At 38.5% G+C, this 72089-nt stretch overlaps 1 protein-coding gene across 1 annotated transcript; it reads right to left on the minus strand.

Moving 5' to 3' along the window:
• Nucleotides 1-25928: 25928 nt before the first annotated feature.
• On the minus strand, nucleotides 25929-36072 carry LOC121387652 (acidic mammalian chitinase-like). The gene is made up of 4 exons (XM_041518838.1): nucleotides 35589-36072; nucleotides 29343-29528; nucleotides 27237-27356; nucleotides 25929-26379 (listed from the first exon to the last, which is right to left on the minus strand). Exons 1-4 carry the CDS (start codon nucleotides 35781-35783, stop codon nucleotides 25951-25953), a joined length of 930 nt encoding a protein of 309 aa, XP_041374772.1. The 5' UTR covers nucleotides 35784-36072; the 3' UTR covers nucleotides 25929-25950.
• Nucleotides 36073-72089: the final 36017 nt, after the last annotated feature.

Raw genomic sequence — 72089 nt, forward strand, 5'->3', positions numbered from 1 at the left:
ACACAGGGTAAGTGTCAAGGGTAGATCGATACAAAAGAAAAGAAAAAGAAAGTGTCATGGGTAGTAGATCCATATGGGGAAACATTTGAATTCTAAAAGAGTGAATGATGGATCTGATCCACAGATTGTCCACGTGCGATCTCCAAATTAGAGAATTAGCTCTCTTCTTGTCTGTCATTCTTACGCAAAGTAAGTGTTAAGGGTAGATCTGTATGGGGGAGAAAGGGTTGGATATTACTGGAGAGAACCATCCGTATTGTAGACCGACTGCCCTCGTTCGATCTCCTGATTAGAGAATTAGCTCTCTTCTTTGTCATTTTTACGCAAAGTAAGTGTCAAGGATAGATCTGTATGGGGGGGACAAAGGGTTGGATATTACTGGAGAGAACCATCCGTATTGTAGACAGACTGCCCTCGTTCGATCTCCTGAATTAGCTCTTTTCTCGCATGTTCTTACGCAGGGTAAATGTCAAGGGTAGATCCGATTGGGGAAAACTGTTCTCCTCGGCAGTGGTTGACCTCTTATAGACGAGGAACTAGATAGAGATTCATTGAATCAACCACTGTTTTATCAAAGGCCCATTCGACTCTGCATTGTGCAGAGATATGTTCTTGGTTGTTGATTTGTAATGATTTTTAACTTAATGTCATGTCATGTCATAGGGTTTTACGTGCACATTCAGAACAAGCTGTTGTAGCGCACGCCCCTCCATGACAGGAAAGGTGGGGGGAGGGGAGAGGAAACTTAATGATTTTGTCATGATTTTAAACCTAATGATTTTGTAATGATTTTAAGCCTCAGGAATATATTTTAAACCTAATGATTTTGTAATGATTTTACACTTTATGATTTTGTAATTATTTTAAACCTAATGATTTTATAATTATTTTTTAATCTAATGATTTTGTGATGATTTTAAAATTAACGAGTTTTGTACTTATTTTAAACCTAATGATTTTGTAATAATTTTAAATTTAACAATTTTAAACTCCTGTTTTTTTCTTCTCCAGAATGCTACGGTCTGTCGAACCCGCATCGCGTGGAAGAACTACAGTTGAACCTGATCGAGGCTCTGCGACTCGACCTGAAACACAATCACCCCAAGGAGCGATTCATCATGCCCAAACTGCTCGTGCTAATGGCGGACCTGTGTCACGTGATGGACGAGTTCAGCAAGTCACTCAAGGCCGGCATGTTCGACCGATCCCCCGACTTTCAGAACGTCAAGCCGCTGTTGAGAGAGATATTTGATCTCTGCTAAAATTGTCCGCAGCATCTTGTGTGGTTAGTAGGATTCTGTTTGAAATTACTAAGACTTGTTGTTTGGTTAGTAGTATAATGTTTGAAAATCAAAGACTTGTTGTTTGGTTAGTAGTATTATATGTGAAAAACAAGACTTGTTGTTTGCTTAGTAGTATTGTATTTCAAAAACAAGACTTGCTCTTTGGTTAGAAGTATTTAATGTGAAAGACAAGATTTGTTCTTTCGTTTGTAATATTAGGTTTGAAGGACAAAACTTGTTTGGTTAGTAATATTCTATTCGAAAGATAAGACTTACTCTTTCGTTAGTAATATTAGGTTTGAAAGACAAGACTTGTTAGTAATATTCTACTTGAAATACAAGACTTGTTCTTTCGTTAGTAGTATGCTATTTGAAATACAACATTTGATGTTTGGATAATAGTATTCTGTTTGAAATACAATACTTGTTGTTCTCTTATTGGTATGCTATTTGAAATACAAGACCCGTTGTTTGGTTAATTGTATTCTATTTGCAATAAATGACTTGTTGTTTGGTCAGTACTACTGTACTGGAATTAAAAGACTTTTTGTTCGGTTCGTAGTGCCATACTTGAAATACAATACTTTTTTCTTTTGTAGTATTCTGTTTGAAATACAAGTCTTGTTTCTTTAGTAGTATGCTATTTGAAACACAATACTTGTTGGTTGGTTAATAATATCCCACTTAAAATATAAATACTTGTTTCATCTGTGCTATTGTATTTGAAATACAAGACTTGTTATTTGATTAGAAGTATTCTACTTGAAATGCAAGACTTGCATGCTTAATAGCATCCAATTTGAAACACAAGAGTTGTCGTCTGGTTAGCAGTATATATTTGAAACACACGGCTTGTTGTTTGGTTAGGAGTATTTTATTTGAAATACAAGGCTTGTTGTGTGGTTATATTTAACCACAATGTGTTGGTATGTTTTTTGTGAGGTATTAAACTATTCCTCTCCACGCACTATAGGCATACAGGCTCCAATGTTTGTAGGTGGATGGGTGAGCAGGCTGATTTGTTCCCGAATAAAACGAAAATGCCTGAATCTGGATAATATTTATTCGTATTAGAATTACTACCAAACAGTTAGATAGGGATGCAAACGAATCACTACGCATTTTAATGTGGATTACATCTACTATTTTGGGTAGAATGATGGAAAAACCTGGTAAAGTTATTTTTAAAAAAGATTCAGGCCAGCTATCGTTTTTACCTGAGTGTGAAGATTTGCACTAGCCCGGGGTAGAGGGGGTTGCCCCTGCCCCCACCCCCGTATCGTACGGTTATGCCCACAACCACCAATATTTTGATATGTTTATATTGCTCTGTATGATATTGAATAATGTCCACAATTTAATTTTTTTTTAAATTAAGCAGTTGAATTCTAATCTTACGATTTGATGATCGATTATAAAATATCGATTACGTAGAAAATGTTAACAGTAATGATTCCTACAGTTTAGATGATGAACTGCACACATGTGAGAAATCTGCTGGAGTTTGTGTTTATTTCCATGGTAATAATGAACCGGTACTAAAGGTAAAATGAGAGAAATACGTAGGATTTACCCCTCTGAACCTAGTGATACCAGTCCTGCATAATCCTGATAAACTAAATGCCTTCCGTGTGTAATATGTCCAAGGAAATAACCTGTGATGTCACACTTTTTGGTAATTTAATATGTTTGATTTTTAAAGTTCACAAATTTTCTGCAATCGTGAAATATTTATACCAAAGCAAGGATGATTTACAAACAACGCTTATTGGCCTACTATAATTATATGTTTTTATTTTATTGTGTTTGGCTAACATAGTTTATTCCCGTGGACCATTGATATATCTATCTTTATCGTCCATTAAAGGCTTTTGTAGGAGATATCGCTAGCACTATCATTTGAGACATCTCCTGCGATATTCTCCGGTATATTGGTAAAGTTTTAATCACAAGACAATATTTTGTTCCGTTACTGTTTGTTTCAGCGCTAAACCTATCATTAGTGACGTCACGCCTCTGTTCTGCTAGTTAACGAGTCTACTGCTGCCAAATATAGTGCCATTCAACCCACATTAATGACATTGTTTACAACTGTCGCAAATGAAAAGAATAATAATGGATGATAAAAAGAATATCCGTCTCGTCTTGTGATATCATAATTTATCAGCACTCGTGGATAAAAGTATAAAAATCCTCGGCAAGCATCATATTTCATACTTTTATCAACTTGTGCTTATAAATTATGATATCACAAGACACTCGGGGAGTATCCTATCTATCTATCTATCTATAAAAAAAATTCCCCACATCGCTGTGACGTCTGCATCCCTCTGACGAAGATGGGTTCTTCCCACAGGTCGTCAAACTTTTCCCCCCACATCGCTGTGACGTCTGCATCCCTCTGACGGAGACGGGTTCTTCCCACAGGTCGTCAAACTCCCCGACGTATGAACAGGAGCATTAACCTAGTGGAACAACACTCTTGTTAAAACCATCGTCTTCGTCAACTTATTCGCCAGGGTGTTCTGAATTTATTTCTTTGTCCCGGATCATGCCCCTGCCTATCCAGGAACGGGACCCGGGACAGACATGCTCGAAACCTTAGTGGTATTTGAGCATGTTAAAATAACTCGCAGTCTGAAGTCTGACTTCATTCTACCGGCCTCGGTGGCAAGGTGTTGTGGTAACGCCATCGGACATAAGGCTGGTAGGTACAGGGTTCGCAGCCTAACGACTCATTGGGTAGGTAGGTGTAAAATCACTATACCCTCTTCTTTCTCACTAACAGCTAACCCACTGTCCTGGACACACAGCCCAGATAGCTATGGTGTGTGTGTGTGTGTGTGTGTGTGTGTGTGTGTGTGTGTGCCTTAGGACAGCGTGCTTGAACCTTAAACGAAATGAAAATAAGTTGAAATGCAAAAAAAAAAATGAAATCCCTTCATACTTATGAGATGCGTAATGTCTGACGTGTCAGGAGGAAAAAGAAAGAAAGAAATGTTTTATTTAACGACGCACTGAACACATTTTATTTCCGGTTATATGGCGTCAGACATATGGTTAAGGACCACACAGATATTGAGAGAGGAAACACGCTGTCGCCACTTCATGGGCTACTCTTTTCGATTAGCAGCAAGGGATCTTTTATATGCACCATCCCACAGACAGGATAACACATACCACAGCCTTTGATATACCAGTCGTGGTGCACTGGCTGGAACGTGAAATAGCCCAATGGGCCCACCGACGGGGATCGATCCCACACCGACCGCGCATCGAACGAGCGCTTTATCACTGGGCTACGTCCCTCCCCATGTCAGAAGGAATGTCCTTGGTCTTTCGTAATGATGTCATACACAGTCCCTTCCTAGTTAGGCCAATAAGCTTTTGTTTGATGACCCTTCGTATATGAAGGAAATGTTTTATTTAATGACGCCGCGTTTATGAAGTTATAGGCTATTCTGATATTATAGTTCTCTTTTTTTTTTTCTCTTTTTTTACTAATGTATATTAGGGTTAATTCATTCATTTTAATTTATTTTCATGCTTATATCCCATTAAGGTTCAAGCACACTGTCCTGGGCACACACCTCAGCTATCTGGTATGTCTGACCAGGACAGTAGGTTAGTTGGTTAGTGGTTAGTGACAAAGAAGAGGGTGTAGTGGCCTTACACCTACCCATTGAGCCCTTAAGAACTCGCTCTGGGTTGGAATCGGTACCGGGCTGCGAACCCTGTACCTACCAGCCTGTAGTCCGATCGCTTAATTACTTTTGGGTTAATGTTGATGTTTCTGAATTAGTACTGCAGCACATCTAAAGAACAAAACTATAAAACTGTAAGGCCGTATCTCTGCACAATGCAGAGTCGAATGGGTATTTGGCACAATAGTGGTTGATTCCATGCATCTTTTATCTTGTGTCTTTGTTTGCATTTACCATAGTTTGACAGCCAATAGTCGATGTATTTTTCGTGCTGGGGATTCGTTAAACATCTATTCTATTCAATGTTGTGCCTCGTCGAATTGAGGACAGCCACTCCCGAGGAGATCCTTTACTGGATATTTGGGCCAATTGTCAAACCCTGTTAATGCTACCTTACCTGCTTCCTCATTTTCTGGGATGTTACAGATCAAATAAAAGTGTGTTGGTGGGTTGTTGTTGTTTTTTTCTTCTCCCTTTTAACGCTCACAGATGGGTCGCATGATATCTAACTTACGTGGTGTATGATGGTTCTTGATGATAATAATTGATGGCGATAACACCCGATTTTAACAAAACTGAAGTTACGTCTGTATTTTTAAATTTAATTGAAATGTTACAAACTGGTGGGCCGAGATCGTGAGTGTATTAAAGCTGTAGTTTTAGTATTAGTAAATGGTGTTATAATATGGCAACAACACCCGATTTTAACAAAACTAGTTACGTCTGTATTTTGCATTAGTAAATGATGTCATAATATTGCGATAACACCCGATTTTAACAAACCTAGTTACAACTGTAATTTGCATTAGTAAATGATGTCATAATATGGCGATAACACCCGATTTTAACAAAACTGTAGTTACTTCTGTATTTTGCATTAGTAAATTATGTCATAATATGGCAATAACACTCGAGTTTAACAAAACTGTAGTTACTTCTGTATTTTGCATGAGTAAATGATATATTACAATTTGTGAGTCGAGATTGTGAGTTTATTAAAACTGTAGCTGTGTTTGTATTTTGCGTTAGTAAACTGTGTTCTAACGTGACGAGGCGAGACTGTAGCTTTAAAAGTCACTATCTGCTCAAGTTTACCTTGTGATATAATGATATGATATATAAAAATCGGTGATTCTTAGTATAATCTTGTTTTATATTTTATTATTTTATGTGTGTACTTAATGAATTCTTATTGGTGTCATGTATGAGGTGATTTTCTCACCCACGGGTGTGTACGAAATATGTATATATCAATCAGATATTTTATTTTAGAACAAAATACTTTGTTGCTCTGTTAGGTGGGTGAGGTGGACTGTTAAGGAAGCTGATATCTCTCTGCTACCCCCTTTAGAAATTATCTCCCCGTGCCATTCCTGGAACTGTTTCTGTAATGTGTTACTATTCAGGCCAGTAGCCAATGGGGGTGGCTGGGGTCGGTCGACCCCCCCCCCCCCCCCTTACCGGTGACTTTTTTCAAGATTCGTCGACGCTTCGCGCCCTAAGCTTAAACGCCCCCCCCTCCCCCTTGCCGGTGACTTTTTCAAGATTCGTCGACGCTTCGCGCCCTAAGCTTAAACGCCCCCCCCCCCCCCTCCCCCTTACCGGTGACTTTTTCAAGATTCGTCGACGCTTCGCGCCCTAAGCTTAAACGACACCCCCCACCCCCTCAAAATCCTGGCTACGGGCCTGCTATTAGATGAACAACACTAAGTTATATACATTATATATTAAAATTTGTCAACGTAGGCTTTTTTATTTCTTTTCTTTTTTGGTGGGGGCATTGGAGAGATTTGTTATAGAACCTCGTTACCAACCAAAGTTGCATTCTGCGTTGTTGGTGATTTGTTGGGGTTGGGGTTGGGTTTTGCCTTAATTAACCGAAAATGCCCAATCTGGATATCATTTATTCATATAAGCTTTACTGTCAAACAGCTATTTAGGGTTGCAAACAAATCACAACGCATCTTTACATGGATTACAACTAATTTTGAGGGTAGAATAATGGAAATACATAGTGAAAAGGTCTACGGTTAGCACATTTTCCCCGAATATCTGTATAATGTTTGCCCGAATTTGAGTTTTTTTCTTTCCAGCTTTTGCCAGTATGTCTTGGCAGGACTGGATGATCGTTACACAAATACGTTCCTGTTGTCAGATGTATGTACTTGCAGGCAAACTTGTTTATATTGACCACATAGTCATATTTAAAGTGCCTTTTAAAATACTGGTCCTGTTTCTTTTCTATTATTCTTATCTTTTTTGCGTTTTGTTTTATTTTGGGTTTACTGGTTTAGTTAATTTTTTAACTCAATTCATCTGAAGTGCCTTTAAGGGCAAGTGGTTGCTATACGAGGTGGTCGCTATCAGTAGGTTTGACTGCATGTCGATTATAATCATAATTGATTATATAACTTGTAGTAAGTCAACATTTTTATATGGGCCCGATTTCAGTCGCCAGCCCACCACCCCACCCCCACCCCGCCCCGCCAATTTTTCACTGACTTTGAACTGAACACCTCTGTCACATGTGCGTCGGTCGCTGTCCCTTTCAGGTTTTATGGAAACCAGGATTTATAGTTCACAATACGACAATGCCTACGCATGGGGGAGGGTGAAGGGATCATCTACAATTGTACACATTTTGACGAACGCACAACCCGTATGTTGCCTTATGGTTTTGAACAAAAACAACTTTGTAAACAAACACACACACACACACACACACACACACACACACACACACACACACATATATATATATATATATATATATATATATATATATATATATATATATATATATATATATACATACATACATACATACATACAAGTTTAAGAGGGACAGAAAAGTATCAAAGAATTTTTGTTTTAAGAATTATCTTTTTACAGTTGTCAAAATGTGTATTTTCTGAGGATCTCTGCCCCCCTTTTGGGGAGGGTAGCTTTTTGTGCATATGATAATTAACAAAAACTGGGATGAACGTATAAGCTGTCAGTTATTTGAGACCACCCTTTGTAACGTAGCTGAAAGAGTTATGTACCGGTGATACTAATTTTGTGCAATAAAACTTTAAGTATATATTTGTTCCTTTTGCAATATTGATACATGTTGTGTTCATCTGCTTTGTTGTACATAATAATAACTAATGATACACAACGCAGCTGGATTGGTGTACTGAGTACATATCGGTTCAAATAAATGTGTATATATAACTCACTAATGCATTGTAAATAATATTAAAGTAGCATTATCCGACGAGAGATTTTAAGTTGTATTTTAAATTTATTTTTAAAGTAGCTTTCTACGTATATATTTTTGTTCTTTGAGCCATTGTAATTAATTTCATACGTTTTCGAACTTACAGAAGAAATTATTGAATTGTCCAAACTAAATTTTAATATTATAAATATATTCCATATACGTTTAAAATTAGCTGATAATGCTACTTTAAGTGATGTTTACTTGAAAATGTACATAATTTGATATATAGATTTGATGACATTAAGTTATATCAAATTAGCTGATAATGCTACTTTAAGTGATGTTTACTTGAAAATGTACATAATTTGATGTATACATTTGATGACGTTAAGTTATATTTGATGTTCATAACAATTCAGATTGAAGACGTTTTGTATGCTATACATGTACTATATGTACAGGTTAATACAAGCATCACTGTATACTAATGCTGTTGTCTGTTGTCAGTTTGAATATAATTTTTAAAGGGACAATACAGAGTTTCTAGCCATTTTAATGTTTTCGGCTAAAATAGCCTTTCAATAATTAAAAGTGCATAATAATTTGTTTTGTATTTCAAACTTTATATGTTTTGTTTTTGTTTAACGACACCACTGGAGCACTGATTTTTTTTTTAAAACATCGGCTATTGGATGTCGAACATTTGGTAATTTTGACAATTAGTCTCAGAGAGAAAACCCGCTATATTTTTCCATTAGTAGCAAGGGATCTTTTATATGCACCATCCCACAGACAGGTTAGTACATACCACGGCTTTTGATATGCCAATCGTGGTGCACTGGCTAGAACGAGAAATAGCCCAATTAGCCCACCGATGGGGATCGATCCCAAACCGACCGCGTATCAAGCGAGCGCTGTACCACTGAGCTACGTTCCACCCATCCACTTAATATGTAGTCAAACTTAGTCATTTCGACTTCTGTTATGTCGACTTCTGTTATCTTTACTTATTTTAATTTCCTTTTAACCTGGATATATCACACGAGAGTAAATTATTTATTTTAATTGCTAAAAACTCGCATAGTCTCTTTAATACTGTGCTATCGTGTCTACAGAAGACGTGTGGACGTTTTACTGTCAAGTTTCCTTGAATTAAAAGACAAAGCATTTCATATTTCTCAGTTTCACTATGTATCAAAGCCATTCGTTTTACACCTAACTATTCACATCATCGTTTATCAAAATACGCACTATACGGACCGCGATGCATATAATGCGTATACGAATACGTAGGATTGTTCGTATTACGTTACACTACTCATTTTACATGTTATCACGACGCGTATATTTCGTATAGGAATAAGTAGGATTGTTCGTATTATGTGACACTAATCATTTTACATGTTGTTATATAGGAATAAGTAGGATTGTTCGTATTATGTGACACTAATCATTTTACATGTTGTTATAACGACGCGTGTTCTTCGTATATGAATACGTCACATGTGTCGTATTGTTACCATTTTCATTTTGCATATTTTTATCATCAATTGATTACTAGGAACATATGCTTAATGTTCTGTTCAGTGCATTTTATACACATTTATGTTGACATCGTTCTGGGACGAATTGCGTGTCCTTGACTGCATGACAATTGTATTAGAATTATAAGTCAATGATAGAACAGAAACAGATCTGTGAATTTTGATAAAAAAAAATCAGTTGTTATGTTTTGATAAAAAATTATAGAGGAAAAATAAATAAATAAATATAGATACGTGTGCATCGATAGGATAGTTGTTGTGGTTGTGTTAGGGGTTGGGGTTGGGGTTGGGTGGGGTATCTTCCATTTATGGTCCAAATTCCACATTCTTTATGTTTTCTTCTTCTTTTTGTGTAGGGGGGGGGGGGGGGGGGGGGGATTGGGATTGGGTTTTCTTCGTTATTATTTTTTTTTTTAACTTTTAAAGATTTTGGCAAGAGGAATAATTATTTTTGAAGGTTAAACGTTTGATTCCAATTTGTATTAACTTCCGGTATGATGGAACCCATAAACAACACGCGAATGATTGACTGAATTAGGCCACGTGACAGCGTTTGACTTACGAAGATGACAATATGTACTGTATTATAAACATGAACATGTGTGTTGTTTTGGTTTGTTTATGTTAAGACTTCTTTTTGTTAAAATATAGAAAGGACATTTGCAAACCACACTATACGTGGTTTCTTTCGTCCCCACTGTTCGTCTGTCTGTCCGACAGTCTGTAAATCTAATTTTAAACGTGTTTGGCGACAGCATAAATTATATATATATCCATTGTTAAGAATCACGACAGTTTGTTGTGTACTGTTGTTGTGTATTAAGATATATTTATATTTGTTTATATTTGTAAGCTGAGTATTTGTTTATGTAAATAAAAGATGTGCCTTACGAAGGAACAAAACGGCTGTGTTGTTTTTCTTCTTTAATGTTTGTGTGTGAATGTGTTAGTGTGAATGTGACTGTATGTTTGTGTCTGTGTGTATGTACGCTAGTGTTTCGGTGTGCGTACGTATGTGTGGTGGGGTGGTGGGGGTGGGGGTGGGGGGACACGGACAATATAGCGTAACGCGCATGAGTGTTCCATCGACTGGTACTAATCAAACACCTAGAAATTCCATCCAGGACCCGAACGCCCGTGGTTCAAATTGTTGACAATATTATTTTTTAATGACGAGAGACCATACCTCCGGGGAGGAGGGGGGGGGGGGGGGGGGGGGGGGGGGGGGGGGGGGGGGGGGGGGGGGGGGGGGGTGTAAAGATAATGATCAGACTTTTGCAAATCGGATAGCAACTTCATTTTGTAGCTAATTAAACTAAAAGATGATTAAACTAATGGGTGGATTCAGGGGGTACAGGGAGTAGGAACCCCTGTTTCTGACATTGTATATTCCTTTTGTCTAAACGTTTTGCGCGTCCCTTTTAAAAAAAATCTGAAATTTCCAACTCGCCCATTCCATTTTAAATTTTGTACCCGCCCCTGAAATGTTATGGATCGATGGATATCTCCAGCAAGTTAAATGCAGTTTGCCATAAACTTTTTTAATTATTGCATTTTATGTACAAAAACAAGAGATATTTTTGTTGTGGCAAAATCTATACATTTTGTAGTATGTAATTAACTTCAAATGTAATTAGTATTAAAGTACTGATTAAATGGCTCATTACAAAAACAATCAAATCCCAAGTCCTATTAATATGATTAAAGCATCAAAAAAAGGCGCTTTTATCTGGTATGTTCACATATTGTCAAAATGTTTACTAAACTACTGAACTCCGCTCAACTGCATTGTTTGTGTGCGTACGTATACGTAACCAGTGTATGTACCAAACGTAATAGAGAGAGAGAGAGAGAGAGAGAGAGAGAGAGAGAGAGAGAGAGAGAGAGAGAGAGAGAGAGAGAGAGAGAGAGAGAGAGAGAGAGAGAGAGAGAGAGAGAGAGAGAGAAAAGTAAAGTTTGTTTTATTTAACGACGCCACTAGAGCACATTGATTTTTTATCTTATCATCGGCTATTGGACGTCGAACATGGTCATTCTGACACTGGGTTTTTTAAAGGAAACCCGCTGTCGCAGGCAGACAGGCAGCAAGGGATCTTTTATTTGCGCTTCCCACAGGCAGGACAGCGCAAACCATGGCCTTTGTTGAACCAGGTGTGGATCACTGGTCTGTGCAAGTGGTTTACACCTACCCAATGAGGCTTGCGGAGCACTCACTCAGAGTTTGTATCTGGATTAAAATCCCATGCCTCGATTGGGATTCGAACCCAGTACCTACCAGCCTGTAGACCGATGACCTAACCACGACGCTACCGAGGCCGGTGAGAGAGAGAGAGAGAGAGAGAGAGAGAGAGAGAGAGAGAGAGAGAGAGAGAGAGAGAGAGAGAGAGAGAGAGAGGATTCGTCACGAGTAAAAAAAAAATCTACAAATACCGCTTAACTAGACGAGGTTGATATTTTACATATTAATAAACAAGAGTAGCGAATTCTATTTATCCTATAATATTTCTAAAATAACATTTTATATTCACATTTTAGTAAATAACAATACTAAAGTCCCTGCCATCGGTAATATAACGTCATCACGATTAGGACAAATTATTTTGACGTCTCGCATTTTAACTAAATCTGTTAAAACGTTACGGTCAGGTACACTGGTCCTGTTGGCTTGTAAACAAATAACTCATCCACAGCAAGACATTACCCAGAGACTTTGCAAATTTGCATACCAATATTAACCGGGTTAATACACTAAATTATCACATGGGTTTATGACATGGATATCATGGGTAAGTTATAGGATATATACACACACGCACACGCACACACACACACACACACACCTACACACACACACACACACACACACACACACATATACAAGTCGTATATCCCTCTTTAATTCAAATGTTCGCCTGTTCAGGCTTCATCAGGGAAATCTGTCGACAAAAATAAAAATACGCACATAAAACCACTAGCAAAAACAGAGTTAAAGCTGTAACTAAAATAATAAATAATATACTTAAGTCTGTATAAGAAAAGGAGAACAAACTACTGGTCAAAGATTAAAAGTATGCTAACACTAAACCTACCATATGACCGAGGTAAAACGAAGTGTGTGGGGGGGGGGGGGGGGGGGGGGGGATAAACTAATAATTAAGATAAATGAAACAGAACAAAATAACAAAATAATAATGAACGAATGAATGCAACAGCAAAAACAATATGAATACATAAAAGGAATTTACCCGGATAATTTACAGGTAATAAAGATAAAAAGTTACTATTTAAAAAAAAAAATGGTTTTGAGGACTGTGTTTAATTTGGCGTGCCAGTGATTAATGAAACGCCGTAATGTTTTTATTGCGATTGGTCGTGAATGGCCCTTTGTTCACATGAAATCTTGGAAATGTTTAATATTTTGTTCCTCCTTCTTTTTGACGGTGTTTTTGTTCTCATTCTCCTTACATCAAAATAAACTAAAGTACTAATCAAAATTATACCCAGGTGATTTTCCAGTCTTATCTGTTAGTTATGAAAATCCCTGGAATAAAAACCATAAAAATGTGTCAGTATTATCATCACCTGTTATGGTATTTAAACAACCAGTAGAAAAAAATGACAATAAATGGCCTGTTATAGATAGAAATCTGATATTTGTTTACAATTTTACTGCAAAACATATGTAATTTGGAACAGACTATAACTCCCAGATTGATATTGATTAAAGCTGACAGGTGAAATCACAAATATTAAGGATGGTCTCAGGTGTGTTCAATATCATAACTAATATGTAATATCTCTCTATTGACTTATTCATTAATTTATTTATCTATAGACTATCTACCTACCTACCTACCTACCTACCTACCTACCTGTCTGTCTGTCTATCTATCTATTTATCTATCGATCGATCGATCGGTCGATCGATCGGTCTTCTTTGTCTGTCTGTCTGTCTATTTATTTATTATATTTATTTATTTATTTATTTATTTATTCATTTATTCATTTATTTACAAGTAGTTCGCCTTAAATCAATATATATATATATATATCAGATATAAAATATGCTAGTTCGTAGTGAAAAACAACCCTCCGTTGGTCAACTCCCGTGAAGGCACAAATATCATATATTTATTAACAACATGGTTTTCAACATCGACGTACGTCATGATCATTGGTCCAAGAGCTACGGATGGGCATGGGGGGGGAGGGTTATTGGTCAACTCCTGTGAGAGCACAAAATTATTTAATATCATATATTTATTAAAGGGACATTCCTGAGTTTGTTGCAATTTTTAAGATGTTACCGACTAACAGAGTTTTAACGATTGTAATTACATATTTTGGCATAAAATATTAGTGGCTGTATATTGAACGTGTTTTTGATCTTTTTAATATTTGTACTAGGTTAAATTTCATTTTATTTTTTAAAATTTGTTCTTTCGTACGTATTATCTGAAGACAAAATCCAGTATGGGCTTCTTACAAATATTAAGACGACCAGAAACACATTGAATATACAGACACTGATATTCCAAACAAGAAATTATATTTAATATGCAAGTTTAATCGTAGAAATATTTTATAAGTCAGAAACTTCTTACAATGCAGCAAACTCGGGAATGTCCCTTTAACACGTGATTATTTGGGGTTTGTTTAATATTAAAAAACAAACTCGAGGATGAGGGCACAAACCATTTTTTTATCTTCAATTTTTAAGAGTAAGACAAAACACGTACAATGTCGTCCTCATGGGGGGGGGGGGGGGGCAGGGGACAGATCTCCCACCGCACCTCCTGTTCTTACAACCATTTCGTTGTGACAAAATGTACTCACGATGAACCATACGTATACAATAACAAAGCTTAATAGGGACGACATACACGACCTGTGGCTGAATTTGTTAAATTTTCAATACAATCTAAATTTTCTTCCAGATTATCAATGCTATGGCCCAAATGGTCAAATAATACCTGCAGGTCGAAAGGTATGGGCGGACAACTCCATGTGTGAGTACCCGAGTGGCACAGTTTCCTTGTGGCAAACTGTCATCCGCTAGCCTTTGCTACCGTCTTGGACAACGCCCGTGGGGGGAGTGGGGATGCGGGACGTAGGCCAGTGGCAAAGCGTTCGCTTGATGCGCGGTCGGTCTAGGATCGATCTCCGCCGGTGGACCCATTGGGCTAATTCTCGTTCTAGCCAGTGCACCACGACTGGAATATCGAAGGCCGTGATATGTGCTATCCTGTCTGTGGGATGGTGCATATAAAAGATCCCTTGCTACTAATGGATAAATGTAGCCGCCTGACAACTTTTTTGTCACCAGAAACCTTATATCCAAAACCAGCCATTGGCTAGTGGAGTAACACATTTTGCAAATAAAATCTTTTATAAGTTGTAGGAATGTTTAGTATATGACGTAAAACAGAAAATGTGCATTCAGCTCCAAACTGTTGAAGGCATTTAACTTTTTTTTTTGTTTGGCAGGAACAACATTCGCAACAATAACATTGTCCAGTTTTACAGCAGTTACCATATTTGTCTAAACAACAATAGTTCAGTTTTGTAGGCCGTGGAATGGTAGTTTTTTCCTCTGTGTCTATCTGTGTGGCTTTCTATCTATATCTCTGTGTGTCTTTCTAACTCTATATATGTGTATCTCTCTATTTCTGTTTATCGGTATCTCTACATCTACCTGTCTCCATCTGTCTGCCTCTCTCTCTCTCTCTCTCTCTCTCTCTCTCTCTCTCTCTCTCTCTCTCTCTCTCTCTCTCTCTCTCTCTCTCTCTCTCTGTATGTCTGTGCGTACGTACACACACACACACACACACACACTACACATACCCACACACACAACACACACACACACACACACACACACGCATACTACACATCCACCTACCCACATAAACACACACACATATACACAAAACGCAGAGAGAGACGGACACACACGCACACACACACACACACAAACACACACACACAAACACTACACATCCACCCACCCACATCAACAAACACACAAAACACACACACACACACTACACACACACACACACACACACACACACACACACACACACACACACACACACACACACACACACACACACACAAAACACACACACACAAAACACGCACACACACACAAACACACACACACACACACAAACACAAACACACACACACACACAACACACACACACACACACACACACACACACACACACACACACACACACACACACACGCACGCATACAAAACCGCTATCTTATTTTTCTTGGTGGGTTTTTTTTCACAATTCGCCTGCTTTCTTTAAAACTTGGCGACCTATTTCCGCGAACATTCCACTTGCATTACGCAACAATGTCTCTGACATCATTTCCGGCGGATCTGGATGAGTGAAGTGTATGGCGTAGGCATCAGTCCTCCAATCAAACGGCTGTGCTTCGTGCAGTGTCTTGTAATCAGGGTGGAACACGGGGTGGCACTTGAGCAAATAACACATCACCTGTAGATGTCGCTCTATGCGAACCAACCAAGGGTGTTTCTCATACAACTTGTACGGTATTTGTATCGGGTTATAAAAAAAATCTTCATTTCTGTAATCCCGGTATGAACTCTGCCATATTCTTAAAAACTCGGCGTCTGGTTTAGCCATCACAACTCCCATGTTTATAGTGTTCGGAAAATGCCTTGTGGGCATGTGGTCGTAGTTCAGTATGACGTCATATCCGGTTGAGAGAAGGTCATCGATCGGCTTTAGCCATATGACGTCCCAGTCGAGATATATTCCTCCGTACTTCAGAAGTATCTGAGCTCTTATGACGTCGCTCTTGTGGTGTGTGAATCGAATCATCTTTCCGTATATTTGCTGTGGTGTCTCCCTGTAGACCCTCGTGATTTTCGGGTGGGATTTGATCGTCTCCCAGTAGCGTCCGCGCAGCATCTGGTCGCCGTGAACATAAATCTTCTCCGGTCTCACAATGTACAGAGAGCTCAGTACACTGAGGTACATGCGGTACGTCATATTGGCCTCGTGGTACCAGACGTAGTGGATGATTTTAGGGATGTGGGATTTCTTGTCCACATACGCACGATGAACAGGATCCGTTACTCCATAATACAGAAAACGTAACATGTCGGCAATATCCGTCCTAACGGCCATTATTTCCACGGGTCGTACCACGAGGTTCAGAACGAAACATTTCAGATGTCTAATACCAGTCCAGTCCATACTTTCAATTGTTACGCATCGGGGATGATTCTGACTAACAACATCAACGTCCTTGGAATGAACGACACCAGATGTTCTAGAATGCAAAACACTGCAGTTTCTAGATAGCGAGACAGCAGAATCTTTAGAATGCAACACCGTTGACGTATTAGACTTCAAGACATTGGAGTTTTCAGATGTCAGCTTCGTCCTAAGAGCATTTAATTTCTTGTCTTTGCTGTGACTAAACAAAACTTTCAACGTTCCATCATTGTCGTATAGAGACGTGAAGTCTTTTTTCCGATACTCTGAAACAGCATCTGTTAAAACTGTGTCCTGGGAAACATAGACCCCACCTCGATCATAGAGAAGTTCGATCCCAAATAGCGTGCTACAGCTGTGATCATCGTGGACGTAACTGGGCATCTTCTTCAGGCTGAGGGTCGGGGTCGTAGATCTGAGGTCGTCCAGCCAGCTAGCGTAGCTGTTCTGGCGAGGCTCATGCTGGAAGTGTATCTCTATGACGTCCGCTCTGAGGAACTCCAAAGCACTCTTGACGCTCAAGTAATGCTGGAACTGGAAGGTCCTGTTCCCGCACCACACGTAGTAGACGTTGTTAGGAATGAGATCATCACCAAGTTCCAGCGAATTCGCCCTGTTCGTGAAATCTCCAGGTGTCCAAGAACAATCACCATCACCATCGCCATCATCATCACCATCATCGTCACCATCTTCTTCTTGCTTGACGGATTGTCGCGCATTATCCTTGTGGTCTCTATCCTCATTGCTGTCCAGTTTAAACTCCACACCATGTTTTGGAGAACCACCAAAGGATCTAGTCGTTACGGAGCCTTCGTGGTCGAGACAGTGCGAGACACTCATATAGTACACAATCTGGCTCAAGGAAATTAGTATGCCTAATACAATTAATGCGCATATTTTCTTTCTTAATAAAAGCATGTTGTCCGTGTAGAATTTAAAAAAAAAGGTATTCCAAATAAACTGAGAATCAATTTGCGAATGTTGCTTTTGGGGTTTCTATGTTTTGTCTTCTTCTTTTTTTGTTCTTTTTTTTAATATTTGTTGTTGTTGTTGTTGTTGTTTAATGAACTGAAGGTTAGCATAGGCAGTGATGTTTTTGAAGTACACTTCCTTGTGACTGGGAAGCATACATCTCTTCTGATGATTTTGGTCCAAGTATGTCTTTCTAGTTCTGTTGGTAAAAATAAGTCTCGCGGAGGATTTTAATGTAATTATGTCTACCTAATCATTTTGATAAAAATATACTTCCAGTGATTTTGGTAAAAATACGCCATCCTGGTAGTTTCTGTCTCATTTTGTTGTGTGATGGTTGAATTCAAACTTTAAAAATAAACACGTAAAACAGTGTCTAATGTTTGCCCTGTCCAACAGTAACAAAATCCATCTATCGATAATTCCCAGTTATTTTCAACTGATATGTGGCTGGCAACCTAAAAAATAAAAATAAAAATAAAAATAATAATAATAATTTTTTTCACATTGACTTCAATTCACTCGACCGGCCTCAGTGGCGTCGTGGTTAGGCCATCGGTCTACAGGCTGGTAGGTACTGGGTTCGGATCCCAGTCGAGGCATGGGATTTTTAATCCAGATACCGACTCCAAACCCTGAGTGAGTGCTCCGCAAGGCTCAATGGGTAGGTGTAAACCACTTGCACCGACCAGTGATCCATAACTGGTTCAACAAAGGCCATGGTTTGTGCTATCCTGCCTGTGGGAAGCGCAAATAAAAGATCCCTTGCTGCTAATCGGAAAGTGTAGCCCATGAAGTGGCGACAGCGGGTTTCCTCTCAAAATCTGTGTGGTCCTTAACCATATGTCTGACGCCATGTAACCGTAAATAAAAATGTGTTGAGTGCGTCGTTAAATAAAGCCTTTCTTTCTTTCTTTCTTTCTTTCTTTCAATTCACGCGAACTACTAAGACTCAGTCTTTTCCGTATATTTCCACATATTATAATAAAATTACATGTAGTGACTATTATACCTCGTAGTTATTTTTCTTTTTAACCAATTTTTTTTTTTAATACAGGATTTTCGATAATTGTTATAAAACTGAAATAACCTTTATTCTCCTGATGTTTAACTACAATTTGAAAATACCTTTGTTTTGTCATGTTATAACTTTACTTTATTTAAGAGCTTTCTTACAATCTAAATAGATAGCACGGAATATAACACAGTCTTTGATAATGATAGATCAGTCGTTAGGCTAATGTATCAAAGGCCGCGGTATGTGCTGTATTGTATGTACATATAAGAGACCCCTTGCTGCTAATGGATAAAGACTATTATATTATCGTTGAGGCAACTTCACAGCTTTGATTTACTAAATATTGAATTAAAATGTTATTTAAATTTCGAACTGTCATGTGATAAATACAATTCGCTACTCGTGTTTTTAATATGTAAAATATCAACCTCGTCTAGTTAATCGGCATTTGTCTCGACAAATACTTATTAATGTAGACTTGATTGATAAAAAAAAGTTCAAGTTTGTTTTGTTTAACGACACCACTAGAACACATTGATTTATTAATCATCGGCTATTGGATGTCAAACATGGTCATTTTGACAGTCATAGAGAGGAAACCCGCTACATTTTTTTCCATTAGTAACAAGGGATCTTTTATATGCACCATCCCACAGACATAATAGCACATACCACGGCCTTTGATATACCAGTCGTGGTGCACTGGCTGGAACGAGAAATACCCCAAAGAGCCCACCGACGGGGATCGATCCTAGATCGACCGCGCAACAGGCGTGCGCGTTACCACTGGGCTATATCCCGCCCCTATAATCTAAATACATAGGACAGAATATACAACAGCCTTTGATAATGGTAGACCAATCGTTAGGCACTGATCAATGTATCAAAGGCCGCGGTATGTGCTGTACTGTATGTACATATAAGAGATCCCTTGCTGCTAATGGAGAAAACAAAGTTTGTTTTGTTTAACGACATTACTAGAGCACATTGATTAATTAATCATCGGCTATTGAATATCAAACGTTTGGTAATTCTGACACGTAGTCATTAAAGGAAACCCGCTACATTTTTCCTAATGCAGAAGACGATCTTGTCTATGCACTTTCCCCACAGACAGGAAAGTACATACCGCTGCCTTTGACCAGGTTGGAACGATAATTTTTTGTTTTGTTGAATACATCATCGACGTGGTTCGATCCTGCGACGTGGTTCGATCCTGCGACGCAAGAACCTCAGGCGAGCACTCAACCGACTGAGTTAAATCCCGCCCTCAGATGTTGAAATACATTCTATTTACAATCCAACAGCCGATAATGAATAAAGCAATGTGTTGTTATAGTGGTGTCGTTTTCTCCAAGGTACAACATCAACACCCAGTTGGTGTATCCCTTCATTGAACAAGTTAATGTTTGTAATTAGGAGAGGGCCTCGTAAGTTGGATAACTTGTTCCCAATCCTTTTGTATATAAACAACAAAATATGTTTTCAGTGCTTTTTTAAAAAAAGAAATATTATTTTAGAAGTGTTATAGGATAAATACAATTCGCAACTCGTGTTTCTTAATATGTAAAATATCAACCTCGACAAATACCGATTAACATAGAATCGGTTGATATTCACCGTATTAAAAAGCACTCGTGACGAATCCTGTATTTACAATCGTTTTGTATATACACAATAAAATATGGTTTCCATGTCTTTAAAAAAAACATTACTTACAGAAATGGGTGAATTCAGTCTGTGACGCCATGCTGGTTATTACAACGACTACTTCCAAATACAACGACTCTCTGTGATCCGTTTGAGAACGTTAACCCTTTATACCCCGAGTTGTTCATAACGTCACACCGTTAATAATTGATGGTTTAATCAAGGTTTCATCTACATACATGGTTTCATCTGAGAATACTCAACGGTATTGGCAGGCGATATAATTAATCAACTTCCCCAGCTGGACAGAAATCAGATCTGGATGCAAGTCTGCCTTCTTAAAGGACCAGACCCTAGTTGTTTTAAATACTCAGACATATTGTTTCACTATTAAAATTGTTTATGATCATTGAAATAAAAAATTACTTATTATTTATTGTTTAGATAATCCATTCCCGTACAACCGAAGTGTTTCTGATGATCCTGGTGTTTGTAATACCACAAAAAAAATTTTTTTTTTTTTTTTTTTTTAAACGCACGTGCGTCTGAGAAGTTACGGTTATAGAGGCGAGTTTTAGTCTATTTAAATAAGGATATTTAACCGTTTCAACGTCACAGACGTTTGTTTCACTATGTTGTAACGTTATCCAAATGTGTTACAGGTTTGTAGATTAACTAAATTTAGTGTCTATGTGTACGACTTAAAACGAGGGTCTGCGCATTTAAGCCCCGTCTACACGATCATACATTTGTCCAAAAACATTGTTGGTTATAGCGGGATAAACGTCCCTGTGACGGTACATGCTCTTAATCTCTTTTCGCCTGTGGCGTTATTAATTGTTTTAGAAGGCCGTGTGCAGTTCCAAATGCACTTAGCTAGGTGGGCAACTTGTTACGTAATACTTCTGCACGATGGTCGTCTAATACACACCCAGCCCAGGTGCGGAGCCATGTGGCCAGTAGTTACGTAATACCTCTGCGAGTGCTGTTTTTACAACCCTGATTTGGCGACGATTGCGTCAGTAAGTCTGGCGATCAAAGAGAAAACTGCGTCTCTGGGAGAGGTGGAATATCAGATGATAGGGGGAGGACCGCCTTGTACCCCCAGGCGATATTCTGAGGAATTAAATGTGGTGGAACCTGTTGATCTCCCGCAGAGGGGAATTGAACCAGTTGTGTTTGATAGAGGGGATTTACCTTGTAATAGACAAGAGTTAGTACTAGAGCAGGGGGCTGATCCAAATCTGTTGGCAGCTCGCACTACCTTGTTAACTGTGGACAAGGGAGTATTAATGAATAAGAGAGTTAGAGATAGAAAGGATAGGAAGCAACTGAGCCAAGCTCAGAGTAAAATAAAATCAGTGTTTGATAGGATGGCTAGGAGTCGGGAATTTAAACCAGGGGATAAGGTGCTGCTGTACCTTCCCATTAAACGGGGTTCTGTGCAGAACAGGTATTTCGGGCCCTATGTTGTGCACAAACGGGTTAATGAGACAGGGTATGTGATAAACACGCCTGATAGGGTTAGGAAAAGTAGGTATTGTCACATCAATTTGCTAAAAGGTTATTTTGACAGACTGCCGATAGTTCCAGAGAGACCGGTCCAAATTGAGAGTCACTCAATTTCCTGTGATGACGTCAAGACTGCAGAGGTCAAGTTGGCCAACGGCCAGATTCTAGCAGACTTGAACCCCCAGCGAGCAAAGTTGACTACGTTGAAACAAGACAATGTTTCCATTTGTCAGGACCTTCCAACGGTTACCAACACCTTAAGCCAGGATATGCGCTTGGAACCCAACGCTACCCCGATGCGACAGCATGCCTATCGGAGAAAACCTGGAAAACGTGCGCCACTGAATAAGAAGGAAACGAAGTCCCAGTGGTCAGATGAATGCGAGAAGTCATTCAACCGTCTCAAGCAGAGGCGCTACTCGTCTCCCATGATGGCAGCACCAGACTACCGAATGCTGTTCAAGCTAGCTGTGGGTGCCAGTGACGTGGGTGCTGGAGCTGTGCTGTTCCAAGAAGACGAAGACGGACTGGACCATCCTAATGAAAGCCTCCAACCAGAGAGTTTTGAGATGGAGTCTTCCTCTGCAAGAATACCCAATTACCATTGGACATATCAAGGGCACATCCAATGCCCTGTCCCGAAGTTGAACGTTATGATAATGTGTTGACATTCTTGATTTCTGTTTTGTTTATAGATATTTTATTTTGTATACCAGGGACTCAGAGACTCAGTGTGATTACTGGTAGTCACCTTATTATTACTTGTGTTATAAATGCCCATATGCGTCGGTTAACGCACCTTTTTGTTTTAATGTAGTATATTTCCCTATTCCTAGAGTAGAGGAAATATCCTTTTTGAGGTGGGTGTGTGTGACGGTACATGCTCTTAATCTCTTTTCGCCTGTGGCGTTATTAATTGTTTTAGAAGGCCATGTGCAGTTCCAAATGCACTTAGCTAGGTGGGCAACTTGTTACGTAATACTTCTGCGCGATGGTCGTCTAATACACACCCAGCCCAGGTGCGGAGCCATGTGGCCAGTAGTTACGTAATACCTCTGCGAGTGCGGTTTTTACAACCCTGATTTGGCGACGATTGCGTCAGTAAGTCTGGCGATCAAAGAGAAAACTGCGTCTCTGGGAGAGGTGGAATATCAGATGATAGGGGGAGGACCGCCTTGTACCCCCAGGCGATATTCTGATTTTTATAATAAATAGCTAGAATTTGAGAGTTATGGGGAGAAGCAAAAAGGACGGCTCCCAGGGAACGTAGTCCGTTTGGACTTTGGTAAATATTTTATTTCTGCTCTGTTGTATAACCTTGATGTGATTGATGTGACTTTAAATATTTTAATACTGTATTATACCAATATTCTTTAGACAGTGTCTTCGGTCATCTGACGAAGTAAATCGTAGACTTTTTGTTCTAACATTATACGAGTATTTGGTAATATAAAGCTTAGCCAGTCATCCTAGAAGACCTAGGTAAACTGTAGGTTATTGTCTTTATTGTGATAGGTACCAGTATTAATTCTGTGTTACAAGGTTACTGAATGAGTAGTTAAGGGTTAATTAAAAATTAACCAGTTAGGAATAGTGTTGTAATTCCTTTATTAATTAAGTTCTCCTGGCAGCGTTTCTCAATTATCACACGTTACTGAACGAGTAGTAAGGGTTAATTAAAAATTAACCAGTTAGGAATAGTGTTGTAATTCCTTTATTAATTAACTTCTCCTAGAAGCGTTTCTCAAGTATCACACGTGTGGGTGTTGTGTCACTGTGAAGTGATTCGCATTTTGTGTAAACTAGACACCTAGAGATTAACTAATTAAGTGATCAGTTCTGGGTTGTTATTATTGTTGTTATTAATTAACTACTGCGGCTGTATATTTGTCAGCGTAGGTTAATACAGATTCCAAAGTGTATTGTGTTTTGTTGTGTTTTCTAGTGAACTAAACGTGCTATAATAATATATACTTGTATAGATCGTATCTCTGATATACCTAGAGACGAGCCACAGCGGGTATATACCGCCTGTTACAGAGAGATCTAATAGATATACAGTTAGGAGAGATATTTGGATAACCGTGTTTTATTCAGTTACGGGTATTATAGAATCCCCGTGACAGTCCCCACTTGTTCACGTTAGTATAAATTCCCGTCTACACGATCATACATTTGTCCAAAAACAGTGTTGGTTATAGCGGGACAAACGTCCCCACTTGTTCACGTTAGTATAAATTTCTTTCTACACTATACAACATTCTTGGACTTTTGTCCGCTTTTGTTGCAGGTTTTTGACGTTTGTTTAGATTTTTTTTGTTTTTTTCAAAAGGTGGCAAAAATTAAATTGGAGGGAAAATATCATCAGATAAGTCTTCTTATTTAGTCAACTTCTGTTTGTTTGGGGGTTTTTAAAACCAAAAACATTATAATTTTGGTAGACTTAAACATAGCAGTTTATTTAAATGGGCGATTTCCATCAGGGTTCCCAACCAGTTAACATGAATACACGGTGTCTAGAACACACTATATGTTGGGAGGGACAACGTTTTTACATTTCACTAAAGCAATTAATTAAAAACAGACAACAATTCCACGTTTAAAAAAAATTTTAATTAAAAACAGACAAAAATACTTATAGAAAACCTTGATCATTACCATCCCAACCCACCTCATTTCCCAGCTATTACTTTCTTGTCTTTGTCTTTGTATCCAGGTACTGAGACGTTACAAAGGCATGGGCTTTGCTCATAAAGGTTAATCACTTTAACTACTTCGTGGTGAGACCGTGCGTTCTTCTCTTGTGTTGATAATGCTATTTTGGATATCACGTGATGTAAACTTGTGGTCACATGGCACATCTAAAGTGTCTGATTGGTTGTATGTGGGGACAAGCTGCAACATCTGTCCAAAAGATGAAGCATGCAGCTAAATTTTGCAACATGTTGCAGGTTGTCCAAAAGATAAAGCATGCAGCTAAATATTGCAACATGTTGCAGGTTGTCCAAAAGATAAAGCATGCAGCTAAATCTTGCAACATGTTGCAGGTTGTCCAAAAGATGAAGCATGCAGACAAATCTTGCAACATGTTACAGTTTGTCCCGCCTTGTCCAATTGTGTTGCAAAAGTGGTCTACACGGTTGCGCAACAAGTGGGGACATTTGACCAGGCTTATCTAACAATGTTTTTGGACAAATGTATGATCGAGTAGACGGGCCTTAAGATCTGACCTATGCCGACGCAATTTGGTGTACCTTTCACGTTGTGGCGATGTAATTAATCACCTTCCCAGTCTGGAGCTCGCCGCGGTAAGACGTTTGTTTCGTCAGTGCTCACTGCACGTGCTTTCGATTGCTCGACTTGGGAATCCTCCATTTGTGGGGGTTTTTTTTTAGCGAAATAGAATATTCTACTGGGATGTATGCGGTCATTCGAACTGTTTAAAAGCTAGGACACTTCTCGTTTCGGTTTCGACAGCCTATACCACCAGGTTGGATTCTCTTTTTTTTAAGCGAGATTCCTTTCTTTTTTTTTCCATTAAGAGCAAGAGATTTTTTATATGCACCATCCCACATACAAGATAACATATACCACGGCCTATGATAAACTAGTTGTGATGCACTGGCTGGAACGAAAAATAGTCCAATGGGTCCATCGACGGGAATCGATCCCAGACCGACCGCACATCAGGCGAGCGCTTTACCACCGGGCTAAGACCCTACAAAGCAAAGATTACAAAGGCTTCTTGTATATATATATATATATATATATATATATATATATATATATATTGTTTATTTTTAATATTCCAAAGTAAACGGAAAACCAAAAGAACACATCAAAAGCAACATGTCAATATTTACAGATAATTCAAGTGCGCAATATATGGCCGAAATCACAAAGCAAGAAAACCGGGGTGCAGCATTCATTGGAAGATTAAACGGAAACGGAAGTGACGGCGTGGTGACGTTTTCAATCGAAACTGTACTGTCTACAGTGTGTGTTTCATTTGTGCTACTAGCAATAGTAGTATTTTTTGTTTGTTTGTTTGTCCCGTCGGCACCAGCGGGAACACCCTCAATTTTTATAGGAAAATACTGTGCAGCCGTTTGGAATATGGTCCGCACCAAGGGAAACCTTCCCTGTTGGCAGAACTGTCCCTTGAAGTCGTCCATATCCAGAGACCAGAACATGGCTCCGCCAACTCCCCGCGAAACCATCCAGTTAACCTGAATATATAATAACATATAATCATGAATATTTATAACAGGTTGACGTGATCCACTTAAACTGAATATATAATCACACATAATCATGAATATTCATAACAGTTTGACGTGATCCAGTTAACCTGAATATATAATCGCGATAATAAACATTGTCACGCAATCCAGTTCTTCACTCCTCACTCCCCTTCCTGTCTGCTCTCGCTCGCTCTCTCTCTCTCTCTCTCTCTCTCTCTCTCTCTCTCTCTCTCTCTCTGTTCGTCCTGTCTCTCTCTCTCTCTCCTCTTTCCCTCCCTCCCTGTTCTCTCTCTCTCTCTCTCTCTCTCTCTCTCTCTCTCTCTCTCTCTCTCTCTCTCTCTCTCTCTCTCTCTCTCTCTCTCTCTCTCTCTCTCTCTCTCTCTCTATTACGTTTGGTACATACACTGGCTACGTATACGGGGGGGGGGAAAGGAACTAATCAGCTAATCATAGTCTGGTCCCCCCCCCCCTCTCTCTCTCTATCTATCTCTCTCTCTCTCTCTCTCTCTCTCTCTCTCTCTCTCTCTCTCTCTCTCTCTCTCTATTACGTTTGGTACATACACTGGCTACGTATACGGGGGGAAAGGAACTAATCAGCTAATCATAGTCTGGTCCCCCCCCCTCTCTTTCTTTCTCTCTCTCTCTCTCTCTCTCTCTCTCTCTCTCTCTCTCTCTCTCTCTCTCTCTCTCTCTCTCTCTCTCTCTCTCTCTCTCTCTCTCTCTCTCTCTCTCTCTCTCTCTCTCCTGCACCTCTTCATGGCTAATCATCGTCTGGTTTTGATAAGAACTGAAGACACAGTTATAATAAAAATAATTATTATGTTAACTATAAGGAAATCAACCTTTATTTCAATACTGTGATGATTGTCGAAGCCGACCCAGGTTTTACCAAGGAACGCATAGGGCGACTGCTGCTCGTTGTCCCACCGTAATGCTCCTCCATTGCGGAGCATCAGGCAAATCTAAAACAGACACGAAATGAAAAGAATGTGGTAAATAGACGTAATCACTCTTATTTTGAGTTTTCGAGTTGTTGTTTTGTTGTTGTTGTTTTTTGTTGTTGGGGGGTAAGTAGGTTTATTTTTAGGGGTATTTGTTAGTGTGTGGGGGGGGGGGGGGTTGGGGTGTGTGGGGTGTTTGGAGGGATGTAGTATCCTGGCGTTATATGTTTTCGATACAATAAGCAAAATATTAAAATATAATAAAAACAATACTTCGTACATACAATACTACATTACCTTTCTCAAGTCACATTAGTTTATTGTGAAAAACAGTGATAATTTCCCATGAACGCCAAGTTTTTCTCTAAAAACACTAGCTGCTAAGTCGTACAGGTGTTTCCGCTATATTTTCACAAACGTCATATGTTTTCGATAGTTTCATTGGCTGTCTATTTTTGTTTTTGTTATGGCAGTGAAGGGTCTATACTCAATATTTTACATCAAAATCTTCATTTGAAAATAAAATCATAAAATGTTTGTAACTTGTAAAAAATATTGAATAATCTTCAGACCAATAGACAGTGTTCACTGAAAACATATTTACATTAGGTTTTCGTCAAAGGCTAATGCCTAATCCTCTTATGCGTATCAACGACACCAAAATTCAGATTGTCACCTTATGGACTCTGCCAGAGGTACAGAACTATATATTTTCAAAAAATGTAATTCCACCAAACCACCTTTACTTGTAGTAAATGTAAATGCACATGTAAACATGCCCCCACTAGAAATTACTGGAAAGAACTTTGTTGTGAATGACATAAGAGGTAACCCAACCAGCCTTCCATAAATTTTATTGTTTCAGTCTAACTTTGGCAGGTCAGATGTCAGTGTTGCAGACGATAACTTTGCAGGGATTTGTGATATCTGGATTTCGCTGTGAGACATTTCATTAGTACCAAAATATTGCATTACAAAAAAAACTGATAACATGCACACTATTTATGGTATTATAATTAAAACATAAAGTTGGCAGCTTGACTTAAGCATTTTTAATATTGTGAGGAAAAAGACACTTCGTTGTTTATGTTCAGGCTGATAGTGACGTAATATCTCGCGATACATGCAGTTACAAAGTAATAAGAAAGAAAGAAATGTTTTATATAACGACGCACTCAACACATTTTATTTACGGTTATATGGCGTCAGAAATACATGTATGGTTAAGGACCACACAGATTTTGAGAGGAAACCCGCTGTCGCCACTACATGGGCTACTCTTCCGATTAGCAGCAAGGGATCTTTTATTTGCGCTTTCCACAGGCAGGATAGCACAAACCATGGCCTTTGTTGAACCAGTAATGGATCACTGGTCGGTGCAAGTGGTTTAGACCTACCCATTCAGTCTTGCGGAGCACTCACGGTTTGGGGTCGGTATCTGGATTAAAAATCCCATGCCTCGACTGGGATCCGAACCCAGTACCTACCAGCCTGTAGACCGATGGCCTACCACGACGCCACCGAGGCCGGTTACACTACAAAGTATCAAAAACATATGTCGATCGAAATTGTATGACGGTAATCACTCTTTTTTCAAAATTAAAAAAATATATATGTTGGGTTTTTTGGGGTTTTTTTGTTGGGTTGGGGTTTTTTGTCGTTTTTTCGGTTGTTGTTGTTTTGTTTTTGTGTGTGTGTTTTGTTTGGGGGGGTGTTTTTTGTGGGGGGGGTTTGTGGGGGATGTTTGGGTGTTTTGGGGGGTATTGCTTTTTATCGTCATAAATCTTTGTTTGACAACCAATAGCCAATGTGGGGGTTTTCTCTGGTTGGGGTGTCGTTAAACATGCATTCCTTCGTTTACTTCTACCGTGCTTACATCTCCGAGGGGAACAAAGCAGAGTCGGAACACTTGGTATAAAAACATTGAAATAATTTGGTCTTATAACATTCTACTAATAATTATATAAAAAAACATAAACAGTTATCATGTTTAAGAAAACATCGTACCTCGACATAGGACAGTTGTCCAGCAGTCATTCGATATGGCCCAGCATTCCCTGGTCCAACAACGGGCGACCCCACTTCCGTTTCCGTTTCGTCTTTCAAAGTGAACGAGGCGCCAAAACCAGCGATACCAACAACAATTTTGTCGGCTGCCGCACCCCTCTCTAGCCACATATTGACGGCTGATTCCTGTATTTGAAAAAAAAAGGTAATGACATTTATAATGCACAGGCCTCATTTGTGTCGTGGTTAAACCATTGGACAGAATGCTGGCAGGTACTGGGTTCGCATCCCAGTGCCGGCTCCCAACCAGAGCGAGTTTTAACGACTCATTTGTAGAGGCGGATCTCGGGGGGGGGGGGGGGGGGGGGGTTGGCAGCAGTTATAATTTTATTATATATTTATTTTTATTTTTTACGATCCCCTTCCAAAATTCCAATAAAGTTCCCTTGGCAGTCCGCCTGATGTCATTGCCTCCCCCACCCCAAATGGATTTCTGGATCCGCCACTGATTTGGTTTGGTATAAGACCACTACATGGTCTACGCCGACTTCTCTCTTACTAACCATTAACAACTAATTACTAACCCTATGTCCTGGACAGATAGCTGAGGTGTGTGCCCAGGACAGCGTGCTTGAACCTTAAAATTTAGATATAAGCACGAAAATAAATTGAAATGAATGAATGTATATATAGTGAAATATGAGTATGTCGTTATATACAGTATGGACACTATAATATATGCCGGGCACGACGTAGCCCAGTGGTAAAGCGTTCGCTTGATGCGCAGTCGGTCTGGGATCGATCCCCGTCGGTGGGCCCATTGGGCTATTTCTAGCTTCAGCCAGTGCACCACGACTGGTATATCAAAGGCCGTGGTATGTGTTATCCTGTCTCTGGGATGGTGCATATAAAAGATGTCCAACGCCATATAACCGTAAATAAAATGTGTTGAGTGAGTTGTTAAATAAAACATTTCCTTTCCTATAATGCATGCCATATTTGCATATACAGTGATTTGATTTTTTAGCTTTTTATCAGATTTCAGCTCTGGGGGGTTTTTGTGTGTAAAATGGTTTTAATACTAAACTGGAATATATGCCATGTTTGTAACGGATCAAAAGAAATGGACAAAGTAAAGTTGTATTTGTTTAACGACACGACTAGAGCACATTTATTTATTAATATATCGGCTATTGGATGTTAATATATCGGCTATTGGATGGTAATTCTGACATAGTCTTAGGGAGGAAACCTGCTACATTTTGTTTCCATTAGTAGCAAGGGATCTTTTATATGCACCATCTAACAGACAGTATATCACATACTACGGCCTTTGATATACCAGTCGTGGTGCATTGGCTAGAACGAGAAATAGAGAAATGGACAAGTGCTACATCTACTTATTTATATACTGTATTGAAACTTGAATGTATACCATGTTTATATAATATAGCATGTAACTATGTATGTACGCCATGAGCTACGTTGTATGCAACTGAGTGAAATATATGTACTGTGGGCTGGAGGCCTTAAAGTTGAATGAACACATTTGTGTTTGGAATGAATGAATGAATGAATGAATGAATGAATGAATGCATGAATGAATGTTAATGAATGAATGAATTTTAATGAATGAATGAATGAATGTTAATGAATGAATGGTTTTATGATGTGAAGTACAAAAACATTAATATATTAAAATAAAAAATCTATCACTGTAAAATGCAGTCAAAAGGACGTTTTGACATTATTAGGACTACTTCCGCGAGTTAATGTCAAATGGATCACCCTTAGGCTCAAAACACACCGGAGCCGGGTCTGGATCTAGGTCTTGCGAGTGTACCTGTCGGAAAAAGAAATACGCGCACTCAATCGAACGTGATAAAAAACGCACGACGTTTCTGTGTTGGCGCGAACTGCTGGGTCAGTGTTTATACAACTCTAGACTCGACTTTCTAATAAAGGTAGTATTAAACCAAATAACTTCCGGCTGGGTCAAAGTTGGAGGTGCACCCAACTTTTGGTACAGAAGTGAACACCACAAGTCCTGTGATTGTTTATAAATGTGAGTGTGTTGGTTGTAAAAAAAAAAAAAAAAAGGACGAGGGGTGTTAGTATTATATCCGTGGCGTTTATGTCGATTGATACGTTGCAGGTAAGAGTTTTAGTCACATGTTACTGTTGTCGTCTATGGGATTTGATTTGGTAGTATACACCCTATAGGCCAGGGCCGTAGCTATGTTTAGTTTAAAACCGCACACCCCTTTATTTGCTGGGAAGTTAAAGGGGCTACCCTTATTAAACTGGAAAATAATTTTACAGCGGTTTGGGAAAATACACACTTCGGTGGGGGGTTTCGAGGGAATTTTTAAAGGGGGGGGTCTTTGGCGAAACCGCCGGGGCCAAATGGCCCCCTTCCCCCCCTTTGAAAATTTACCCCTTTAAAGGGTACGATTTTTTTGGCAGGAGGCTTTTCCCCAATTAACAGAATTAAAAAATCGGGGAAATTTTTTTTGCCTTGGGGGGGGGGGGGGGGGTGGGGGGGGGGGGGGGGGTTGGGGGGACCCCCAAAACCCTCCCGGGTTGTATTTTTACCCCTGAGGCAAATAGGTTGTTCGGGTTGCAGCCCCGGTCCTCCCACCAGGTGTTTAAAAACCATGAATATTGGGCCACCCCCCCGGGGGGGGGACCCCAACCGAACCCCTGGGTCCTGGAAACGCCAATAATAAGGTGGTTAGGTCGGTTGAACCTTTTTTGCATTTTATTACCCCAATGAAAAGAAAGGATTTAACCCCCCTAAGCAATATTTTTTACTTATCACGGTAGGGACGCCCAAAATGGGTTTTGAACTGTTTTTGAACCCCCTTTTGTGGCTTCTTTTACCAGGAAAAGGGATTTTTTTTCCCACGGGGAATAGAACCATGGTTTTTGACTTTATGGTATGGCGTCAATGGTTTCCCTACCCATTGGTTTGGAGACCCCGGGTTTTTGGATCTAAACGGCAACCCTATCCCGCTTAAAGATGGGCCAACCATGCCCCGGACCGGTAACCTTTGTCCCAATTTTAAAAACCCAACCTGTTTGGGTCACGGGTTGGTCGGAATCTAATTAAAATTACTCCCTTTAAGTGGCTAACACCCCAAGGAAGTACACCAATAAAACCTTTTAACCTTGAAAAAACAACAACCTGGTGTTCCCCAAATTCCCGGAACTTTTGAAATATAATTTAAATTTTGCCAATACCTGCCCCTTTAAATTTATTTGGGACTCAAATTTAAAACTCCGCTTTTTAAATGGCCGATCGCGAAAATAAAATATACCCTTTGGTTTTTTTTTTAAATTTTTTTTAAAAAATTTTTTTTTTTATTTTAAAAAAAAACCCTTTAAATGGGCTTCTTTTCTTTAAAAATTCTTCTATTTTAAAAAACCCATTTTAAACATTTCAATTCCAACGTTGTATCCCTCAATTTAATTAATTTTTTAAATTTATTTTAAAAAATAAAACCGGACGCTAAGGGTAAATTTTATTTTTAATCCCAATGGTGGTTTGTATATAGGAATTTTAATTAATTTTTTTTACGGGGATCGCCCAAAAAATATGGTTTACAAAATTTCCAATTGCGTTAAAGGGAGAATATTGGATTGGGGTTGGGGGGGCGGGGGGGGAGGGGGGGAAATTCTTTAAACAATTAGTGAGGCTAACATATTTTTTTTTTGGGGGGGGGACCAAAAAAAACCAAATTTTGGGCCTCAAATTTTTTTTTGGGCGGGGGGGGGGGGGGGTTATTTCCCTCGGGGGTTTTCCCGGGGGGGGGGGAATTTTTTTTCTCCAAGTTTTAAATTTAGCTCAAATTTTTTCCCCCTTAGTCTTGGTGGAGTAAACCTGGGTTCAGGCCCTTTAAATTTGTTTTTACCAACCAAACCCAAATGGCCAAAACCATGGCATTTCCTTTGGAAAGTGCTAAAATCCTGCTGTGGAAAATGTAGGGTTTCCCTTTGATTGAAAACGTTTTTTAGTGCCTAGGGTGTCGAAAAAAAACTTTAAAAAAAACCCAAACTTAATAACAAAATGCGTCGCTGGGCGCGGTTACAAGGGAGATACCTGGATTTTTCCCCGGGCCGGAAGTTGTAGCCCTTAGGTTATGAAGCGACGCCTGAAATAAATTTAAAAACTTTTTAAATCGGCAAAAACAACTTCAGATGAAAGGGTTTAATTTTAAAAAGAGAATTGTTGTTGTTGATTTTTGATTTTCTGTTTGCTGTGTGGTTGTTTTTTGGGGGTTTTTATGCCTTGTTTTTTTTTCTCGCTCCCCCCCCCCTTCATTTTTTTCTTTTATGAGGAAAGCTAATGGGCAAAATGACATGTAACGGAATTTATTCCATAAAATAAAAATAATAATAAATAAAATATAAAATAAATAAATAAAAAATATAGGAGGTACCAAAAGGGGATGTAGGTGTAGCCTGGGTGGCGCAGGGAACCCCACCTACACCCCAACCCCCAACACCCCTTCTTTCTTCTTCTTTTTCAACCCACCTTTCAATTTGATGTCCCATCTACGTGTAAACAACAGCGGTAGTGACTCCCCAATGTGGGGGCAACCCCCCCCCCCCCCCCCCCCCATCAATAAATACCGGCTACGCCAAATTTCCGTCCGTTTGTTTCCCCACGGACTCATCAGGCGAAATAAATGGGTTGTGAACCTTCGGAAATCCCGAAATCCCTTTTAAAACCCAACATTTTAAGGAATGGCCCTTGTTTCTATCAATATAGACCTATCATAAAACTACGTTAAGTTAACTAATATCATTTTCAAAACCTCCTTTGCTAAACTTTGAATTTTTAGTACATTGTAAATTTCCGCAAACCATTTAGGTCTTTATTAATATAAAAGGGGTGAAAGTTAATATAAAGGAGCTCGGGGCCTTTAGGTAAGTTGGAAAACAATTTTGGGATATTTTATTATTATTATTATTATTATTATTATTATATTTTTTGGTGGAGGTTATTTTTTCAACCCGGATGTAAAGGGGAGGGTGCTGGGGGTGCACTACATCGTTTTTTCACTTCATGTTTCTTCAGAACAGAGAGAGGAGAAAAGAACAGACACACACACCAAAAAAACACACAAGAGGGGGGAGAGGAGACCGGAGAAGAGGAAGAGAGAGAGAGAAGGAGAACAGAAAAAAAAGAGAGAGAGAGAGAGAGAGAGAGAGAGAGAGAGAAAGAGGAGGGAGAGAAGGAGAGAGGAGAGAGAGAAGAGAGAGAGAGAGATTGAGAGAGAGAGAGAACAAAGAGTTGTTAGTATTTTCCCCTAGTGCCAAAACGAAGCTCGGGCCCTACTATTTCTACTTCGAATGGGTTCCACTTGGAGGCCTCTGTCGACAAATGTTCGCCACCGGACACGCAACTGATAGGGACTAATGTAGCCTACCAGTCTGTGTGATTCTTGTTGAAAACGCAACCTGTAAAGTATAAAAACAAATTATCATCTTATCATTATCAATTATCATCTTCATATCCGTTTCCTTATTCTAACTTTTTCATCAACCATCATCATCATCATCGTTGTTGTCGTCGTCATCATATCTCAAATTATTAATCGTTACATTTTCATTATCATCAATCCTTTCATTATTCATCAACCAACAAAAATTAAATCAGCGGACTTGGCGTAGGGAAGCGGGGGCAAGGGGGGCCATGTCTCCCCACGTTTCAGATTATCATTTGCTTTATATTTGACTTTATAATAGTTAAACAACTGACATCTAAATATTAAAAAGTCGAGTAAGATACTAAAAGTGGGTATAATCGTATTTTTAAAAGTGGTATATTTATATTATCATGATCACAATTATTATCATTGTCTTTTGGCGGTTAATTTCACCCTAATAGTAATAATGATTGGTTTTACCACTATATTATGATTTAGACAGTGATTACATGTAAATATACTACAATACAATCTACCTGTACCGATACACTCGGTAATTTACGTAAAGGTCTGGTGACAGTCAAAAATGTTTTGTTTTGTTTAACAATACCACTAGAGCACATTGATTTATTAATCTTCAGGAGTAAAACCCCTCCCTCCGTTCCAAGCAAATTTCTTTATTTAAATATATTTTCCTGGGTAGCATGACTCGACACCCCCCTTTATAACCTTGCTCGTCCACAGGACCCCCCCCCCCCCCCCCCCCCGCACAATTATCTCATCCTGCACCCGCACCTTATTACGCACGTACCTCTAACAGTCGAGCCAATCCTACTTTCGTTTCAGGTGGATCGCCGGGGAATTCCCAATCGACGTCAAGTCCGTCGAACTTCCACTTTCGTAAAGACTTAACTGCGTTCCTAGAAAACGTCTCTCTTGTCTGCTGTGACAAAACTAGGAGCGCTAATACGCTGTTGGCCTCTGACGTCCCACCAACGGAAATCATCGTTACCAAATTGGGCGCTTTACGTTTCAAATCGTTAAACTCCGTATACTGTCCTTCGTTATCACTCTCGTCGATATCATTTGCATCAGTTGGAACAAGTTCTAAAGTGTCTCTGTTGATCGAGACAAAAGCGTAGATGACATGCGTACACAGGTCTGTGGGGATGTCCTTAATCGTGAAGCGAACATCCGGGTGACCAGCCTCCGCTGACCAGTTCGGGAAATAACAAACCGTTTTAAATGAGAACACTGTAAGAAACAAACTGAAGGAGATAAATAAAGGAAGAAGCTAAAGAAATAAAGAAGGAAAGAAACAGGTAAGTAAGTAAATAAATAATATTTGTTATAATATAATCTAACGTAACGTAACGTTACGTAATGCAATGTAATATACATATATATTGAAATGAAATAAAAACTAAAACAAATATAATAGCATAGCATAGCACAGCCAGTCACAGCATAGCATAGCATAGCATAGTATACAGGGTTTCTGCCAGAGGGTAAAACGGGTATGGCGCCATACCCAAAAATATTTGCAGATTTGGTTTTTGAAGTTAACCTTTTGATAAAATTAATTACTCTTATCATTACTGTATGACTAACCCTAACCCAAAACGTAACACATTTTCTTTCTAGGGGAGGTCCCTCATACCCCCCTGTTTACTGTGGTTGCATTCAATTTCATAGCGCCATACCCAAAACGTTCTTTCTGGCAGAAACACTGGTGTAGTATAGTATAGTTACTTAGTACAGTACAGTACAGTACAGTACAGTACAGTACAGTACAGTACAGTACAGTACAGTACAGTACAGTACAGTACAGTATAATGTGAAAAACGTTTAGTGGTGTGAACACAAATGACAGTAATACTCCAGGGGAAAACAAATGCCTGCACATATTAATATTATTTATCTTTTGTAAACTGATGTTAACAAGAAATACCTTACACAGTTAAATAAGCGATAAATATAAATATAGATTTGTGGAAATTACTTTTCCGTACATAACATATAGGAAATGAAAGAAATCCATGTATACATTTTGCTAATAACCAACCGCAAACGGGTATCTTAACATAAGTAATTCCGCCATCTTTTTATTTATTTATGGAGAGATGTTAAACCTTAGACATATGAATACTATATTTCCAGTGTGTGTATAACATTTTATACTATAAACCAACTTTCTTTTAGCTGTAAACGTCAAATCCGACCTTATATCGTCTGTTCATTTACCCATAATTGGGTAACATTTTTTTTACAACTTTATTTTTTCATTCATTTCCTTCTTTTTTTTTTTTTTTTTTTTCTTTTTTGTTTTTCAGTTACCTCATTTTTTCTGTTTTGAAAGTGACCCCCTTTCTCCTATTCTCTTTCTCATTCTTCATCTCTCAACTTTCTCTTCTCTCTACTGTTCATTTCCTTCTTTTTTTTCTAACTACCATACACTTTTATTATTTCCTCATCTTTTTATCTCTCTCTTTATCTTTCTTCTTTCTCCCTAGACTCTCTTTTCTTGTTCTCCCTCTCCTCCCTTTCTTTCTCAAAAACCTTACCCACCAAAAAACCAACCTTTGATTTACATAGTTTTCTCACTCTCAGACAACGTAATCTTTCTCTAATAATGTCCTTTCTTCTGTCCTCTTTAATTCCTCCCTCCCTACTCTCTCTTTCTCTCTCTCTTCTCTCTCCCTCGTTAACAATCCTGTCTCCTTTCTCTTCCTCTCTCCCTCTCTCTCTCTCTCACATCATTGCTTAGTCACTCCCACTTTCCAATTTCCTCTCATCCTTCCCTTCTTCTCCCATTCCCTCGTTCTCTTCTGTTCTATCCTTCTTTCTCTTTCATTCTTCTTCTTCTCTTTTTTCCCTCTCTCTCTTTTATATCTATTTCATCAGGTTGTCCCCATTCCTTATTTCCTTCTCCCCCCCTCTTTTCCTTCTCTTGTATCTCAATCCCCTTTATGTTCTATTTCTTCTTTCTATTTTCTCTTTCCTCCTCTCTCCTCTCCTCTCTCTCTCTCTCTCCTATTTCTATCTCTCTCTTTCCTCTCTCTCAATTCCACACTCTTCTCCTTCATTTTCTCTCACTCAGTGTCTCTGTCAGTTGCCGTTTTTATTCTCTCATCCCCCCTTTTTCTCTCACCTTTCTCTCCCTCTTCCTATCTTTCCTTCTCCTCTCCCATCTCTCTCTCTTCTATCTCTCTTCTCTCTCTCTCTCTCTCTCTCTCTCTCTCTCTCTCTCTCTCCCTCTCTTACTCTCTTTCCTCCCTCCCCTCTCTCCCACCATTCTCTCTCTCTCTCTCTCTCTAATCTCTCTCTCTCTCTCTCTCTCTCTCTCCCTAACTTCTTAACTTTCTTTCTCTCTAACTCTCTTCTATTTCTTCTTTTTTTTTCTAATATTTCTTTTCAACTGTAACATTAATTTTTGTTTTTTTTTGAGACCCTTAGAACTTTGACGAATCATTACCTGGCTGATATACTGTGTTACTTCACATAATTTTCACATTTGTAATTAAGTTAACCTATTCTACACACTAACTAACTATTTCCCTAGTTTGTGGGGTGGTTGATGTTCTAGAAATGTTCATAGTCTTCTCTAATTAAAAATAGCCTGCCCTATCAACTGACACGAACTCATTATTTAAATACATTTAACACTTACGCATCCAGAGAGGGTAATCATAGATGTCCCGTGAATCCCCTCACCCCACCCGTTTAAAGCGCCATTTTAATTACTTTTTTAATGACCAGTCGTCCGACACCATATAATAATGTGATTTTCCAGTCGCACAAAGTTTTTTAACACAATATATTCCTAACAGAACAGTAGGAAAACTACACTAAATTGCCCTGAAAATACATCTCTCAACATCTTTATTTCAAACGTTTCCCCCCCTCCCCCCCCTCACTCCCCCCCCCCCCCCCCCCCCCCCCCCCCCCCCCCCCATCCAACTCCATATAGATCTTGCTGTCTTCAGGAGTTCGGCTCATCTGCCTTTAGTAAACTTTTAGAATTTTGTTACCCCTCTCCCCTTTAGAAAAACCTGGATCCGCTCCTGAAAACACATTACCTAAATCTTACACATAGCCACGTGTTTTTATTATCGATTATAACAATCTACGGATTTGTCAAAAGACGAATTGTTTGTTTGAAATAAGAAGCCATACAGACATTTATTACAACTGTGGGCGATTTTACATTAATAGTTAAGACGAAAAGGCGCAAGCTCTATTTCTGGTTTCTGTTTAAACTAACACGTAGGCGGTGGTAAATCACCACAATGGCACGTGATTATAAGCAATATACACTTCCCACGCAGTTGTGTCGAATTGTTATTCAGTGGTGGATCCAGAAAATCCTCTCTTTTTTTTTTCTTTTTTTTTTTTGGGGGGGGGGGGGGGGCAAGGGGGCATAGTCGGAATGTCAATGGAATTTGGGGGGAGGTTTGGAGGGGATCGTAAAAAATGAAAATTAATATATAATAAAATTATAACTGTCGCATATCCGCCTGTTATTTATGTTACAACGTACATGTGAACTGGGATCATTGAAAAAATAGGTGCGTCGGCTAAATAATTATATCTCTTGCTACTAATGGAAAAATGTAGCGGGTTTCCTTCCTAAGACTATATGTTGGAATTACGAAATGGTTGACGTACAATAGCCGATGATTAATAAATCAATGTGCTCCAGTGGTGTTTATAAACACACAAACTCATCTCTCCGTGTTATAACACAATTTACTAAGGCAAAATGCAAACACAATTGCATGATTAAAGGGACATCCCCTAGTTTTAGCCCATGAAAATAATTATTAACATTATGTTTACTAGTAGTTAATCTACACACCTGTAACACATTTGGATAAAGTTACAATTGAGTGAAACATGAGTCTGTAAAATGGATAATCTAAAAAATAAAATCTAAGTAAAGTATGATTTCTGTTATAAAAAACGGCTCTAATAGTCAAAAATATGTCTTAGTGTTTAAAAACTAGGGTATGTCCCTTTAATAAAGGAAGGAAGGAAATGTTTTATTTAACGACGCACTCAACACATTTTATTTACGGTTATATGGCGTCAGACATATGGTTACGGATCATACAGATATTTGGAGAGGAAACCTGCTGTCGCCACTTCATGGACTACTCTTTTTGATTAGCAGCAAGGGATCTGTTATATGCATCATCCCACAGACAGGGTAGTACATACCACGGCCTTATACCAGTATTGGTGCACTGGCTGGAACGAGAAATAAGCCAATGGGCCCATCGACGGGGATCGATCCCAGACCGACCGCGCATCAGGCGAGCGCTGCATGATTAATAATTTCACAATCTCCCTCACCATTTTAGAACATCTTACTAATGCAAAATACAAACACAACTACAGTTTTAATAAATTAACAATAAATATAGTTTTAATAAACTCAATACCTCGAATCACCATATCATATGTTAGCATCTTTGCCCATAGAATAGAGAAGAACGGCAAAACAACAGGTAAGAACACTGATGAGGATTACGTATTCTAAAATATTTAATATATTTTTTAAATGTTTTAGAGATTGCAGCTTTAATCTGTTTTAATCTGAAAACCCTGTTTTTGAAATTGCATCTTCCAAAAAACTTAATTATGCGAAAAACCTTACCTTGAAGTCCTACACTTACATCACGCTGTCACTAGCGGTCGAACGAACTGCTAACAGAATGTGGATGTAGTTTAATACAGGATACACAGGTGAAAAATAAACAATCGGGATTCGTTCTCATGTATTAAAAGTTTAAACTGGCTGCTTCCAGATACATCGTCGACGCTTGCGGTCGATAGCGCGAGTTTGTCACAAAACGCGGAAACCGAATATAATAGTCGAACACGGAGATTGTCATAAGCACACGTATTTTAGACTGGTGTTCCGTTTGACGTGATATAAGGTAGCATTGCTACTTAATTTTTTTATAAGCATGTGTATGTGTATGATTTTTTTTTTCCAAAAAAAGAGAAGAACATTTCGGTTAATTTTACCGGGAAGATTTCACTCTCACTCACTCTCTCTCTATCTCTCTCTCTCTCTCTCTCTCTCTCTCTCTCTCTCTCTCTCTCTCTCTCTCTCTCTCTCTCTCTCTCTCTCTCTCTCTCTCTCTCTCTCTCTCTCTCTCTGTATGTCTTCTCTTATTCTCTTTTCTCTATTTCTTTCCTGTCTATCTCCTCTCTCTATCTGTATCTTAATGTATCTATCTCTTTCTATCGTTTCTCTTTTTCTCTCCTTTCTATTTCTTTCCTGCCCATTTCCTGTCTCTGTCTCTGTCTGTCTGTCTGTCTCTCACACACTCTCTCTCTCTCTCTCTCTCTCTCTCTCTCTCTCTCTCTCTCTCTCTCTCTCTCTCTCTCTCTCTCTCTCTCTCTCTCTCTCTCTCTCTCTCAGCGTGTTTCTCCCTTCCCCTTGCTGTATGCAACCGTTTCTCCTCTTTTTCCTCCCTACTTTTCTTTGTATGTTCTTCTCCCTCCATCTTTTCTTTTTCTTTTCGTTCGTCCGTCCGTCCTCCGTGTGTGTGTGTGTGTGTGTGTGTGTGTGTGTGTGTGAGAGAGAGACGAGAGAGAGGAGAGGACCGAGAGATGAGAGAGAGAGACGGGAGAGGGCACGAGAGAGAGAGAGAGACAGACAGACAGAGAGACAGACAGATAGAAAGAGATGGCGAGATAAAGACATGCAGACAGACAGACAAACAGACATTAATTGCTATCACAAAACACCTGGATATCCAGCTGACCCACCTGCCTGGCGACACCCCCCCCCCCCCCCCCCCCCCCATCCCCCACACGGAGTTTCACCGGTATGCTGGATCCCTCCCAGCACCTCAAGACACAAGTGTTTGTGAAATATGTGTGGACTTTTCGAACTTGGATTGGGCAACTCGTGTACACATTGACAGTGGTGTTGATAAGGCTCGGGAAAACCAAACAAGAGTCCGGAGACGCCGTTCTTGAAAACACTAATCCATAAATTAATCGACATCAACTTTCTATGCAAGATTTCCGACATGAGTTAACCGGCCTCGGTGGTGTCGTGGTTAACCCAGCGGACATAAGGATGGTAGGTACTGGGTTCGCAGCCCGGTAGACTATGGAAATGCGGTTCTAAAATATTTGACTACACAATCACAGTGTCAGTATGGTACCGTACTTGAATAACAAAATGGTCAAGATTCACCTACTCGCGCAAAATAAAATTATCAATACAACAAGTGTCCTGGCAGCTGTAGTGTTTGTAAGTATCCGCTGAACATAATGTTACAGCTGTGTCGTAAATTAAAAAATAGTTTGCTATAGCTTTCATCATGCTTAGTTAGTAGTGTTAAGCATAAATGCTGAACACAGATCACACTATTTATATTTTACGCAGTTACTGTGGTGCTCCGTTGGGGAGGGGGAATTCCAGCCAACTATTGTTTTAAAAAATGGTGATTTCCCTTTTCCTTGTAGTTCCATATTTGTGATGACATGAGTTCCTTATTTTCCCCATAACGATTTTAAAGAAATATTTGTTAGAATTAGTTTAAGGTTAGGGTTAGGGTTAGGGTTAGCGATAGTTATATACAATATCTTTTAAAACAATTTGTTCTATAAAACCAACATAATGTTTATATTTCGTAATCCAGTATCGCTATGTTTTGCCTTTCAAAAATTAGACATTTTGACTATTCTGTGTAAAATGTCCTCCACAAGGGTGCTTTTGATGATGCTTTTGGAAGAAATATAGCACAGAAGACAGAATGAGGCATCAGGGGACTAAATCTTCATTTTATTCCGTAGGCGTTCGGTTCATTCCGTCAAAATACACCCTATGAGATTTATAAGTATTAAAATGCACTTTCACTTGTTGATCCACTGCGTGGTCGAGTGGATACAGTGCTCAGCTACAGTCCCGGTGGTCTGGAGTTCAAATCCAAGCCTAGCACTACGTCGTTTGTAGTGTTTAATGCAATACCCAGTTGATATGGCTAATTCAATACCCCCAATAGTGGGGAAAATAAGGAACTCTTTCCGCCGTATCGCCAACTATCGAAAACCGTATTATTTTACTTCCAGTATTTTGTAATGTCTACACATGTTCGATCGTTGATACAACAACTTCTCGTTAAAAGGACACGCCCTAGTTACGGCTAGTTGTTAACCATTACGGCGTTGTTTTTCGCTATTAAACCCATTTTTTCACAAATAAAATTGCACATTTACTTACATTTTATTATTTAGAATACACATTTCCATTCACCTGAAGTGCTTTTTGGTAATCCTGGTAATCCTGATGTTTGTAAAACCACGAAATGCATTTTTTTGTATTTCTTAACAACAGGCGTGCACTCGAGAAAAAAACCGTTAAGCAAGCGAGGTCCAATCTATTTTTAGAGCGTATCTTCGTGTGTAAACGTCACAGACGTTGGTATACCACGTGACCGTTATCATTTTTGGTTCGGTTTGTTTTCTCGTGCACGGTTCGCGCAATCAACATCCGATTTGTTGTCGTTTGCTTGTTGTTCATTTGTGAGATTTTTCTTCACAGTTCGTGAACATTTTCAGTAACAATAAAGTTCAGACAAGTAAGTGTCTCAATACAAAACGTTACAAACCCTTAAAACCAATAATTTTGCTAAGTCTTACGATATCTGGACAGGGGATACAACCAGGACAGAACAGTTGAAACATGTCCAGGAGAGGTGAAAAGAACGCACCCCAAGTCTGTGCGCACTCTGTGAAATTTGTCGTGACGTAGGCATTGTTGTGCTTCGAGCGACATCTACCGGTGACATCAGAATACTAACTTTCAAAATTATTTCAAGCAATTTGGACATGGGGATTCCCATGGTATTTATCGATATAAAACCTGCTTTTTCACTCCATTTGATAAAAACGTGATCTAAGTGTGTTACAGGTTTGTAGATTAACCAAATTATAATTTATTTTCGCTGGATGGAACTAGGGTGTGCGGCTTTAAGGACGTAAACTTAAAACAAATTTCCTTAAAAATGCGGGGGAAAAGGTAAGACTACGTTTTATGCTCAATGAAGTGTATTATCACAGTTAATTTGCACCCTGGAATCTTACTGAATGCAATGCAAATGCATCCCTAAACAGCAACAGGTGCACGATGGAATCCATACAATCAAACACGTCTACTAGCACTGCCGAATGAGTAATGACGACTGGTCACTTCCGGATAGCTGCTTTCAGGTCACGTGACTGTCATGTTACTGTTTTTCGCGGGGAAAGCCGATTTTATGTTGTTTCCATTACGTTGATAACGTCATAGTACGGTTTTCGATAATGCTTTTAAAATGACGTTTTCTTACCACCTGGTGCAATTCTTGATGGAACAGGAATAACATGTATTAGTATGGGAGCCAGGTTGATTTATCTATGTTGGAGAGTCGGGAAGGTTTGAACATTGATTCTTATGTAAACATATGTGTAGATATCAGATCTACAACTCTTACTTGCCTAAACCTGTACGTTAATTGGGAATTTGCATACTTTCAGGGTGTGCACGTTACGGTCGCCAGATCGCCCATGGTGAGTCAAAATAGCGTTGGGCAAGTCAAAACCGTATCACGTGTCGCCCGCCTGGTGACCAAAAATTTCCACATATTGTAATATGTATAAAAATGCAAATAACTAATGTTTGTAAGAGATCGGAAAGTTATTTTTTATTTATTGTTTTCAACGGGTTTCCTATTAGTATCTGTGTAACCAAACCCATATAGGACATAATAGCGATTACTTCCCCGGTCTTTCGAACAGTCTAAAATCATTCGGGGTGCCTCGGCCGGTTTTCATTATGTATTCGGAAAACCTCGATCATGTCCGTCTTTATTTTCCATTTAGTTACAATCGGAACAACTCGTCACATTCCCCTACGCTATCTTTCACAGAAAGATTTTGTTTAGTTCTCACTACACATGCCATCTGCCATTGAATACCATGTTAAATTGCCCAACTTCAAATGAAGATTGCCAATAGAATGGGTTCTCATTGGCACTAACAACATACACCATTGCGAACATACATTATATAAGCATTTATTTTCACTCCAAAATTGAGAACATTTCCGTCTCAGTTTTTTTGCTATATGACCGCATTTGGCTGAAGTACCGATCCGAACAGGTGGTTCATTAACCGATTCACTCCGGCCGTCTCTTGCCCTATACACCCATGTCTCAAAAGGTCAATGTACAATATTACAAAATAACCTGGGCAAAATACAGCCAGAAGGCTTACCATTAAACACATATATTGTTTTAATTCTTCACTATTTCCTGAAAGTGAATATGTGAACCATAACATGTGTCATAATTAGGATCTATAGTGGATCGTCATCGATCAACTCTCACCCGGAAGTCAACTGTGTAGTGAGACCGAAGGGTCCCCCAGAATAACCTGTGTCCGTAAAGTCACAGTTGAATTTACAATATATACATGTGTATCTGTATATGAAAGGTCCACCAGAATAACTTATCAGTGATGCCACATTTTTAATAAGTTGGTATGTTTGAACTGAACTCTGCAATCGCGGACTATTTATGCCCAAGAAAGCATGATTAACCAACTAATTCATACAAACAAATTGAAATGAACACACATAGAAACACACAAATTCATACATTTAAAACTGAAGCGAAAACACACACACACACATACAAATCAGGTTGGGGTTTTTTGTTTACTCCAGAAAATAGCATACACATCTGAGAGTTTAATTTATATAGTGTTTCATTTGTTTATAAAAAGTAGTGCCCCCTTCCTAGGATTTTGATCAGGGTACAGCCCTGCAAATTTACACACGAACGCACACGCACACACAAATGTATTTACACACATACACCCATCACAAATTCACACATACACACACGCGCGCACACACACGCGCACACACAAGCACAAACACTATATTCACATACAAAAATCTTTCTCTTAAGTCGGCTGTACGTCAATTTTTGACAATACACTCAACTGACTGTCCCTGATTTTGTTAATAGATACACCATTAAAAATGTTAATTATGTATAAGAGAACACACTCAACAGACGGAGGGAGGGAGGGAGAGAGAGAGAGAGAGAGAGAGAGGGGGGGAGGTGGAGGGGTCGGGTATCACAGGCTAAAATGTTTTCTGATTGTTTTTCTGCTTAGTCACCTGTATACAAGTATTAAATATTTATACTGGTCACACGTAGAAGACCTGATTTTAATCAGATTGATATTTACTTCACGTACAATCATAAATCTCATCTTTAAAATGTCCCCCCATTACACCCCAGCCACCCACAACCCCCACCCCACGACCGAATAATAAAGCGTATCTAACCAACAGTGTTATCATACTATTACTACATTGCCAACTCTGAACAAACATCGCGCCAGGCCAGTCCGCATTCAAATCAATATATCTATTATCGAGGAACTGGGAAAGTCCAACACGGAAAACGAAACGTGTTTGTAAGATTGATTGGACTACTTTTAAAATCGGGAATAAAATATGATAGAACATATACATGAATATATCTCAAAATACCATCACTTTGCAAAAAAAAAAACCCAAAAAACATCTCTCTCTCTCTATATATAGCTCCCTCTCGCTCTCTATTAATGAAATTAATTGGGAGTATCGTGTGTGTTATGGGGAAAAGATATTTAGTTCACAATGTTATTGTCGTCTATTTGTTGTAATGCAATATAAAATAACCTTAAATATACGAGTTGTCATGGTGATCTTAGTTTATTTCCATGTTCAAATATAATTCCGGTCAAAGTACGCTTTTCTGGTTACGAAGGGTTCTATTCAATATACACGCTTGCAGTTTGCCTTTAGAGAACAACTCGTTGTAGGGTCATTTTAATATGAATTTTCCCCCTAACAGATTATAACACAGACAGACAGACAATTTGTATTTAACACGTCAGTCCTGATCGACTGTCTATTACGTAATTTGTGTATTTATAATCACACATTGGGCCGCTGTTGTGCATGTGACCTCATTTCAGCCCATGCTACCTGATTTCAAATACCCGGTGAAAATGCTCGACAGCTTAACCACTTGACAACAGACACCGTTTCGTGTTTGTTTTTCTGCTTGGTCACCTATATACAAGTATAAAAATAATCACATCTCGAGCTCCTTCTATTTTTTTCCTTGTCATGTGACTGGAAATTTCCGATAAAACCCCCAGTGATTCAACCCTATACCAGCACCATATAAAGCAGTTGCGGATCCGGTTGGTGTGTGTGTGTTTTCTCATTAGAGGTGGGATCAGTATGGACTACTCTGTAGCAGGTCTTAAAGGGACACACCCTAGTTACGGCTAGTTGTTAACCATTACGGCGTTGTTTTTCGCTATTAAACCCATTTTTTTCACAAATAAAATTGCACTTTACTTACCGTTTATTATTTAGAATATACATTTCCATTCACCTGAAGTGTTTTTTGGTAATCCTGGTAATCCTGGTTTTTGTAATACCACAAACTGCATTTTTCTTATTTCTTAAAAACGCACGCATGTTTGAGAAAAAAACGTTGAGCAGACAAGGTCTAATCTGTTTTTAGACGGGATATTTCCATTTCAATGTCACAGACGTTGGTATACCACGTGACCGTTATCATTTTGGTTCGGTTTGTTTTCTCGTGCACGGTTCGCGCAATCAACATTCGATTTGTTGTTGTTCATTTGTGAGATTTTTCTTCACAGTTCGTGAACATTTTCAGTAACAGTAAAGTTCAGACAAGTAAGTGTCTCAATACAAAACGTTACAAACCCTTAAAACCAATAATTTTGCTAAGTCTTACGATATTTGGAGAGGGGATGCAACCAGGACAGAACAGTTGGAACATATCCAGGAGAGGTGAAAAGAACGCACCCCAAGTCTGTGCGCACTCTGTGAAATTTGTCGTGACGTAGGCATTGTTGTGCTTCGAGCGACATCTACCGGTGACATCAGAATACTAACTTTCAAAATTATTTCAAGCTATTGGGACATGGGGATTCCCATGGTATTTATCGATATAAAACCTGCTTTTTCACTCCATTTGATAAAAATGTGATCTAAGTGTGTTACAGGTTTGTAGATTAACCAAATTAAAATTTATTTTCGCTGGATGGAACTAGGGTGTGCGGCTTTAAATCAATCTTATTTAAAGGCGCTCTGTCACGGATGGTTGACCTAATTAATGACCTAACAAAATATTATCTGAAAATATATACATTTGATTTGTCGCTAAAAGTACTTTATTTAACCATCTACATAATTACACCACAACTCACTTATTACTGATATTTTGTAAAACTAATTGAATTATGTCAACAGTCCATAATTCGGAGAAAAATTATGGCTATTTGGAGAGCAGAGGTGTGACGTATTATTTTGAGTCACGTGACGGGCATCCCCCGAATAACCGCAGTGTCAAAACGATTTACCAAGCTCGTGTAACGAGAACACTTCACCGTCCTCTGCGACGTAGGGTAAATAGAAAGAAAAAAAAATGAAAATAAGTTATTAAAAATTAATAATAACATGTACTGAATGATAATAAGCTTATACATTAATTTATTTGAGTAACAGAAGCATGTTAAATGTCGACAATCTCGACTGGTTAGACCTTTGCATCTATGGGTAAAGTTATCGTTAGTCGTACGCAAAAAACTCTAAACATCATAATCACAAACATCTTCATTTTCCACCTTGTCAAATATATTTTATGCAAAATATGCCATAACAGCTGACTTCAGATAGGAATTGTTACATTTTAAAAGAATACTCTGAACTACACAGTGTTTATATACGATGTGACTATATATACGACGGCCGTGTATATAGCCTCCGCTAACGAGGGCTGGCTATATTCAGAGAGCAAAAATGTATATAGGCGATCAATAAGTACTTGATTGATCCATATTACCGAACCATCTGGAACAGGAGGAATACATACTAAGTACTGTACGAACAGTGCGTTTTCTGAACAGGGGAGACGGGGGAGGGAGGGGGGGGGAGGGGGAGGGTATATGAATATATGAATAGCGTAATATTGCCCTGTCACGGGGATCCTATAATACCCGTAACTGAATGAAACACGATTATCCAAATATCTCTCCTAACTGTATATCTATTAGATCTCTCTGTATCGGGCAGTTATACCCGAGTGCCTCGGCTCTAGGTATAATCAGAGATAAGATCTTATATAAAGTATATATATATATATATATATATATATATAGCACGTTTAGTTCACTAGAAAACACAACAAAACACAATACACTTTGGAATCTGTATTAATACTACGCTGACAAATGTACTGCCGCAGTAGTTAATTAACAACAACAAATAATAACAACCCAGAACTGATCACTTAATTAGTTAATCTCTAGGTGTCTAGTTTACACAACATTCTAATCACTTTACCGTAATACAACACGCACACGTGTGATAATTGAGAAACGCTGCCAGGGGAACTTAATTAATAAAGGAATTACAACTCTATTCCTAACTGGTTAATTTTTAATTAACCCTTAACTACTCATTCAGTAACCTTGTAATACAGAATTAATACTGGTACATATCACCAAAAGACAATAACCTACAGTTTACCTAGGTCCTCTAGGATGACTGGTTAAGCTTTAATAATGTTTAGAACAATAAATCCTACAGTTGACTTCGTCAGATTACCGGAAACACTGTCTAAATAATATTGGTATGATACAGTATTAAAATATTTAAAGTCACATCAATCACATCAAGGTTATACAACAGAGCAGAAAAATATATATTTACCAAGTCCAAACGGACTAACGTTCCCTGGGAGCCTTCCTTTTGTTTCTCCCCGATTTCTCTAAATCCTATCTATTTATTACAAAACCGAATATCGCCTGGGGGTACAAGGCGGTACCGAATACCTACAAGTGATATTTCCACAGAGACCAAGACGGCATATTTTTCTTAGATGGTCAGACTAGCTGTCGCCATTCCGCACAGAACTCGCGGAGGTATTACGTAACTACTGGTCACATGTCTAAGTGCATATTGGGACTGCACACGGCCCTCTAAAACAATTAATATCGCCACAGGCGAAAAGAAATTAAGAGCATGTTCCGTCACACACACCCACCTCTAGGAATAGGGAAATATACTACAATAAAACAAATGTGCGTTAACCGACGCATCCGGGCATTTATAACACATAGTAATAAGGTGACTACCAGTAATCACACTGAGTCTCTGAGTCCCTGGTATACAATAAAATATATAAAAACAAAACAGAAATCAAGAACGTCAACACATTATCACAACGTTCAACTTCGGGACAGGGCATCAGCGATTACATTGGAAGTGCCCTTGATGTGTTCAATGGTAATTGGGAATTCCTGCAGAAGAAGACTCCATCTCAAAACTCTCTGGTTGGTGGCTTTCATTCTGTGAATGAAGGTAAGCGGATTATGATCAGTAAAGACCACCACTTGATGCACTGCCGATTTCACGTAGATCTGAAAATGCTTCAGAGCTTGTACCATGGCCAAAGCTTCCTTCTCTATAGTGGAATAGTTCACCTGGTGTTTGTCAAACTTTTTGGAGAAGAAACTTACAGGATGGTCCAGTCCATTTTCGTCTTCCTGGAACAGCACAGCTCCAGCTCCCACGTCACTGGCATCCACAGCCAGCTTGAAAGGCATTCGGTAGTCTGGTGCTGCCATCACGGGAGACGAGGAGAGCATCTGCTTGAGACGATTGAATGACTTCTGGCATTCATCTGACCACTGGAACTTCGTTTCCTTCTTTAGCAGCGACGCACGTTTTCCAGGTTTTCTCCGATAGGCATGCTGTCGAATCGGTGTAGCGTTGGGTTCCAAGCGCACATCCTGGCTTAAAGTGTTGGTAACCGTTGGAAGGTCCTGACAAATGGAAATATTGTCTTGTATCAACGTAGTCAACTTTGCTCGCTGGGGGCTCAAGTCTGCTAGAATCTGGCTGTTGGTTAATTTGATCTCTGCAGTCTTGACGTCATCACAGGAAATTGAGTGACTCTCAATTTGGACAGGTAACTCTGGAACTATCGGCAGTCTGTCAAAATAACCTTTTAGCAAATTGATGTGACAATACCTACTTTTCCTAACCCTATCAGGAGTGTTTTTCACATACCCTGTCTCATTAACCCGTTTGCGCACAACATAGGGCCCGAAATACTTGTTCTGCACAGAACCCCGTTTAATGGGAAGGTACAGCAGCACCTTACCCCTGGTTTAAATTCCCGACTCTTAGTCTTCCTATCAAACACTGATTTTATTTTGCTCTGAGCATGGCCCAGTTGCTTCCTAGCCTTCCTATCTCTAACTCTCTTATTCATTAATACTCCCTTGTCCATATCATAACCTGACATCTGATCCTCCATCTCACCCTCTGTTAACAATGTAGTGCGAGCTGCCAACAATTTTGGATCAGCCCCCTGCTCTAGAATTAACTCTTGTCTATTACAAGGTAAGTCCCCTCTATCAAAAACAACTGGTTCATTTACCCTTTGCGGGAGGTCAACAGGTTCCACCACATTTAGTTCGTCAGTTGACTTATCTACCATTTTACTGATAACCTCATCCACTCCAATTTCATGGCTCACACACGTATCAGACAAATCACAAATATCCTCTGGGTCTCGTGTTACCCTTCTGGCCATAGCCCTAGTCTTTACACACGCAGCATATCTAATCTCATCAACCTCACTCTCTTCTATTGGTAAAGGGCTGTCTTTAATTAACAATTGGTCACATTTCGGCTGACAACACTGACTAGTCAAATCATTACCCAACAAAACTCCTATGTTTTCAACAGCCAAGTCCTTTACAACACCCATAATGACTGGTCCCGTCACAAACTTCGAACACAAGAAAACGTTATGTAACCGGACAACCATTTTTTCTCCAGTAACTGAGGTTAAGGCCAAACTACGTCCTGTATCTGAATTTTCAATACCAGCTAAACACTTTGACGTTATAAGCGACAGGTTACACCCAGTATCTCGATAGATTGATATTGCCTTAGGACTCAATTCTTGTTTCACATCACAAACCATACCAGTGGACACATACGGGTTTACTTTCTCTGCCATAGGACTAACCATTAACTTTCTCGCTAACGGAGCTGACCTCACTAAACCGACCACTTGCGCATTATCGCGTTTCCTTTTAAAACAGTCCCCGACAAGATGGTTATCCTTTTTACAGTAACTGCAATGTGGACGAAAAGTTCGTGCATTGGCTGATAATGCAGGCATATCCTTACTTTGCCCACCAGGTGCATTCCTTGCCTGACTAGCTGACCAACTAGATGACTCTCCCCGATAGTTACTTTCCCGGGAAAATTTGGCTGAAATTTCTTCTTATCACCCTGTTGTAAATAGCTACCCTGTACTGCCTGAGCTTTGTGTATTAACACGTAATCATCTGCCACTATGCCTGCCTCCTCTATCTTTTTGACATCACGATCCTCTAAATGAATACGTAAGCTAACTGGTAATCCATTTTTAATGTCATGTAAGATCAACAACTCCCGTAACTCGGTATATGACTCTACCTGATGAGAAACCACCCATTTATCAAACATCCCTGCCTTCTTAGCCACAAACTCACTATAAGACTGACCCTGCGTTTTTCTCAACTCGCTATACCGTAACCGATAATCCTCAGGTCGTAATTCATAATCCCTCAACACTGCAGCCTTAACTAGGTCGTACTGACTTGCTCGCTCATCATTCATTGAATTATAAGCTACACTAGCCTTCCCCTTAAACTTAGACACGGCTAACAATGTTCACTTAGACTGCGGCCAATTTAGCTGCTTAGCAGCCCGTTCAAAAAGTTGGAAGAACATATCTACCTCCTGGTCGTCAAATACAGCCACTGATCTATAAGCCTCCGACATGTTAAACCCATTTCCTGCCTCACGTCTAACTTCTTCAGTATTCAACTTTAACTCATGTTCCACTTTTAATTTTACTAACTTGAATTCTCTATCCCTATCTCTCTCTTCTCGCTCTCTTCTCTCTCTCTCTCCTTCTCTCTCTATCTGCTCTTTCTCTATCTCTATCTCTCTCTCTATCCCTCTCTCTATCTTCTCTATCTCTCTCTTCTCTATCCTCTCTTCTCTCTTCTCTCTCTCTCTCTCTCTCTCTCTCTCTCTCTCTCTCTCTCTCTCTCTCTCTCTCTCTCTCTCTCTCTCTCTCTCTCATGCACGTTCTTCTCTTTCGTACTCAAGCTTTTTAAAAGCTAATTGTTGTTCCACACTCAAGTCACTTATCTCTATCTCTGGAACAATCTCACTTTCTTCCATAACAGGCCTATCACCAAAAACTTCCTGGATAATAATTGTCTTTATATCACCTAAGGTTTTAGCTGATGTTAAATCAATTTCCCGCTCACTTGCGATTTCAACTAACTCGGCCTTACGTGCTCGCTTAATCTCCACTACACTGAGCGTAGACCTATCCAGCAAATTCTTATCCATGTTTAGATATGACACACTTATTATTAATTAATCTTCTAGTGAACAACGTTGCTACTTCTAGTTAATTTGTAAAAATAATTTATAAAGCCCCCATTTACAAACAATACTTTTTAAATATGCATGTCCCGTTTCAGATCCGGGACGAGCATCCCAATTTTCACTCCTGTCACGGGGATCCTATAATACCCGTAACTGAATGAAACACGATTATCCAAATATCTCTCCTAACTGTATATCTATTAGATCTCTCTGTATCGGGCAGTTATACCCGAGTGGCTCGGCTCTAGGTATAATCAGAGATAAGATCTTATATAAAGTATATATATATAGCACGTTTAGTTCACTAGAAAACACAACAAAACACAATACACTTTGGAATCTGTATTAATACTACGCTGACAAATGTACTGCCGCAGTAGTTAATTAACAACAACAAATAATAACAACCCAGAACTGATCACTTAATTAGTTAATCTCTAGGTGTCTAGTTTACACAACATTCTAATCACTTCACCGTGATACAACACGCACACGTGTGATAATTGAGAAACGCTGCCAGGGGAACTTAATTAATAAAGGAATTACAACTCTATTCCTAACTGGTTAATTTTTAATTAACCCTTAACTACTCATTCAGTAACCTTGTAATACAGAATTAATACTGGTACATATCACCATAAAGACAATAACCTACAGTTTACCTAGGTCCTCTAGGATGATTGGTTAAGCTTTATTAATTTTTAGAACAATGAATCCTACAGTTGACTTCGTCAGATTACCGGAAACACTGTCTACCCCAGTATATATAGTACATGTGCAGCTTTGGTGCAATCTAAAAAAAGAAAGAAATGTTCTATTTAGACTGCCCTGAGGGCCTTCCTTTTGTTTCTCCACATGTCTAAGTGCATATTGGGACTGCACACGGCCCTCTAAAACAATTAATATCGCCACAGGCGAAAAGAAATTAAGAGCATGTTCCGTCACATGCCCCTACAGTACTAACAAAAAAATAATTAATAAATAAATAATAAACAAAATAAATAAATAAAAATTACAAATTATCAGCTGCTGAGGTAGATTATCTAAAAGGGAAACTAACTTCAGACAGTACACAAACTAACAACAGGGCTTGAACTTAATCATTTTTCTCTGATTGCAATTTTGAGGCACCTTACGTAATTTTTTTTAAAGTTAATTTTACCGCAAATAAATATGACTAAAAGGTTATTTTGCTGTATTTAGTCATATTTCAAAAGCGCAAAATTGCAAGGTGGCAATAAAATTCAAAATACATATGATGAAGGCTCTCATTGGCTAATTGATTACGTGACGTCCCAGCGTATTGCTGTGTGTTGTGCAATCGCGGGAATATTCCATCGAGCTATATATATAGGACAAAACACAACTCGTCACCAGGTGGTTTCGCTTCTGATATTCGTATCCCGTTGAATCGATCTAGGTACACCGGTCTAAAATTAACGAGCTACTCTCGATTCACTAATATCAAAACCTATATTAGCTCGGCCATTTACCTTTCGACCGACCGTTCAAAATTGCGCCAAATTCCCTCAATCAAAAGTGCGCACCCTTTTCTCTTTGGCATTTAACTGCTCCATTCAAATTGCATTCAAATTGCAAAATCTACCCCAGTATATATAGTACATGTGCAGCTTTGGTGCAATCTAAAAAAAGAAAGAAATGTTCTATTTAACGACGCACTCAACACATTTTATTTACGGTTATATGGCGTCAGACATATGGTTAAGGACCACACAGATTTTGAGAGGAAACCCGCTGTCGCCACTACATGGGCTACTCTTCCGATTGGCAGCAAGGGATCTTTTATTTGCGCTTCCCACAGGCAGGATAGCACAAACCATGGCCTTTGTTGAACCAGTTATGGATCACTGGTCGGTGCAAGTGGTTTACACCTACCCATTGAGCCTTGCGGAGCACTCACTCAGGGTTTGGAGTCGGTATCTGGATTAAAAATCCCATGCCTCGACTGGGATCCGAACCCAGTACCTACCAGCCTGTAGACCGATGGCCTGCCACGACGCCACCGAGGCCGGTCCTATCACAATAAAGACAATAACCTACAGTTTACCTAGGTCCTCTAGGATGACTGGTTAAGCCTTAATAATTTTAGAACAGTGAAGCCTACAATTTACTTCGTCAGTTTACCGGAAACACTGTCTAAATAATATTGGTATTAATATTGGTACAGTATTAAAATATTTAAAGTCACATCAATCACATCAAGGTTATACAACAGAGCAGAAAAATATATTTACCACGTCCGGACTGAACTTATATATTTCGTTCAGTGAACGACGTCCGTTTCCCCTGCAGCCTTCCTATGTTTCTCCCCGATAAATCTAAATCCTAGCTATTTATTACTAATCCGAATATCGCCTGGGGGCACATCGCGGTCCTCCCCCTATCATGTGAATTTCCCACAACTCCCAGAGTCGGTATTTTTTCTTAGAAGCCTAGACTGGTCATCGCCTAGTTCGCCAGCAATACCCCGATCGTAACCGAACTAGCAGAGGTATTACGTAACTACTGGCCACATGGCCTCCGCACCTGGTCTGGGTGTGTATTAGAACAGCTCGACCACCGTCGCGTGGAGGTATTACGTAACAAAGTGCCCACCTAGTCTAAGTGCATATTGGGACTGCACACAGCCCTCTAAAACAATTAACATCGCCACAAGCGAAAACAAATTAAGAGCATGTTCCGTCACAGTTTACTTATTTGTTAGCTAATATATATTTTAGCTAAGTAAACACCTTCTTATATAAACACTAATAATTAAATATGTATATGATGGATTAATCCATTATCTAAATGATGAGGTTTCCAAATTATAAGAAATTATTATTTATTTATTTTTATTTTTTAATATATGTGAATAACCTTACTGTATGTTTACTATCAGTGCTAGGGATAGTTTTAGGAAATTGAGACACTTAAGATTTCAATAGGGTACAATATCATCCACTGAGTGTAGGCCTACTTTTTCCTTAATATGGTATATTAATTTATGTATTTGTTAGCTATTGATTTCTGGTACGAGCACGACTGGCATATCAAAGGTTGTGGTATGTACTACCCTGTCTGTGGGATGGTACATATAGAAGATCCCTTGCTGCTAATTGAAAAGAGTAGCCCATGAAGTGGCAACAGTGGGTTTCCTCTCTCTATATATCTGTGTGGTCCTTAACCATATGTCTGATGCCATATAACCATAAATAAAAGGTGTTGAGTGCATCGTTAAATAAAATATTTCCTTTCTTCGTTAGTTATTGTATATTTTATCTAAGTAAACACCTTCTTATGTAGACACTAATAATTAAATATGTATATTGTGGATTAATCCAATATCCAAATGATACGGCTAGATTTCCAAATTATACTAGGGATAGTTCTAGGAAAATGAGACACTTAAGATTTCAATAGGGTGGATTTTATCCAGATCATCCACCGATGTTTTACTTTCCAAAATATGGTATATATTAATTTACGAAAATGAGACTAATATAAGATTTATGGGTGGATTTTACGTGCCCCTAACTACCGGGGGTTCAGGATCATCCACCCCGGACTTTTCCTCTGACATCGCCATATGTCGATTTACTTGTTTGGGAGGGAATATATATTTCAGCTAAGTAAACACCTTCTTATATAGACACTAACAACTAAATAAGTATATGATGGATTAATCCATTATCTAAATGATCAGGGTAGATTTCCATATTATAACAAAAAAAATAAAAATAAAAATGTGAATAGCCAAATGCCAATTTGGGTTTAAAGTCTGCACAATTTGGTGCACATCAATAATCTACTGGGTGCCACCTGGGCACCCTTGAAGAAAAATCCAAGATGGTGGACAAAATGGTGGACAAATCAGGGAAATGGCTATAGCTTGCTTATAAATTGACAGATAAACAAAAATTATTGCATTTACCCTATGGTTGTAGGAGCCAAGGAGGGCAATGGTGCTATCAAAATTCAGATTTAACTAAATGGGCCATGTAATATGGTGGTCCAAATTGAGAAAATTACAATAACTTCCTTATTATTCGGTACTAAAATGTAATTCTTGCATCTAACCCATGGTTTTAGGGGTCATGGAATACGATGAAAGTAGTTCAATTCTTCTATACAAGTTAATTTTAATTATTTCAAGATGCCAACCAATACAGGCAATGTACCTAAGGAGATGGAACTGTTAAAAATAAGTGCCACTGTATATTTGTAAAATGATTAACACAGTCATTGAAAAAACTTGTGGGTTTAAGATAATCAATTAATAATAATAAAATAATTTGACAGATATAAAGAAGAAGTTTGTTTTGTTTAACGACACCACTAGAGCACACCGATTAATGAATCATAGGCTACTGGATGTCAAACATTTGGTAATTCTGACTCATATAGTCATCAAAGGAAACCCGCTACATTTTTCTTAATGCAGCAAGGGATATTTTATATGCACTTTCCCACAGACAAGAAAGCACATACCATGGACTTTGACCAGTTGTGGTGCACTGGCTGAAACGAGAAAGAACCCAATCAGTTGAATGGATTGACAGATGTAAAATGCATTGTAACATTATTTTACAGTGACCTTTTCTTGGCCATAGAATGTAAGATATTTGGTAGTGTTGTGCATGGTGTAGTATGCATGATGTAATTTTGTTAATTTGCAGTGTAACATTATTTTAGGTGGCCTAGTACTTGCTATTTATTCCCAGTGTTAAATACCATTATTGTAAAAATAAAAATAAAAAACCAGACCAGCTAAAACTGAATTCCATTGCAAACTGGCAAAACTATCATGCTCACTAAACAACACACACAGTACCCGAGAGAAAAAAAATAACCCAATAAAGGGTCACTTTAATATAGTGTTTCATTATTAATTTCATTTCAACTTATTTTCGTGCTTATATCCAATTAAGGTTCAAGCACGCTGTCCTGGGCACACCTCAGCTATCTGGGCCGTCTGTCTAGGACAGTGGGTTAGTTGTTTAGTGAGAGAGAAGAGGGTATAGTGGCCTTACACCTATCCATTGAGTCCTTAAGAACTCGCTCTGGGTTGGAGCTGGTACCGGGCTGCGAACCCTGTACCTACCAGCCTGTAGTCTGATGGCTTAACCACTATGCCACCGAGGCCGGTTTTTCATTATTACATGTAGGTCATCCTTTTAAACCAACAAGTCTTTTGTGTGACTGTTACTTTTAACAGTTCCACCTTCCTCGGTTCATTACTTATATTGGTGGCCATCTTGAATAAATTAAAATTAACAGGTATAGAAGAACTACTTTCATTGTGTTCATTGATCCCTAAAACCATGGGTTAAATGCAAGAGTTACTTTTCTGTATCAAACAATAAGCAATTTATTGTCATTTTCTTCATTTGAACCACCATATTGGCAACCATCTTGTATTCAGGTGACCCATTTATGAAATCTTAATTATGAAGGAAGGAAATGTTTTATTTAACAACACACTCAACACATGTTATTTATGCTTATATGGCATCAGACATATGGTTAAGGACCACACAGATACTGAGAGAAGAAACCCATTGTGGCCACTTAATGGGCTACTCGTTTCGATTAGCAGCAAGGGATCTTTTATGTGCACCATCCCACAGACAGAATAGTACATACCATGGCCTTTGTTACACCAGTTGTGGAGCACTAGATGGAATGAGAAATAGCCCAATGGGTCCACCGACAGGGATCGATCCTAGACCGACCGTGCATCAAGTGAACGCATTACCCGCCCTCATGAATTATGATGACACCAATTATGATGGCACCAGTGTCTTTCCTGGCTCCTAAAACCATGGGGTAGATATAAAAATTGTTCTTCTTTGTTTTCTCAAGGATGGCACCCAGTGGATTATCGATGTGAACCCCCAACAGTGTCAGAATCCATAGATAACAACTATGTGTCAAATTTTGCACACCCAAGTGGTAATTCTTCGAGATTATCATAAAGACAATGACCTTTATTCTCATAAACTGTAGGCATATAGTGTAGAGAAGAATGAAATACACATATATATATATATATATATATATATATATATATATATATATATATATATATATGTATCTATGTATGTATGTATGCATGCACTCCACCCGTTGCATACATACATACATACACATGGTTGAGTTAAAGAAACTTCCTTTTTACGGAAGCTTCGATAGCTCAGAGCGTATCGTGGTTAGTCTTGCAATTTGCGGGCGAATCGGTGCCACAGGTTCGAGTCCCAGCAACGGCATGGGACAATTTTTGATGCCAGAAAGGATTTAATTATCCCCTGCGCCAGTGCGTTAATATCTATGTATGTAATAGTCAACCTCGACATACATACAATATATATAGATATACATACATACATACATACATACATACATACATACATACATACATACATACACATATATATACATATATAGATGCTATGATAGGTACTACAACATGTATATAAAATTAGTGGGCAACGGGTGGAGTGGTGCCATATTTTTCAAAATGGCCACAAGAAAATTTTGAAATACATATGTTTGGACATCCAAATCTAATCGACATGTTCTGTTGTTTTAAATGTTTGACTATGGTTTATAAAAATAAGGAATTGCTTATAATAAATATTTAATGTGATTAGATACAATGTAATTGTTATTGGAAACTCAGACAGTATTTACATACTTAAAATTTGGTATCCTGACATTAAAAGATGCAAACTCAGTGTGCTCAGTCAGAATAAAATGTGTTCAGTTATGTTTGTTAATGGTTTGACAATGTAAATTCTAATTTGCTGTCAAAGTGTTGCTTAAACATTTCACTACCTGTAATTCTGGGGGGGGGGGGGGGGGTTATATTATATTTATACCATCTCCTATTAATGAGCCATAAATTTGCAAGTGCATTTGAAGAAATCAGTCAGCTCTCATAGTGAAGCCATTGATGCCTCTGGGTGCCACTCATGTTTCGTTAGCTTTCCCCATTCCCCATTGTTTATAAGTGTCCGCTTGTTTCTGTCATTTGCGTTATATAAAATAATGAGCTGTCCAACACTACCTTTGTGACAATATCTTTACCATCACCTAAAATTCCAGTCTCCTTACAGAAAATTCCATTCATTCTGCCTGCACACCTGCTGACTTGTTAGTGGTATGGTCCACATTGCTTGCCACTCATTTAAGACTTGATTTCAGAACCTGCAGCCTGTCTTTATAACAGAACAGGATGACCACTATTATTGCAAGATTCGTCATTTTGATGTATGATCGCACAAGTACCTATAGTGACAATAGCCGATGATTAATGTTATTATAGGTGTTAAAACTGTATTGATATATTTTATATTTTATGAGATATTGAGTAAAATAGCTTGTGGATGAGGCCATCTTGGATTTCAAGATGACAGCCATATATTCGATGTCACCATTGGATTCTTAGACCCCTGATATGTCAGTCTAGATGTTAAATCTGTAATGATATCTTTTCCACTAAATGAGATATTGAGCAAAATAGCAATCTAATTAAAATTAGCTCCACTATTACATGTGGATCTAACAGCAGCCCGTTGGATGAGGTCCAGTTGACCTTTCATTCGACCAATCAAAACCTTACTTGCAAAATCATGCCAGTGATTTGAAAAGAATTTGAAAACATTCGGGATTATGCCGAGGGTATATGAAATGATTCGGGTGAATTACGAAGTATGCTTAAAACTAATTTCAATATAAAATTTTATATAAAATTCGTTTCAAGACAAAAAAACCCGCTGTGATGGTATAGCCATAAAATCTGTTTATACTAGTATACAATCCAGAGTTTATTACTGCACTTTCCCCCCTGTTTTTTCAGTGTTGAAATAGACCAACAAGGTCGCCTATTGCATAAATAGTCTCACCCAATATTTTTAGAATTTGTATGTTCCCGAATAACGCTATAAAAGGCGAAGTGTAATTGGTCGATATTTAAATTGTTATTTATAGATGAAATGTCACCTGGACATAAGAGTCCACGCAATGCTGTTAGATCTACTGTCAGACCCAGTAGAGCTGTTAATCAGATTGGCAAAATAGCATGTGGACGGCGACCATCTTTGATTTCAAGATGGCAGCCATAATTTGCAAACACTTCTGTCACCACTGGATTCCTAGTCCCCTAACATGTGGGTATAGGCATTTTAACTCTCTCGATATGTATATTAGTTAAGGAGATATTAAACAAAACAGGTCCACAATGGTGGCCATCTTGGATTTCAAGATGGCAGCCATACAGGGTGCAATTTCCAGTGGGCCCTGGACTAAATATCCTTGTATTGGGTTAATCTAACCATTTGCCAATGTTCATGCTTTCACAGAAAAGTGCACAATTGATCAGCTAAGTTGCTCCACTACTAGCATAGATAGTAAACATACTGTAAGGTTGGTTATTCACATATATTTGATTACAAAATAAAAACATTACATACAATTTAGACATCTACACTGATCATTTTGATAATGGATTAATCTATCACATATAGTGTCTACATAAGGTGTTTACTTAGCTGAAATATACATTAGTTAACAAATATGTAAATTAATATAACATCTTTTGGGAAAAGTACCCTTGGTGGACGATAATGTACCCTCGGTAGTTGGGTACTGTAAAATCCACCCTACTCAAATCTTAAGTGTCTCATTTTCCTAGAACTCTCCCTAGCACTGACAGTAAACATACATGTACCATAAGGTTATTCACATATATTTTTAAATAATAATAATAATAATAATAATTTCTTTTAATTTGGAAATGTACTCTGATCATTTAGATAATGGATTAATCCATGATATACATATTTAATTGTCATGTCTACATTAGAAGGTGTTTACTTGGCTGAAATATACATTAGCCAACATATATGTAATGTAATATACCATGTTAAAGGAAAAGTATCCTCAGTGGATGATATCCATGTACCTTCGGTAGTTAGGTACAGTAAAATCTACCCTTTTGAAATGTTAAGAATCTCCTTTTCTGAAAACTACTCCTGACATAGTAAATATGCAGTAAGGTTATTGACATCTTGTTACAAAAAAAATAAAATAATAATAATAATAATAAAAATAATAAAAATCAAAACTTTCACACATGAAAAGAAAATCTACCCTGATCAGTTAAATAATAGATTAAGCCATCACATTCATATTGAATTGTCATGTCTACATTAAACGGTGTTTACGTAGCTGAAATATTCATTAGCCAACATATGTGTAATGTAATATAACATATTAAAGGAAAACTACCCTCGGTGAATGATGTCCATATACCTTCGGTAGTTAAGTATGGTAAAATCCACGCTTTTGAAATTTTAAGAGTCATCTTTTCTGAAAACCACTCCTGACATGGATAGTAAATATGCAGCACGTATGTATGTGTGTATGTCAGTGTTCTAGCTAGGACTTTGATGGGGCAGGGCGCTAATTTAATTGTAGGGCATTTTTAACGCGAAAATGTTATTTTTGAGGCAAGTGCTGGATATCATCGAATTTTTTACATTCATAAATATCATATATGTAGGAATATCTATGCTGGTTTTAATTTAGAAAACGTTTTTGGAGGGAGGGGGACAATCAATTTCTAAACCCAAATTTATTATTCTTAAATTTGGATGTTTGATGAAACAGTACATTCATCGCCGTATGCAATATTATTGTACTAAATATAGACACTATTTAAAAAATCTCGTTCCAGCCACTGCAACACGACTGGAATGTGCCGTGGTATGTGTCTGTGGGATGGTGTATATAAACGATGAAACTAAATGGAAAAAAGTAGCGGGTGTTTCTCTAAGACTAAATTTGAAAATTACCAAATGTTTGACATCCAATAGCCGATTATTAATAAATCAATATGCTCTAGTGGTGTCGTTAAATAAAATCAAACCTTAACTATTAAAATGTTTTACAAAAGGTTGGATCACCTAAAAATTCATCATATTCTTTTTTTATTATATATAATATTTATACCATTTAATATCATGCCCAAATGTAATTTAAAATAAATAAATGAAATAATTAAAAGAAATCAAGAAATGAAAAAAAGAGAATGATTAGAAATAAATAAAAAGAAATAAAGAAATAAAAGAAAAAACAAATTAAAAAATTGACATACGGATATATTTGTAACAAGTTGCTCACTGCATTTAAAAACGGCTATTATTGCATGTCAAGGTCTAGATAGATTTCAGTAAATAGCTTTTGTAGACATGCTTTTAACAAAACACAGTTATGCCTTCATATACCAAACAACCAGTGTTGCTAGTTTACTCTGTGCCATATTATAAAGATGCAATCAATGTGTCATTGATAAGAACTACTGACATCAGTTAAAACTATATGTATCTTGGTCTGGGTATTTGCAAAGGCAACAATTACTTTCAAAAATTTACTTATCAAAATAAATTTCGCATTTGACGTTCTGTCGAAGTTTATCATGATGGTCTACTTTCAACTAGGTGTTTGTAGGTGGTGTGTGGTTATGTGCGTGACGGTGTGAGGATTACTTCGCATTCAAGCTTTGTAAGCTCGTCTACTGTCATATCGACTAACAATAGAAAAGAAAAAAACATATCACGTTACTGCTGTCGGCTTTCACAACTGTGGCCAAACAATGTATTGTCAAACGTTTTTTAGTTGGGAATTCAGACTCGTAACAACACTGTACACGTTTTGAGAGGTAAGCAACATTTTGTATTTTTGTTTGACAATGAATTAGGGCAGGGCGGCGATAATCAGGGCGGCACAAAACGGGGGCAGGGCGCAGCGCCCCTCTATTTATTGCTAGCTAGAACACTGTATGTATGTATGTATGTATGTATACATGTATACATGTATACATTTATGTATATGTATATTAAAGGTAAATGAACCTTCAGTGGTACTTTATTCAAATCTATTTAATAAAAATCATATTTAAAAAAATAAAGAAACAGAAATCTACTCTGATCACTTAGATAATTGATTAATTGTGTCTACAAAAGTAGATTTTTACTTTGAGGAAATAGACATTAGCCAAGAAGTGTGTAATTTGTTAACTACATCAGTGGATGACTTCATGTGTACTTGGTAGTGAGATAATGTATTTATAATCCAACCTAATCAAATCTTAAATTTATAATTTTCCAAAAACCTACCGTAACTACTGTTGTGTTGTTGTTGTTATTATTTTTTATTTAGGACAATTGTTATTACAAATAATTATAATTAAAAGTAGTGGACAACATTTTTCTAATCGATTTGACCTGTACTCATTTATACAGTAATTATTTTAAATTATATATTCTGTAGTTGTTGAATTTTTGTTGTTGTTGTTTGTTTATTTGTTTATGAAATTAAGTTGTACAGACGTGCATTACAATTTTGACGTTTAGATAACCGTAACCACTGGTGTAAAATTCATCAAAATATCGGCGGGATTATCCCACAGAAGAAGAGTAGGAAAACAACAAACAACGACATTAATATACGCTACGTAACATTCAATTACACAATTTATTAAGCACACTGTATATTATTAAATACTTGTTACATTAATATCTACAGTTGGAATAATTTATATATATACACCAGGACCCATATTCACAAAAAAGTGTAAATTTACGTCTACGACTAGCACTTACGTGTGCCGTAGATTTACGTTTACGTGCAAGAAGCACCTTATTCCCAAAGATGGTCGTAAATGTATACGTAACTTAGTTGCACGTAAATCTACGATTTAACATTCTCACTGGAGTAATTAATAAAAACACATTAGAAACGATGGCTACCGGGTAAATAACAAATGCGCAAAACTCAATTTTGTTTGTCGTCTGCTAACAATAACATGGCGAACAGTGAACCATGGCATTTTGGTATTGGTGGGGATCCGCGTTTTGGTACGGACTTGAGGACATTTCTTAAAAAGGAAAAGATAACTCAGGAGAAATTGGCCGAGTCGAAAACATCCGTTCGATCACGAACAAAAATATGTTCAATCCGTGGGCGTTCGCCATCGCAAATTGCTTCAGTTATTGGAAATACTGCTAGTTTCCGTAAATAATAGTAAATAACGGCGATCGTGCTTGATTTATTATATGTACACAACTTACGTGCAGCGTTAGTTGCAACTTGAGGCACTCTTATATTTACGTCTAACTTTACACGTAACTTACGTTTTCGTTGTTTCGTGAATAGCTCTTCAGTCGTAGATTTACGTTTACGTGTAAAACTAGGCTTACGATATTTTGTGAATATGGGTCCAGAACATTACTCGATGTCGTAAAATCTCGATGTCGATCAACCGTTTGCTCATGAATATTCAGTAGACTCTCACTAGCTGACGACTCTCAGTGTCTACGATTTAGTCTCTCCCAGGCGCAAAAACCTGTGTAGCAAGCGACGGGATCGGTCTCCCTCTCGAACAGGCCATGGATATATCCTGCGATAGTCTGAATGGCAAAGGCCGTTAGATTTTGTTCTCTGCATAACATGTTTAAGTGGGAAAAGGGTCACAAGCCAGATTTTTATATTTATTTATACAGAGTAGACCCCCAACCCCCTCCTCCTCCCCAAAAATCAACCCCAAAACAAACAAACAAACAATAAATAAATATAAATAAATAAATAACGTACATTTTCATCATTAAGTAGGGCAGGGAGCTGTGATGTCACGTCCCACCTCCCGGGTTTCTAAAGGCCTGCTGAATGTTTAAAGAGTTTATTTCTCCCTCCATTAATATTCAGAAACATTGCGTGACGAATCGATTACGAAGACTTATTGAATTCTAACCGATGTCAGACCAAGTGAGTAGATAACAGCTCAAATTTAGAACTTGAATGAGAAAAAAAAAGTCAACCACTAAAGTAATCGTACGGGACAGACCCTAGTTTTTAAACACTAAGGCATATTTTTGGCCTAGACTCCAGTTTGAACCCGTAAAATGGGACACTAAGTTTTATTAATTTACAAACGTGTAACAAATTTGTATACAACAGAGTGAAACAAGAATCTGTGACGTTGAAATACCTTTAAAAATAGACTAAAACGCGACTCCATAACCGTTACTTCTCAGATGCACGTGCGTTTTTTAAAATATGAAAAATGCATTTTGTTTTGTTATTAGAAACACCAGGATGACCAGAAATACTTCGCTTGTAATAGAAATGGATAATCTAAACAATAAACGGCTCTGATAGTGAAACATATGCCTTAGTGTTTAAAAACTAGGATCTGTCCCTTTAAAATATTTAACATACTGTACATCAGGCCTCAAACTTAAGAATTTGTCAGCCACGTTATTAAAAAAAATGCCGTGGATTTTGGATACTTGTTTAGCTATCTTTAGGTACAAATGAAAGGAAAATAATGTTCGTTTAGCGACACCTCAGCACGTTTTAAACAATGGCTATTTGGTGTTTAAAATATTGTTATTTCGACGCTTCGTCGACAGAAAAAAAAGAGGGAAGAAACCTGCAGCCGCCACTTAATTAAGGTTACTCCTTCTGGTAATGCAGCAATACATTTTTTTTTACATACACATTCACATAGTGCAGCACATATCACGGGTTTTGGTGTATCAATTATGGGACGCCTGTCTGGGCGGGAGAACCCCGAGTCAATAGAGGGCGATCGATCCCAAGACCTATCGCACCTCATGCGAGCGCTCTACATCAGAGTTGCATCGTTCTTCTCTTGAAGTTGAGACATTGAAATTCCTCGTAGTACCCTGAGACAAAGGATGCGATCGCTAATCACTTCATAGCCACGCCCCCTCCCCCATCCCGTACACATTCACATAGTGCAGCATATACCACGGGTTTTGATGTACCAATTATGGGACGCCTGTCTGGACGGGAAAACCCCGAGTCAGTAGAGGGCGATCGATCCCAAGATCCATCGCACCTCATGCGAGCCCTCTACATCCGAGTTGCATCCATCTTCTCTTGAAGTTGAGGTATTGAAATTCCCCGTAGTACCATGAGACAAAGGATGCGATCGCTAATCACTTCATAGCCTCGCCCCCTCCCCCACCCCCATCCCCCACCCCCACCCACGATGTGTTGGCTCTTTATGACTTGTCGCTTGGGATCAATATACATGATTCGGTTTTCTCTCAATCCAACCAGTACCTCACCACTGATATATCAAAAGCTGTGGTTTGTGTAGCCCGAGTACTCTGCCGTTCGAGAGCTAGACGAACATTTGGACAGTCGGAGATAACTCTAGTACGAAAACACGGAATTTCTGCCCACCAACTACACACAGTCTTTGTTCAAAAAAAATTCCGACGCGCCTGCTTTGTTTGCAACCAAATACTGGGTAAATTATATTGTGCGAGTTTCGTTTTTCTTGTATACAGGATATCCGTATTCAAAGAAAACCACCCATCCGTGGAAACATATAAGTTTACAATATGGCTTAAAACTGTACACTCAACCAAAAGATAATACGTTTACAATATGGCTTAAAAACTGTACACTAAACCAAAGCATATTAAGTTTACAATATGGCTTAAAAATTGTACACTAAACCAAAACTTATTAATTCGAATTTATAGATAAACCGCAAATAAACACTATTACATATTACCACCAATTAGAAATGCAGCTAACCTCTATCAATGACACGGATGTACCAGATATAGTACCAGGCAAAGCGTGTAAATTCTTAGTACTGAAGGAGAAACCGAAAGTAGAATTAATTGTAATCGTTTTGTTGAAGTTAGCGGCAACGGGAAATTATTTGGAGTTGATGATAGTATATAAGACACGGTTGTACCACGTGTTAACGTGTGACGGAATACGACATCGAGGTATGTTCGATTTAATACATTATTAGAATCACATTTAAACACTGTTGTGTGACACAGTATACCGATAGCTCAGTGAGACCTATGCTATGGAATTTACTACAAGTTGTTTATTTATGAACCGATTGTTTTCTAAATTACGCACAAAAATAGTATATTTTTGTTATTTCCAAAACACTTTTACTTTTCTTCTTACGTCAGACCAAACTGAATTATTCAGAAAAATTAAAAAAAAAATTGTAGGAGGATGGGACGATGTCTTGGTTTTTATTTATAGTTGATAAACATGACCTATAAACCTCAGTGATTTAAGGGGTTGTTTGTTTAACGACACCACTAGAGAACATTGACTAATTAATCATCGGCTATTAGATATCAAACATTTAGTCTTAGAAAGGAAACCCGCTACATTTTTCCATTAGTAGCAAGGGATATGTTATATAAAGGCGAAGCAAAGACATTACCTATATAAACTGTCAATAGTGTGCCGCAACATAGCTAGATATAAGAATAACTGATTACTGTCCCAATATACCAGAGGCGTGTTCAGAAGGCCGAGCGCTCGCGAACCAATGACTGGTACCATCGTCTTCTGTCACATTACATTCATCTAACGGTAGGCGCAAAAAAACTGTGTAGCAAGCGACGGGACGGGATCGGTCTCCCTCTCGAACAGGCCATGGATATATCCTGCGATGGGAGAGACTAAATCGTAGACACTGAGAGTCGTCAGCCAGTGAGCGTCTACTGAATATTCATGATCAAACGGTTGATCGACATCAAGATTTTACGACATCGAGTAATGTTCTGGTGTATACATATATAAATTATTCCAACTGTAGATATTAATGTAACAAGTATTTAATAATATACAGTGTGCTTAATAAATTGTGTAATTGAATGTTACGTAGCGTATATCAATGTCGTTGTTTGTTGTTTTCCTGCTCTTCTTCTGTGGGATAATCCCGCCGATATCTTGAAAATGTTTACACCAGTGGTTACGGTTATCTAAACGTCAACATTGTAATGTACGTCTGTACAACTTAAGGTCACAAGCCAGATATTTATATTTATTTATACAGAGTAGCCTCCTCCCAAACCCCCTCCCCCCTCCAAACCCCCCCCCCCCCCCCCAAAAAAAAAAAAACACACAAAAAAAAACCCCTCACACCCCAAAACAATAAATGAATAAATAAATAAATAAAAATAACGTACGTTTTCATCATTAAGTGGGGCAGGGGGCTGTGCTGTCACGTCACACCTCCCGGGTTTCTAAAGGCCTGCTAAATGTTTAAAGAGTTTATTTAGCCATAAATAAATTGCGTTGAGTGCGTCGATAAATAAAACATTTCGTTCCTTCCTTCCATTAATATTCAGAAAAATTGCGTGACGAATCGATTACGAAGACTTATTGAATTCTAACCGATGTCAGACCAAGTGGGTAGATAACAGCTCAAATTTAGAACTTGAATGAGAAAAAAGTGTCAACCGCTAAAGTAATCGTACGGGACAGACCCTAGTTTTTAAACACTAAGGCATATTTTTTACCTAGACTCCAGTTTGAACCCGTAAAATAGGACACTAAGTTTTATTAATTTACAAACGTGTAACAAATTTGTATACAACAGAGTTAAACAAGAGTCTGTGACTTTGAAATACCCTTAAAAATAGACTAAAACGCGACTCCATAACCGTTACTTCTCAGATGCACGTGCGTTTTTAAAAATATGAAAACTGCATTTTGTTTTGGTATTAGAAACACCAGGATGACCAGAAATACTTCGCTTGCAACAGAAATGGATACTCTAAACAATAAAATATAAGTAATGTTTGATTTCAGTGATCATAAACGGCAATGATAGTGAAACATATGCCTTAGTGTTTAAAAACTAGGGTATGTCCCTTTAAAATGTTTAACACACTGTACATCAAAATTCTTATACTATGTATTTAGATTGAGAATGAATGGTGAACTTTTTTTACACTGAATATTTATAAATGCACTGCCTTACTATTACTATAATTTAAAACTAAATGGCAGACCGTTGTGTGACTAAATCATGTAACGCATGCTCTTAAATTGTGTAAAGTGATTGTATTTTGGTCAGAGGCCTTTTACTGAATAAACTGTCTGTCTGTCTGTCTGTTTAAAAACTAGGATCTGTCCCTTTAAAATATTTAACATACTATACATCAGGCCTCCAACTTAAGAATTTGTCAGCCACGGTATTAAAAAAATGCCGTGGATTTTGGATACTTGTTTAGCTATCTTTAGGTAGAAAGGAAAGGAAAATAATGTTCGTTTAGCGACACCTCAGCACATTTTAAACAATGGCTATTTGGTGTTTAAAATATTGTTATTTCGACGCTTCGTCGACAGAAAAAAAAGAGGGAAGAAACCTGCAGCCGCCACTTAATTAAGGTTACTCCTTCCGATAATGCAGCAAAACATTCTTTTTTACATACACATTCACATAGTGCAGCACATACCACGGGTTTTGATGCACCAATTATGGGACGCCTTTCTGGGCGGGAAAATCCCGAGTCAGTAGATGGCGATCGATCCCAAGACCTCATGCGAGCGCTCTACCTCCGAGTTGTATCCATCTTCTCATGAAGTTTGAGACATTGAAATTCCTCTTAGTACCGTGAGACAAAGGAAAGAAAGAAATGCTTTATTTAACGACGCACTCAACACATTTTATTTACGGTTATATGGCGTCAGACATATGATTAAGGACCACACAGATTTTCAGAGGAAACCCGCTGTTTCCACTTCATGGGCTACTCTTTCCGATTAGCAGCAAGGGATCTTTTATTTGCGCTTCCCACAGGCAGGATAGCACAAACCATGGTCTTTGTTGAACCAGTTATGGATCACTGGTCGGTGCAAGTGGTTTACGTCTACCCATTGAGCCTTGCGGAGCACTCACTCAGGGTTTGGAGTCGGTATCTGGATTAAAAATCCCATGCCTCGACTGGGATCCGAACCCAGTACCTACCAGCCTGTAGACCGATGGCCTAACCACGTAGCCACCGAGGCCGGTCTATTTAAATGAAGAAAGGTTCATCAACCATGCCCCCCCCCCCCCCCCCCCCCCCACCACCACCACCTGATTGATATACTTGGGCATTAAGTAAACAATTGACCCTAGCCACCGCTCCAAGAGTAACACATACATATAGTATATAAAACACGAAGTCAGAGTTTCCATAAACAAAACAAAGATTGTATGCTCTCGAGCTTGGCGTGACCAGCCGATTGATCAGGTCGGGCCTACCTGACCGCCCGTCTATTTGAACTCCGGGCCAAAGTGATGTATTGTCAGAAGTCATACCCGCAGGTATGCCCCAACTCAATCACCAGGATCCCATCATCCATTTTCACGGGTCGCACCTCACGGCAAACAAGGCGCCCCAAAAGGGGAGTGAAGGATGCGATCGCTAATCACTTCATAGCCTCGCCCCCACCCCCACCCACCCCCACCCACGATGTGTTGGCTCTTTATGACTGGTCGCTTGGGATCAATCCAACCAGTACCTCACCACTGATATATCAAAAGCTGTGGTTTGTGTTGCCCGAGTACTGCCGTTCGAGAGCTAGACGAACATTTGGACAGTGGGAGATAACTCTATTACGAAAACACGGAATTTCTGCCTACCACATACACACAGTCTTTGTTCAAAACATTTTCCGACGCGCCTGCTTTGTTTGCAACCAAATACTGGGTAAATTATATTATGCGAGCTTCGTTTTCCTTGTATACAGGCTATCCGTATTCAAAGGCTGAAAATAGCCGCGCCTAGCTAGCGCGTCATCGCTGTGACTAATGATTCAGTTTTGTGGTTTCCAGTCAACAATACAATACAATGCAATACAATCGTTATTGCAAACACTGGT

Source organism: Gigantopelta aegis, chromosome 13 (assembly GCF_016097555.1).
Source record: "Gigantopelta aegis isolate Gae_Host chromosome 13, Gae_host_genome, whole genome shotgun sequence".
NCBI lineage: Eukaryota > Metazoa > Mollusca > Gastropoda > Neomphalida > Peltospiridae > Gigantopelta > Gigantopelta aegis.

Coding starts and splice junctions, on each gene's coding strand:
- LOC121387652 (XM_041518838.1), bottom strand. CDS start 35,783: ATGATTTCCGTTGGTGGGACGTCAGAGGCCAACAGCGTATTAGCGCTC. Junction 29,529..35,588: donor GATTGGCTCGACTGTTAGAG/GTACGTGCGTAA, acceptor TTTCAAATACAG/GAATCAGCCGTCAATATGTG. Junction 27,357..29,342: donor GACAACTGTCCTATGTCGAG/GTACGATGTTTT, acceptor TGTCTGTTTTAG/ATTTGCCTGATGCTCCGCAA.